This window comes from Corylus avellana, chromosome 8 (assembly GCF_965113065.1).
Source record: "Corylus avellana chromosome 8, dhCorAvel1.hap1.2, whole genome shotgun sequence".
Classification (NCBI taxonomy): domain Eukaryota; kingdom Viridiplantae; phylum Streptophyta; class Magnoliopsida; order Fagales; family Betulaceae; genus Corylus; species Corylus avellana.
Window position 1 is genome coordinate 16,290,596 of NC_142497.1, and position 72,089 is coordinate 16,362,684.

General features: G+C 35.5%; 3 protein-coding genes and 1 pseudogene across 4 annotated transcripts; 2 read left to right on the forward strand and 2 right to left on the reverse strand.

Annotated features, from left to right (window-relative positions):
• Positions 1-21,809: 21,809 nt before the first annotated feature.
• On the reverse strand, positions 21,810-29,044 carry LOC148584189 (beta-amyrin synthase-like). Of its 2 annotated transcripts, none has more exons than XM_088518879.1 (17): positions 28,844-29,044; positions 28,112-28,297; positions 26,225-26,314; positions 25,860-26,057; positions 25,485-25,569; positions 24,825-24,991; positions 24,529-24,720; positions 24,345-24,458; positions 23,962-24,081; positions 23,714-23,836; positions 23,524-23,622; positions 23,264-23,320; positions 22,937-23,127; positions 22,644-22,821; positions 22,260-22,340; positions 22,075-22,158; positions 21,810-21,932 (listed from the first exon to the last, which is right to left on the reverse strand). In XM_088518879.1, the coding sequence occupies exons 1-17, from the start codon at positions 29,042-29,044 to the stop codon at positions 21,810-21,812; spliced, it is 2,289 nt and encodes a 762-aa protein (XP_088375005.1). The 2 variants fall into 2 exon arrangements, with proteins under 2 accessions (XP_088375005.1, XP_088375004.1); XM_088518878.1 differs by having other exon boundaries at positions 28,112-28,317; positions 28,843-29,044.
• A 6,471-nt stretch (positions 29,045-35,515) lies between these two features.
• On the forward strand, positions 35,516-38,670 carry LOC148584190 (cytochrome P450 705A12-like; annotated as a pseudogene).
• A 7,010-nt stretch (positions 38,671-45,680) lies between these two features.
• LOC148584191 (ATP synthase subunit O, mitochondrial-like) lies at positions 45,681-48,456 on the forward strand (the record flags this gene model as incomplete). The annotated part of the gene is made up of 4 exons (XM_088518787.1): positions 45,681-45,818; positions 46,944-46,994; positions 47,781-48,027; positions 48,171-48,456. Coding segments are annotated over 4 exons (585 nt in total), but the record flags the coding sequence as incomplete, so codon positions are not given.
• A 3,518-nt stretch (positions 48,457-51,974) lies between these two features.
• Positions 51,975-54,009, reverse strand: LOC148584192 (cytochrome P450 705A5-like). Its single transcript, XM_088519269.1, has 3 exons — positions 53,572-54,009; positions 52,903-53,370; positions 51,975-52,598 (listed from the first exon to the last, which is right to left on the reverse strand). Exons 2-3 carry the CDS (start codon positions 53,260-53,262, stop codon positions 51,975-51,977), a joined length of 984 nt encoding a protein of 327 aa, XP_088375395.1. The 5' UTR covers positions 53,263-53,370; positions 53,572-54,009.
• Positions 54,010-72,089: the final 18,080 nt, after the last annotated feature.

Sequence of the window (72,089 nt, forward strand, 5' to 3'; positions counted from 1 at the left end):
ATCAAATTACCTAACCTACTCATGAGTCATGGTCTCTTATCAATTACTTGTAATTAATGTTTTCACCTACTACAATGTCTTATGCAATTTTCTAATTCTCCATTCTCTAAATGAGGACCCTCTTCAGTTCATTTGAACTGGATAATATTCAATTAATTATATTAAAATGATATTTTTATCTTTTCACTTTTTAAGGAGACAAAAATACCTCTCCAATATAACTAATTAGATAGTATCCAGTTCAAATGAATTGGAGAGGATCCTATTTGGCTTCCATGCTGAATGAATCCTAAAATTCTACAACTGATTTTTATTTGCAAGTCTTTCACCTGCAAAATAGAATCTTCTCCATTTCACTTAACAGTGTACATAATGTTAATGTTGGCACATTTTTAAAAATATTAAATAATGTAAGATTAGGTACACAATTAAATGCAATAATTTTAAATCCTGATTATATTTTAACGGGATAAATGCAAAATTTGTCACTATGATTAGCCTAAATTACAAATCACTCCATATAGTATAACAAATAATTTATAGATCTCTATAGTTGGACTAAATTACAAATCACTCATTGTGATATACAAAATAATTTATAGATCCTCAAGGTATGCCAAAATAATAGTTTACTCAATGAAATTAATATCCATTAAGTAACTTAGCAAAATTTGTCACTTTACCACGTCATACCCAATAAAAACGCGACAAGTGTTATTATTAATTTTTGACTTTCAAAAATGATAATTATGATTTTTCACATAATTTTACGACGCCATCTAATATTACACGTCAATCATCATTCCACGTCATATCCCCAAAATTTTACCCCATGCATAACCCTCCCTCATCTTTATCTTCGTTAGCCACTTCACAATACAATCATCATATTCTTACAAAATGCTCACAAATCGTGAAGAGGAAAATGAGTAAAATTAGAAACCATTACAAACCACTACTTTCTCCCTATAAAGCCACCTCACCTGTTGGAAGTGCAAATAAAAATGCAAACTCAAAGAAAGCATGGAAGAAGGTTGTACACATTTCCTTCTAATTAATTATAGCATTTCGGCGCAGCATTCTTTTACTTTAATTAGCTTAGTAAATTATGCATGCCTTAGAAGTCAAAACAATATTTGTTAGAAAGCAACCTTATTAGACTTTATGATTTTTAGTTTTAGCTCTTAAGTGCTAGCCACCTTTGTGGACTTTGTAACCATAGTATTAAGTGCTATAACTGTTAGAACAATTTTTATTGACTTTTAGTAAGCAAGTTAGGCGCATTTATTTTAGGCTTTAATATGTAGTAACTTAATGAGTTGCTTTTTTTGACTTTTGTAAGTTACCTTAATTTTTTTTTTTTTTCCTTGTAATTTGGGGGGAAGGGGGGACCAAGGCCACTACTAGTCCCCCTCCTAAATCCGTCTCTGTTTAAAATTATTGTTTTCCGTAATTTCAAGTAACTACAATGATATATTATATTCAATTAAAATATGAACCACAAGATCTCTCTTTACCAGCTGGAGTTTCGTGGCCTCCATCATTTCAGTCAATCACAAACTTTTGAAAAGAATAGTGAACGTTGCACTCTTTTCTTCGAGCACTCACATCCAACTCAACAAATATTTAGTTAGAATTTAGCTAAAAAACATATTTTTCTATTTTAACTATCAACTTTTTCAAATCACCTATATCCGACTCAACATTTTAGCTATTTACTTTCACTTTCTTATTTAATATATATATATATATATACTTTCCTAATTATCAATGAAGAAAGTGAGCAAGATTACTTTTATTATAAATATAAATAAGGATTTGTTGAGCTACAACATTGTAGCTCCTCAACAAATCTTTAGTCATTTTATTAAGCCAGATGTTGAGTTTTTTTTTTTTTTTTTTTTTGTTACATTACTGGTTTAAAAAAAAAAAAAAAAAAAAAAAAAAAACTAATTTATTGAAGCCAATGTGAATGCTATTAGGTTACTCAATGAAAATGTACTTATTTGTCGAACTCTCTGATGTGAAATCATGAAGTATAGGGATGCTTTCTATTTTTTATGAGCCATATTTTAATACCAAAATTCCTTTGTCTAAGGTACATCTGTTTTACTATACAACTAATCAAAAAGAAAGAAAAAAGGAAAACGACATGTAAAATTAATTTTTGGGTCATTAGGAATTAACGATTCCTTCTATAAAGAGAAAAATGGTAACAACTCCCTTATTTTTCTGGAAATTTGCATTTAGAATGGGTTTTTGTTTTTATTTTTTCTGTGGGTCAGCTAAAACAAATAAAAATAAGTTCATGTCGTAAAAAATGTTGACAGAATCTGTTAATGTGTCACAACAACATCAATCATATTGTTACACATGTCATTTAAATAAAAAATAGCCAGAGAAATGATTGAGCTGCCCCTCAGACAAAAACTGCATGTCCCTCCTCCATGGTGAGGGTATTCCATCTTCAGCATCCATCCATGCATAACGTTCATTTTCAAGCCAGAGATCTTAATTTGTTCTCTTAGCAAGACTAGCATTTGCATAGAATAATATAAAATATTATAACATCCTCCTTCAAACTCAAGGTGCAAGCTTGAGTTTGGGAAAAAGAAAGGGAAATAAAGAGATTTTTTTTTTTTTTTTTTTGGGCTCGCCAAAGTAGTGGCTGGAGAGTGGTGGCCTGAGGCGGAGGACGGCGGCAACGGAGGTTAGCAGTGGCTGCTAGTGGTAGTGAATGATTTAGGCCATGGACTGGGCCTGGGACTTGAATTGGAGCCTTATAGAATAGGCTAAGTTGGGCTGGTTTGATTGGGCCAAAATAGGCCAAAACCCATGGACAATTGCATATGGTTTGACCCGAAAATGATATGAACAGGGTCTAACCCGTTGAACCAGGTTGACTAATTTGGACTGGTTGGATAGATTGATCCAGTTGGATCGGTTTAGAACCTGATGACTCGATTAGAAATCGATTTTGGATCAGGTTGGAGATGACTTTATTTGAACTCGATGACCAGGTTAGAATCCGGTTTTGTAGCGCCTTGGATGGATTCGGTTGGATCGATTTTGCAAGTGGGCCGGTTACATGGGCCAAAATGGCAGAAACCCATGGATCGTTGAATGGGTCGGTTTGGCCCGAAAGAGACGATATGATTCTAACCTGTTGGATCGAGTCGAAAATATTGGATTCGGATGAGTTTTTTTTTTTTCTTACGGATCTGACACATGGTAGAGGGCTAGGGTTGACGTAGTGCGCTCTTTGAGGGACACATGGTAGATATAAAGAGCAAGGAATGTCTGGCACGTGGGAGATGATACTAGCGCGAGGTGAGACCCTTCTGGAGGCGCATGAGGGCGCGTGGAAACTTAGACGGTTGAGATCTCTTTGGATCTGGACTCAGAATCGTCAGATCACTGTCGTCTGAAGTGGAGCATGTAGCACCGGCTAGGGCAGCGACGGCACATGAGGCGCGTGGGTTCACTGGCAGTTTCCCTTGGCAGTGCGTGGGAGCGCGTGCAAGTCTGGAATGGACTGAAATTGCACAGATCCATCAATCTAAGGCTGAGACACCACGTTTGGTGGTTAATCGGCCTAGAGGAGTCTCGATGGCGACGCGTGTGACGCTTGTAGGGATAGGGATTGTCGGATGTGCGTGGGACGGCCGATGGCGGTGGATCTTCCATAGATCTATAGATCTATGACTCGCAAGCATGAATCTGGGATAAATTTTCCCAGATGAGGCTACGTTGAAGGCGTGAAAGAGATTTTGAGCGACAAACCGCTTGGCGATGCACGGACAACCGAAAATGGGAGGTCACTGGAGGGAGCGTCGGAAAATGTCAAAGACGTTTATTGGTGGCCACAAGAAAGTGGCTCTAATACCATGTTAAATAACTTTAATACCATGTTAAATATATTGTTAAATATATTAGGGCGGAAGCATGAGAGTGGGAAGAGAGAAAGAGCGTAAGGAAACAATGGACTACATTGTATTGATAATGATTGGTTGTATTAATGTGATTACAGAGGCCTCTATATATAGAGAGGCTATAAGTGATAAGCAAGAAACCCTAAACTAAATCCTAAAACATATAAGGCAACTAGAATAATATAAAATATTCTAACAAGTCCATTTGAAATGTCTAAAGGGGTGATTTAGACACTCTCAAAGAATGTCTTACGAGTGACCAAATCATCCTAATAGCCAAAACGAGATTGTTTGCACAAAAGGGTGAAACTAGAACTTGAAAGGAGGGAAGGACAAATCTTTTTTTCTAAAAAAAAAATGGCAGACCAAACAGATTAATGCTAAAGATTAATTATACCACGTTTTGTTTTGATATATACGAGGTTACAAGCGTCACAGATGACGTATTACATTCCAAACCCAAAACCAATTTACTAACCCATGATTAATCTACATATTAAAAAACAGATATGTGTCAAAGGGATTCAAACTAATGCATAGGTAGTGCTTATTCCTCGGAATTAAGGGTAGACAAACCCCCAACCGAAACTCTTCCTCCTCGACCTGAAAGTCTGGGTAATGTTCATATCCATAACCCAAAGGTCTTGACCATAGCAAATAACTCAGAGGGCATCATGCATGCAGATCGAGAGGGTACAAAGCCTTATTACAAGCAAAAAAAACAGGAAATAAAAGCGTACAGGGAAATAAAGGAACTAAAATAGAAATATAGACAGAATAAAACCAAAGAATCACAGTAAGCACGTAACGGCAGCTGGAAGGAAGCCGATTTCGTACTGGCTAGAAACCGACGCGGAAAATGGCTTTGGAGCTCATCGCGAGGGGACACGAGGAAATACTCGACATTGGACGGTGGGAGGCAGAGCGGGCCCGGAGGAGATCAGCGTCGCACACAAAACAAACTGGACGGGGAGTTTGAGTGAATCCCTCTAGGGCATCACTAACAAAATGTGAGAAATAGGCAAGGCAACAAAAATAACACACCAAAAGACAGACATAAAGGAAAGGAAATAAAACAACCAGAAACGAAATCAAAAAAAGCAGCCAGAAAGAATCGAAATCAAACCACATCCGGAGAGACGGATCCAATGCAAATGGTGTGATGGGCATTGGCGGATCTGGGTAGCAAGGTGGTGGAGCACATGTCGAGGTGGACCAGGCGACGGGCGGTCGATCGGGCAGGGACGACATGAACTGGAGCCATATCCGACCCAGGAGATGGCGCGGCGGATGGAGAAGGGCGGAAGATCTGACTAAAAAAAGACTCTAAAATCAGAAAAGGGGCTTAAAGGGAGGGAGAGGAAGAAAACGCTCAAAGAACAAGGGACATCAAGTAAATAGGCTAGCTCTAGGACGGGGGAGGGGGAGGGGGGAGAGAAGAGGATGAGGGCGAAGAGGGGGAGGGGGAGAACCTCCTCCTCCGACGCTCTTTGCTAGAGAAAGAGAGGAATTTTTTTTTCGATAACTAATTTTCTTTATTTTGTTAGGGAAGACTCTTGCTTCATGATTAATTTAAATTACTATTATAATGAAGTGCAATGAGTTAGATCTAAATTCTCTTGATTTTTAAAGGTGAATGCACGGTAGAGATCACAAAATTCATGGTACATGCATGGCTGAAGTTGTTCCCGGCCCCTTGCATCCTTCATTTAAAATATAAGGATAATCTTTGTGATTAATATGGTACATATTAATTAGTCGAAAACTATCATGATTTTATCTTGAAAAATCCAGAGGACTGAATATTCGTTATTTAAAAAAAAAAAATTAAAAAAATTAAAAAAAATTAAAAAAAAAAAAAGAATAATAATGATTCATAAGTCCCAATGAAAATATTTAATTAGAGGACCACATGCATGGGAAGGATTGCTATCAACTTACAAAGAAGAAAATTTATAATTTTAAAAAAAGAATCCATGTTTTACATAAGTTAGTCTATAATCATTAAAAACTCAGAGTCAACACCAATGCGCCCTACGCAAACATAGGCTACACCAATGACCATGCCAACACACTGTTTTTTTTTTTTTTTAATCAAATAAGGAAGGATTACATGGGATTGAAAATGGGAAGACCGAGCTTCCTAACAAACAAAAAAACACTAAAATGCGTAAAATACAAATCAATAACAAAAAATGAGTTAAAAAAGTGATTCGTGCTATGAATGCATTCATGCATTTGGTGGATGACCATTTAGTTCTATCTCTTGGAATTCTGCACATTCAGGTTATCTTTTAGAATTTCTATAACATCCATGTAATACATTCAGGTTATCTTTTCATATTCCTTAACCTCTCATTATGATTCCATGCCTATAAAAGGGAGTATTGAGTTGTATGTAAATCACACAATAGTAGAGAAGAATCATACATAGTTCCTGAAAAACTAGTTTCACATATTGCAATCTCTTTATCTTGTCTTGTCATTTTCTTTGATTTTACAAAACGTTATAACCACGAAGCTCTAACCAATTGTTGTGTGTTCTTTTGATCTTCAACATCAAAAGCTATCTGTGAGGTATTCTCAACAGTTAGTAATCTTATTATCTATTTTGTTAATTAACATTCTAACATATGCTTAGAAATTTTTATTGTTTTGTGAATCATATTATAACATTTACATATTATGATTCATGTGAGATTTATTATAAATTAGAATTTTATCATACTAATGTTATGAATATGATGTCTTATAATTTTATATGCCTGAAGCATATAAAAACTGAGTACCTTTCGGTAAAGGATTCCTTGACCTTGTGAAATAATTTAAGGGAGAGATTCGAGCACCAGAAGACAGTTATCCTCCCAAAAGCTCGTTATGATTTGATGTACCTGAAGTTGCAAGATTTTAAGAGTGTCAGTGACTAACTCTGAACTCCTTAAAATCAACCCACAATTAAAATTGTATGGAGAAAAAGTCACTGATATGGATATATTCGAAAAAACATATACCACATTTCATGCCTCGAATGTGCTCCTGCAGCAGCAATATCGAGAGCGTGATTTCACAAGATATTCTGAATTGATATCTTGTCTTCTAGTAGCTAAGAAAACAACGAGCTATTAATGAAAAACCATCAATCTCGTCCAATGGGTTCTACACCATTTCCTAAAGCAAATGGAACTTCATTTCATGGTAATAAAGGAAACCGTGGTAGTGGACGTGAACGTGGTAGAAAAAAATTATAGAGGTCAAAGAGAACGTACTCATAATTCTTACAAAAGAAATACTCCATACCGCCAGAATTGGAACCACACTGAGGCGAAACAAAATGAAAACAAAGGTTTATAGAATAAACCTACAAAGAACTATGAAGATAAATGTTAGAGGTGTGGTATGAAAGGACATTGGTCGCGTACCTGTTGTACGCCTAAACATCTGGTATACCTATATCAAGCTTCCATAAAAGAAAAGGGGATTGAAATGAATTTTGCTAATCACAGTAATCCTGAAGATTCTCCAATTTTTTTTGATACTCTAAATGGAGATGATAACATTCATCTTGATGTTTCTGATTTCTTTGTAGACTCTAGCACAAATACTAATCTTCTGATTGGTGATGAATATGTCTACAACAATTAATATGTTTTCTTTATGTCTTAATCATAGTATGTTTACATTGTCAAATTTAATTGTATTTTGTTATTTTCTTTTTGATTAATGAAATTTTAATATATATTTTGTTTATATATAGAGGTGTGGGTTATATTGATGGAATGATTAATTCCAAGATGATTGGTGAAGATTTGTGTCTAGTAGACAGTTGTACAGCGCACACAATTCTTAGAGATAAGAAATATTTGTAATACTTGATATTAAACAAAGCTAGTGTCAATATAATATCAGGTTCATCAAACCTAATCGAAGGCTCTAGAAGAGCGAATATCATATTGCCAAAAGGAACAAAATTTTGTATTGATGATACTTTGTATTCTTCTAAATCTAGAAGAAATTTAATTAGTTTTAAGGATATTTGTCTTAATGGTTATCATGTTGAAACTACTAATGAAGGCAATGATAAATATCTTTATATTACTTCAACAATTTCGGGCCAGAAGCTCATATTGAAAAAACTGCCTGCTTTCTCTTCTGGGTTGTATTGTACAACAATAAGAACAATTGAATCACATGTTGTGATGCACCAGAAGTGCTCTAATCCAAAGATGTTTATGCTTTGGCATGATCGTCTTGGACATCCGGGAACAATTATGATGCGTCAAATAATTGAGAACTCTCATGGGCATCCCTTAAAGAACCAGAAGATTCTTTTACCAAGTGATTATCTTTGTCCTGCATGTTCTCAAGGTAAACTTGTCATCAAACCATCCCCTTCTAAGGTAATTGTTGAATCTCTATCATTTTTACAAAAGATTTAAGGGGATATATGTGGACCGATTCACACTCCATGTGGGCCATTTAGATATTTTATGGTTTTAATAGATGCATCATCTAGGTAGTCACATATTTGCTTGCTTTCTACTTGTAATGTTGCATTTGCTAGACTTTTTGCTCAAATAATTAGATTACGAGCACAATTTCTTGATTATCCAATTCAATCTATTCGGATGGATAATGCGGGTGAATTTACATCTCAAGCATTTTATGATTATTGCATGTCAATTGAAATTAATGTTGAACATCCTGTTACTCATACTCATACTCAAAATGGTTTAACTGAATCGTTTATTAAACAACTTCAGTTAATTGCTCGATGAAAACAAAATTACCTGTTTCTACTTGGGGACATGCAAGATTACATGCTGCATCATTAGTTCGGATCAAACCACCAGCTTACCAAAAATATTCCCCTTTGCAACTTGCATTTAGTCAACCACCAAATATTTTTCATTTTCATATTTTTGGTTGTGTTGTATATGTTCTAATTGCGCCACCTCAACGCACTAAGATGGGACCTCAATGTAGACTTGAAATTTATGTTGGTTTTGATTCTCCTTCTATCATTAGATACCTCGAGCCCTTAAGTGGTGATATTTTTAAAGCACGTTTTTAAGATTGTCATTTTGATGAAAACATATTCCCATCACTAGGGAGAGAAAAGTCGTTGCCAGAAGCATGACAAGAAATCACTTAGAATAATTCGACATTATCTCATTTTGATCCTCGTACAAATCAATGTGAACTAGAAGTTCAGATGATCATTTATTTGCAGAGTATTGCAAATCAATTGCCGGATGCATTTACTGACAACAAGAAAATAATTAAGTCTCACATTCTAGCTGCTAATACTCTAGCGAAGATAGAAGTCCCTGCAGGACAATCAATTAATACAACAGCAAATGAGTCTAAAGCATGCCTGAAGCGTGGAAGACCTATTGGTGCAAAGGATACGATTCCTTGGAAGAGAAAAGCACAAGGAAATGAAATTGGTGATCCTGAAGAAGTCTTACCCATAAAACAAGCAACGAAAATTGATCCATCCAAACTTTTTGTACAAAATTCTCCTGGAAAGGAATCCCCCGAAGAGGAACCTTTTGAAGAGGAATCTCCTGAAGCGTTACCCCCTAGAGAAGAACAGGTACCTGAAAATAATAAGATCTCAACAAATTATGTAAGTGCAGGAGAAATGTTAGATAGAAACAAAATTGTTGTCGACAACATATTTTCATTTAAAGTTGCATTTGACATTACCAGAAGTAATGATGATATTGAATCACAAACCGTCAAAGCATGTTGACGTAGAAATGATTGGCCAATGTGGAAGGAAGCAATTCAGGCAGAATTAAACTCACTAGCAAAACGTGAAGTATTTGGACCTGTAGTCCAAACACTTGAAGGTGTATCGCTTGTTGGATACAAGTGGGTATTTGTACGAAAACGTAATGAGAAAAATGAAATTGTGAGATACAAAGCAAGACTTGTTGCACAAGGTTTCCTGCAAAAACCTGGTATTGATTATGAAGAAACATATTCCCCTGTAGTGAATGCAATTACATTTAGATTTTTGATTAGCTTGGTAGTTACAAAAAATTTGGATATGCGTTTAATGGATGTGGTTACAGCATATTTATATAGATCACTTGATAATGATATATAAATACATCAAATAGATACTTAGAGCAAAGGGATAGTGCTTACTGAAGTAAGTGATAGTGCTTACTGAAGTAAGGGATAGAAGAGAATATTAAGATAGGGGAATGGCAAGAAAGTTTCTGAGGAAGTTAGAAGACCTCTGGAAAACCTCTGTCTTACAATGAGGGAGGGGAGCCCGTTATATAGGCCAATTACATGGAATAAAACAAAATACAATCATTAACCAAACAGTGAAAGCAGATGCCGCGTTAATGCGGTCAAAAGCGAACAGTAGAGGCACGTTCGGTGCCAATCTGGTACAGTAAAAGTAACCAATCTTGAACAGTTGCTGTCAGCACTGTAATGTCGGCAGACAAATCTTGGACACTGAAGTGAACAATGCATCTGAACAGTAGTCCGATAATGGAATGGTAGCAGATCTTTTTCTTTGGAAAACTGTGGCCGTTATGGACCAATCAAAAGCCGTTATTCACAAGTCTTCAATCCCTGGGTAGGGATAGTATTCTTGTGTGTCTTTGCAATAAGGATTCTGAAGGGGCTTCTGGGACGATGCAGGTTTTTCTTCTTCGTCGTCATTATCAGAATCATCTTCAAGGGCAGCAAGGAGGGCTTTGATCTTTTCTTTCTTTGAAGAAGATTTCTTCTTGAAGAGCTAGATGCAGTGGAAGGGGAAGAAACAGAGGATATTTCATTTTCTTCTTTTGGGGAGGAAAATATGCTGGGAGTAATTAGATGTGGAGTTTTAGCCGTTAGTGGCAAAGCAGGAGTCTTAGTGACATGGGACATTTCTTTGACAGAGATGACAATGGAATCAACCAGTGAACATTTATCCCACCATTTGATATACCAATGTCGTTGGATTTTGTCTTTTGAAAGGTGATATTGCCATTTCAGAATCCATGGAATTTTAAATTTTTTGACAAAATAGAGAATAGTTGAAAACTTAGAACCATAAGAATCAACTTTATAGTTGTTTTTGAACATTTGGAAAGCTTCAACTAGTTGGAGAGGGAGGATATCAGGGAGGAGGCCAAATTGGTTCCACCATCTGGAGAATCAGAGGGGAAGGATACCGGTGAAATTCTTGTCAAAATTAACAAACCAAGAATGATCAAAAACAGAGGTTTGGTAAAGTAAGAATTTAAACCAGGCATCGACATAATCATAGTAAGTGCATGGGATAGAAAATCCGTTAAGGGATTTTGTGACAGAGGGATGGTTACCCCATTCCTTTTCAGTGATAATCCTTTTGAAATAGACACTATGATAAAGTATCTTTTGGGAATTTTTCCTGTCAGGAATAGCTTTGAAGGAGACAGAATCAGTTTGTTTTAAGTTAGCAGAATAATAAGCCAAATTTTTCTGAGGATGTTCAGGAATCTAGTGAAAATTTGGGGAAAAGTAGGAGAAGGCAATATCTCCGGCAGATTTAGAAGAGGAAGAACGATTTAATTTGACAAAGAATAAGTTCTGAGAATAAAGGGAGGGTCATATAGGCAGACGTTTTATCATACTTAATGAATGGATTTTTTGATCTATCAGAAAAGGGATCATAAGAAGAGGCAAGTGTACTTGATTACGACATTTGAGAATCAAGATAAAAAGAAGAAAATCTGTTGGTTGTGGCAACAGAAGAAATTGGCAGAGAAGAAGCAAGGGGAGACTCTGATTTCAAAGTCAGAGCCTTGGAATCAATTTTTTCTTTATCTTTTTTACTTGCCATTTTGGCACTGCAAAATTTAATAAAGAAAATGATCAGAATCAAAATAGTTAAAATTTTGATAAAATATATGCAAAATAATGTCAAAATTATTTTTTTACAAATCAGAAATGATAATATGCGCCATGTGCAAGGGATAGGTATGAACAAAGAATTCTGAGAAAACACAACCGTCAAGGGGGTGTTTAGGCAAAACAAAATTCTGATGGGGATAAGGTCCTTATCCAACTCTAGGGCTAGGGACTGTCTTAACTTAATATCCAACCTATTAACATCAATTTCAAATTTTGAAGCAAAAAGTATTTGAATATTAATACCAAATTTAACAGTTGAAATACCAATTTCGTCAACAGAAAATGGGTAAAGTGAAGCAAGAAAAGGTATTCCGAGAATTACCCTTTCACTCATATTTTTGACAAGAACAGTAGAAATATGAAAACGAATATTATCAAAACAGACATAAGCATTGTTTAATTCAAAATCAATGTGCAATTTGTTTCCACTTGCAGAGTCAAGTTTCTGAGTGGATTTTTCAAAATATTAATTTGCTAGGAATAAATCCTTCTTGAATACAATTTAAATCGGAACCAGAATCAATTAAAGCAAAAACATCAAAAGCATAATCAGGGGAAATGTAATTCTAACTTTTGAATACCATCTGGGAGGAATAATTTTACTGATCATACTGACAATCTCAACTTCATTGGACAAAGATTTATGGCTGGATTCAACCTCATCATCATGCTCAGTTGTGTCGTTCTTAGAAACACTTCCTGGAAAATATTGGTTAAGATTTAAAAGCAAAAGCTTTTGTTGTAAATCTTTGTTTTCAATATTAACGTCTTGCAAGGCAATTTGCAAGTTAACAATATCTTTCTTGATGATACTAATCTCATGCTGCAAATCTGAGATAGTAACTACCTTAGATTTTTGTTTTGAAAATCGTTTCAAGGTATCTTCAAGAGATATGGTGCCAACAGGTTTTTCAACATCTTTGGTCATGAGTTTCTTAAGTTTTTTAAGATACTCTTCTTTTAAATCAGGATTATCAATTTTTGAAATCAAGGTAAGAAGCAAATCTTCTTGTTCTTCTGATTTGGTCAGAACAGAACAAGTTTTTGGATTGCAGCAAGATTCTGTACAACCAATATTAACGCAATTTGCAGAAATATCAGAAGCAGAGTGATAATCAAAATCAGAGGAAAATAGAAAATCATTATCAGAAGAATAATCAGAAAAATCATTGTTTTGAAAGATTCTAAAGATTTTTTTGCTTATCATCGTCATTGATGTTTAAAGCATTAATCTCTTGTTTAATCTTTTTGGGAGGTTTTGGGCACTTGTCAGTATAGTGTCATTTTTCTCCACAATTAAAACATCTATTTTTAGAAAAATATTTTTCAAATTTAGATTCTTTATTCTGTTTAGGAGGCTTTGAAAATTTAGGTTTATTAAATTTTCTTTTCTTGTGGCTATTGTAATATGGAGGGGGGATTTCATGAAAGCTTTAGATTTCTTCCTTTGTGTTCTGGAAGGAGCAATAGGAGGAAATCCAAACTGTTCACAGAAATTTCCCATTTCATACTTAGCTTTCTTGGCGTTCTTAAGCTGCTGTCGGATCATCTTTTGATCGATGCACATCTTAATACCAAGTTTTTTGACAGTAGAAAATAAATCTCCATAAGTCAAGTTTTCAAAATCAATAAGACCAGTGTCAGAACTGATCAATTCATCTTTAACTTTGTGAATAAACAATGAAGGCAATCCATCAATAAATTTCTCTTTCCAATAAGGTTTTTGATTATCAGGTCTAACCATGACACGGGAAAGAAATACATCTTGATACCATCTATAGTCAAACATAGTAGGGCATCGAAGATTATTCAGATAATTAGAAATACGAGAAGTGATATTGGAGGGAGTACCGACAAAATGTTTGATAATTGTATAAATCAAGGAGTTAACACCATCAGGTCCACCCATACCAATTTGCTCATTAAAAATGGGCAGTCCTTCTTCATCACTCTTTACTGCTTTCCTGATTTGATCCCTTCTTAGTTCAGTGAGATAATAGATAATTGTTCCACCAATTTCTAAGAGTACCAGAAAACCCAGTAACAAGTAAATCCACAATATCAGCTTAGCTTTTATTGTGATTAGTGAGATAGGCGTTAGCAACCATGGACATATGATTCATCTTATTAAGCAGTTCTTGCTCAGACAAACCATCAATATTCCACTCATACAATTTATCAGCAGAGACAGAGAATTGGGATTGGAGAAACCTTTCCTCAAATTGTAAATCAAGAGGAGTGGGTTTTGAATAAAAATTCTTTGTAAGATTAAAAGGTTTAGATCCGTCAAAAATCCTTTGGAGTTTTGGCACCATTTCAATCTTACCAAAGTTTTGTTCAAGAACTCTGATGTCAGAATCAGTAGAATCCTGAGAAGAAGTTTCAGAATCAGAAGAGGAAACTTTTTTGATGCCAAAGTTCTGTCCAGAAGAACTGGCACGAGCAGTAGTTAATTCAGAAAGCAATTTCTTGACTTTCTCAAGGTTCATTTGAGAAGTCGTTTTTAAACCAGAAGTTTTTTTTCAAATCAGGAAGATGAATCAAGGGTTTTTCAATCTTTGAAGGAGTAGAGGAAACTTTTGGATCAGAAGAGAGAGAGGGAATTTTCTCTTCAATACGGCCCAATTGTTGTCCTAAAATATGAAGGGAGTGGGAAACAAAATTATTTTGTTCGATAATCTTCCTATCGTTATTGATAGGGTTTTTATCATCATGAGTTTTGAAAGGAGAGCATTTAACAACAATTTTGTTGACATCAAGAAGAGTGTTTTCAAGAGGAGGGTGAGAAGATCTGACAGTAGATTTATCTTCTCTGATAAAATTCTTTTTGACAACATTCAAAACATTATCGACAGGGAAATGTTTTTGAAGATAATCAAAAAAACAAAATATGTTTTTGGGACTTAATCATCATCTCAGCCCATTTGACCTTGATGAGATTTTGTTCCTTTTCAGAATATTTGGCATGGTAAGCATGCAGTAAAGCACGATTTTCAGAAGATTTAAAATCTTTGTTCAAAGCAGGCCAATCAATGATAGAAAAGAAATCTTTGATGGGAGCAGTAGCAGTGAGGACATTACACTGATGAGGAGCAGTGGGAAGAGGAGCATTAAAATCAGAAGCAGAAGGAGAAAGAGATCCACCTTCGTCATCCGTTTGGGGATGATTTCTAGTAGAATAAAAAGCAGAAGAAACTTGGGAATCCGTAGAAATTCCTTTGAGTTTCAAATCAGGGTTAACAGGATAAAGAGAGGGAGGAGCGTTAAGGGAGAGGTCTTTCGAACAGAGGTCTTTCGATTCTATTTAAAAGTTCTAAATCAGAAAAATTGATTTTGACAGATCCATCCAGAAGTCAAAATATTAAGCGTCAAAGCTTTCAAAATATGAATATCATTCAAAGCAAGAGAAATATTAGGGAAAACATCAAAATGGACAGGGCCATTAAACAGAGAAGACTGAATCATGCAAAGAATAGAAGTACGAAAATCAACAAATCTTGCGTCACGCAAGCATAACAAAATAGAAGCATTAATACCAAGTCAAGTCAGTGGCTTGACTGCAACTTGAACAAAACCGATATGCCAAAACTTAAAACCTTTAGCAAGAGAATCGTTAATGAATTTCTTGTTAAAAAGGGTAATAGTTTGATCTTTGCCGGTAATAGCAAAGGTTTGCTTAACAATTTTAATAGAATATTCAGATCTAAAGACAGATTTAGACCATGAAGTAGTATAAACATCTTTATTAGACAATTTGGGAATATTCCATTTATCAAAAATAAAATTATTATCACTTTCGACAGAAAAATGTTCAGAATTAACCACGTCAGGTGGTAAACTGGAATTAGAGCTAACAGAAGAATTAGATCTCCACATTATGACACACAAACTAAACTCAAAATCACACACTAGGCAAAGTCTTAAAGGATCTCATCCTAGGTACTTACTCACAAGGAAAACTTCCTAAGCATGTCCTTCCTAGACGCTAAACTATCCACACATACCCTTGGCCTAACCCACAGTTGAAACCAGAACTATTCACACATATCCTTGGCCTAACCCTCAGCACCTACTAAATGCCCTTCACACGCCAACCCAGGCTTTTCAACGGGACTTACAGGTTTGCAAACTGAAGTGACGGGGTGGTGAACTACCGTTCCTTACAACTGTAGTGACAGGGTGGTGGACTACCGTCTAACAACTAGGATCTCGACACAGAGAAAGGTTAACAGGGAGAAAATAAAAAGGAGAAGAACAAGACTATAAGACTATACTCATGGGGCTCAAGAGAGAGCAGGATATATATATCTGAAATCTTTTTGAACAACATAGGGAGATAAAAATATTTTCAATTCTTAACTGTAACATGTCTCATTTTTAGTAGGTAGCATTTTTGAAGCATTTCGATATTAAAAAATAGTCTAAATTTTGTAATTTAAGAATCTACAATTTCTTTGAAATTGCAAAGGATCCTAAACCATGGGAGAGAGGAGATGATGTATAGCATTACTCGGCATGGTTCCCACTCCCCATGTATAACATTACTTAGCGTGGTCCGCGTAGCATTTGGTGCAAGTAATTTTATACTCCACCATTTTATCCTCATTTCATCCTTCAAAAGCTATTTGGTATGATCCCCCTACCAAAAAACTCATTTCAATACACTAAATACTATGGAGATCACGCAACATCAACTTTTGGAGAATGGAAGGAGGATAAAAGGGTGAATTATAGGATTACTTGACTACAATATAAGGCAAAGCAGAATGGAAGTATTTTCTACAATTCTTTCCTAAAAATGTTTCGTCCAAAATATTTTTAAAATTTAATTATAATGACAATATTCCAAGTTTTTTGAAACAATGGTATGAAATTTGAGACCTTTTTAGCATTTTAATTTTTTTTATTTGTTCTAAATTATTCAATATGATTTGATTTGAATTTATTTATTTGATTTGGACATTCAAGTGACACTTGTTAACATTTTAGATTGCCATTTCTCATAAGCATTCTAAACGATTCTCCTGAGGGCTTTTGCTTTTATAATATATGAGAGATGTTACATACTCTTCCAAGTGCTTACTCTTTTTTTTTTTTTTTTTGAAAAACATGGAATTTTCATTGATGAAATTTCACTAGCATAAAGCTCTTACATCACTGAGCATACAGTTCTGAAAAATCATAGCTAAAAGCTATGAAGGTTACAAAGTCATAAAAATGAATTCAAGCTTCCGCTAACCCATGTACAATTGCATTTGAGGAATAGATCTGCTTCGTGCAGACTAGATCTAGGACATGGGTAGCCTAAATACAAAAACAAAAAATAAAAAACTATAAACTAAAAATTCAGCCCTGAGAGTTAAGCTCCCACACCAATCTATTCCATCCTCAACCCGAAGGCCAGGACAACAAATCCATCCTCAACCCGAAGGTCAGGACAAACAAAAAAATAAAAAACAAAAAACAAAAACCTCACAAGCAGTTAGGGAGGAGCACAACATCGTAGACATCCCTTCGGAAGACATGTCTTGGCCGAAGGAGACGATCAGATATGAAGTTGAAGAGACTAGATCTGGATCTAGATCTAGATCTAAAGCAACCCGCAAGAAACAGAGACCAGAGAAGTCTACAGAGAAGACACCGAGCACTGCTACCGTGAAAGGGGAGGAGGGAAGACACCGAGAACTGCTAGATCTTCTCTCTTCTTGAAATTCTTCTTAATGCTGTCTAGAAGAAGAGAGAGAGGAATTCTAGAGAGGAAGCAGAGCCTCTCTCTCTAGCTCAAGTGCTTACTCTCAAGTGTACACTCTCTGACATGGCGGTAAAGCTTGCCCAATTTCGGCAATATATATTAAAGATTGGATTCATATATTTAGCATATATTAAAAGACGACATCCCATGTGGAGCGTGAATGACACTCGCCTAACCACCAATAAATTAGATGTGTTTCAAATGCAATAAACGACATGTAATAGTTAGTCGTTCAGTGCATGTGGCTGGGAAACCCTCCATGTTATACGATAAGCTACTTAAAATCACATCAAGTCAATGGGTATGAAATGAGTGATAAAGGAGTGTAAATGTTAAATGTTTGTTTTGTTGTAATCTTATTGAATCTAGGGATCACTAATTTTTGAACATGGTCTAAGTAAAAGGCTTTGGAGGGCAGTTATGATTAAATGTTTACTGCCTCTGTAACACCCTAGTTCCATATTGGGAAGATGAGAAGAAGCACACATAGAGTGGGTGGTTTGTAAAGATAGTCATGGGTGCAAAGTCCTATATTACCTCGTTACTAGGTAAAATTGAGCTTTATAATGAATTTTAGAGAAGCCCCAAATTGACTAGTCATTTTAGAGTAATAGCGCAGATGTGACTAGCACTTTTTCTTGAATCGTTACAAGTGATATCAGAGCTCACCTAGTAATGCCAAGTCATATGGTACTGTAGCCCTACATGACGTGGCCCTGACGAAGACGTCAGGAATTTAAAAGGGGGAGTTTGTAATACCTAATTCCATATTAGGAAGATGACAAGAAGCCCACATAGAGTGGGTGGTTTATAAAGATAGTCATGGGTGTTAAGTCTCGCATTTCCTACTTGCTAGGTAAAACTGAGCTTTATAATGAATTCTAGGAAAATTTCAAATTGACTAATCCTTTTGGAGTAATAGCGCAGATGTAGCTAGCACTTTTCCTGGGTCGTTACAGCCTCGATCTTACTCATTTCAAGCATTTGTAAGTTGGCCATGGCATGGGGTTCACTGTATATCACATCACGAAATTCAGAAATAATATCAAGTTTGGGAATATGTTGTGCTCAGCAGAAATTCTTTTACATAATATCCGTTGGGAGGTAAGGACCCGTATGGGGAGCGTGGGGAAATATATATAAAGATACTCTTGATAAGGCTATGTTACGATCTTAAATGTCTCGCATAACTTAAAGTGGCATCTCGAACATCCTCCTCTTGTAAGCCTGTTTTCAAGGGCGGTGGCTGGGTAGTGGCTTGGTGGGATTCTTGTCGATTGAATGGGAAAATGGGGCTTTTGATATTGTGTTTTCGTGTTATTCTAATTTGGTGTGATGTCTAACATGGGCATTTTCTATTGGAGGACACAAATTATCTAGTTTATGCACAAAAGGTCCAAATAAAAATTATTCTCTTAGTGAATTTATTGTATCTCACTAAATTATATGTTGGTTTTGACAAAGTCTAGATTATTTAATTAAAATTTTAAAGAATGTACTGCCAAATTACTAGTTTTTCTTCATTCTTCGTGATTACTAACATTTTTAAGAATGTGTGTCCATCGGAGTGGGATCCGGCTTAGGGTTACAAAATCAAATCTATAGTCCATGAACTTCTCCTCTAACCATAAAGGAAGGAAATCAGATGTATGTTGAATTCTAGCCAAACATTAATCTCTTTCATCTTCTAGTTTCTTTCCTTCCCTGAGACAAATTCTAGTTTAAGCATCATGAAGATCTCGCTGGACCCAACTAGATACTTGGAGCTTAACTTTCAATGTCTTTATAGGTACTCTTGGTCGAAGATTTGACCTGATTATCCCATGGAGAGAGGAAAAAGAAAGTGGCAAATTAAGACAAAGACAAAAGGAAGACTCGTGTAGCAAATCATGGACAAAATCAAAAGTATAAGGTTTACGAAAAATTTATGCTTTGTTTGTTTCGGCGTAAAATATTTTCAGGAAAGTTATTTTACAGAAAAATATTTTACGATAAAAAAATTTTCTAGTGTTTGGCACGCGCACGGAAAATCACAAATACTTTTTATATTCCCAATATAAAAATACTAATATACAATAATTTAAAAAATAAAATATAAAAGTAGTCGCCTGGGACTCGACCGAGACCTGCCTGAGACCTCGCCGGGAGTTGCCTGGGACTTGATCGGGACTCGCCCAGGACCCCGTCGGGACCTGACCAAGACTCGACCAGGCTTGCTAGGGACCCGCCCTAGACTTGCCCAAGACTTGCCCGAACCAGCCCGAAACCTGACTAGGACTTGACCGTGCAGGTCATGGGCGGGTCCTGATCAGGTACTGATCAAGTCTCAGGCGAGTCCCAGGTGGGTCTCAGGCAAGTCCTGGTCACATCCAGGGCGAGTCCCGGTCACGTCTCAATGGGGTCCCGATTAGGTCCTAGGTGGGTTCCGGCGGGTCTTGGGCAGGTCCTGAGTGGGTCCTGGTTAGGTCTCGATCAGGTCTCGAGCGGGTCCCGGTCAAGTCCCGATAGGTAGGTTAGTTCCCGGCAAGGTCCCGGGCAGGTTTCGATCAGCTCCCAAAAAGGTCTCAGACGGGTCCCAATCTGGTCTCAAGCCGGTCCTGGTCAAGTCTCAAGCGGGTCCCGGTCAGGTCCCAGCGAGGTCTCAGGCAAGTCCCGAGCAGGTTCTGAGCGGGTCCTAGGTGGGTCTTGGCATGGTCCATCAATTCTAGAATGAGATGCTCAAAGTCAAAAAATAGTTTACGGTTTTGAAAACCGTAAACTATTTCCCAAAATTAAAGAAGAATTTTCGGTCAAAGAGAAAATATTTTCCGTTGACTATTATTTTATGTCTCACTAAACACTTAAAAATACGTAAAATATTTTCCATAAATCATTTTACAGGGAAACAAACAAATCTTAAAGTTAGAAGAAGGAGTATTTTTCGTTGATTATTATTTTATATCGCGTCAAAAACCTAAAAATACGTAAAACATTTTCTGAAAATTATTTTATCGGTAAACAAATGAACCTTAAAGTCATAAGAAGAAGAAGAAGTAGAAGCAGCTGAAAAGTGGGATATACTCATATACACTACACGCTAGCAGCAACTGCCAAATGTTCCTTGAGATTCAATAAAATAAGGCTGCATCATCATTTTGCACATCCTCACCCTCCAGATAAATGCCTGGACACGGGGTCCAATTAATGCGAGTGTTTCCTAATTCCTGAGGAATGATTGGTTTTGCACCACTAGATGAATTCCCCCCTTTTTTTAAAAAGAATTAGTCTACAAATAACCTATTTAATAAACTAATGTACGACGAGGATGTGTACTAATGAAAATTAGCTATAGATTTTTTTTTTTTTTAAAAAAAATAATACTATTTAGTAGACTTTGATATAATGACAATTATCTAACTTGATAATGTTGTAGTAAAAACTAGCTATTGAATGAGTATTTGCAAAATTCTTACTAATCCAAATGTTAATTTTTACTACAACATTATTCTTGAGAGTCGTATAATTAGAGTTTATTAAATAGCATTTCTTGGCTACAAATTATCTCAAAATCAATAATGAACCGAATTGTTTGCCAACACATTTATGTTACGGTATTAGAAGTTGCATGCAAGAGGACTCCACCAAGACACATGCATGGCTAAAGTGATGTGCATGGCTGAAGAGGTTGCTTAGGACAAGAATTAATCAATAGCTGGAAGCCTGGCGGCTGGAAGCACAATGAAAACGTACGTTGAATGGACACATGACCTGGAAACCTTTCATTTCAAAAAAGAAAAAGTAATTCATATTATTTACTTTGGTAACAAGATAAAAGAGCTAAAGAGAGATAGGTCAACATGCTGCATATAATCTAAATTAAAGCTTTATCTTATTTATTCCTCCCATCAAAAGAATAATAAATCAGAATAAATCAATTCTAATTTTGATTCCACAAATAATGTTTAACTTATTTCAAATAAATTACCAAACACCTGTAATTGTGTTTGATTTAAATTACAATAAATATATGTGGCATACGGGCCACACTTCAATATATTTAGGAAATTTCTTACAACACCAATACAATTGTGAATTGTTAATTAAAGAAAAAGTAAGATAAATAACAATGTTTGAGTAATTCCTATACACCATCCTTTTATCCCCCAAATCTCATAGTGTATAGCATTACTCTCTTATGTACGTACGGTGGCTGAAATATATATATAGTTCCTTGCTTTGATTTAAATTTTTCTGGATGGCAATGAGACACGCTTGCGGTATTCTGCAAGAGCCCACAATGGGAAAATATTTCTGTATGCTGCATAATGTAACATACAGTTCTCCAAGATGACTCCAGTGATTTCCTGTATGAAAGAGTATTGATGAATGGTTAGAACGCTTTGGAGGTAAAATTCAAGCATAATATACTTCAAGTGTTGTTATTTTGCTAATTTCCTCCCTATTCTCTCTAAATTAATTTGAAGCAATATTGTTAAAGAGAGGTACCTCTTGAGGAAAATCACCATCTTCCAGTTGAGAATTAATTATCAGCTTTGCTGCATGGTGAAGAGGTGTCGGGTCTCTTTCAGCCTATTACAGATACCATTTTAACATCAAAATATGCCAGAAAAACATATGACCGTATGATATAAGAGAAACAACAGTACTAGATTTGTAAACCATTAACTCACTTGTCCAGCAAGAATGAGACCCATCATCGCCCATGCAGTCTGTACCAAATTTGATCGGTTTCCTTCAAGCGATACATATTCCTACATAATCAAGCACAAAGAGTTTGTAATTTTATCTAGCATCTACAAAATCTTAGAAAGACAAAACAAGAATGTCTTTTCTTTAACAAAATGATCCAAAAACTTCATTGATCGACTGAAATTCTTCCCCAAATAAGAATTCGTGGAACGACATGGTGGATGCTATTAAAGGTTCTTAAATTGTTATCAATGATGTAGAGAGTAAAGATAATGAAAAAATTAATGATGTTTGGAAATAAAGATGAAAAAAAAAAAAAAATTAAGATTAAGAGGCTTTTAGCATTATGTGTGTTAAAACATCACCTTGTTTGGGCATGAGAGATAGCTCTCTCCCCAACCACCATTATCTCTTTGTGCTCTGAGTAGAAATTCAACAGCTTTGCGAATAGCTAGACAATTGTTATATGTCTTGCCAGCTGCAGCCAATCCTCTAAGTGCAAACCATGTACCATATGTGAAGCAAACCCCCCAATTTCCATACCTGTGGAAATGCTTAGTCATGTAATAGATTTCTCTGGTGCATCGTACATCTATATAAAAACATAAAAATGTCAACAACAAAAAAAAACATCTAACAAACCAGTGGAAGAACATACCATGAACCATCAGTCATTTGTATGTCTTGAAGGAACTGAGTAGCATTTTTTATGAAATTTTCGATCTCTTTCTTCCGGTGCTCGGGGTATAACTTCTTAAACAAAACTAAAGCTTGGATTGCTGATCCAGTGCACTCAACGTACTCATGCTCAACGACAATGTTCGCGACGAATTCTGTGGGATTAAGGAACTGATATAAAAAATAAGAGAATTTTTCCATTAATATATGATTAAAAAAAAAAGGTATGAATTTAGATGCACTATGTAATTTTGACGCATTCCAATAAACATATTTCAAGGCCGCTTCAATATGTTAAGGTACTTACTTCCAACCATTTTTGGGCTCCTGCTGGTTCCCAGGTAGATAAACCACCATTTTTACTCTGTATTAAACCATACAATAAAGCTTATTGATATGAACGTAGTGAAATATTTATGAAATAATTACAGCACTAGATAAAAGAAACTTTAAGAAAGTTTCAGAACCTTATAAAACCAAATGTAGCCTGGTTTTCCAATTCATACCGATAGTTGCCAAATATTTGTACTTAAAAATTCATTAATGCTAGTGAAAGTTAATCTTCACCTGTAGAGAAAGTATGACATTTATAGAATCATAAAATTGCCTGGGTTCCATTTTCTCTCCAACAATTTCTGGTGACTTTGTGGAGAAAAGTATGCAACACTGAAATAGAGGAGAATTTGATGAGGAACACATTAATTATGGAGAAGGTGCAACACTTTACCCCATTGATGCATTTAAAAAAAGTTAATACCATTAAAGCTTCTGCAGTGCAATCAGAAACTTGCCATCCATGATCTTGATCAGAAAAAGTCCACGATCCTTTAGAAATGTGACGATACATGCTTTTAAAGTCTCCAGAAGGGTTGTCCTTGACCTTTACAGTTTTTTAGGGGAAATGGAATAATTAACATGAATGAATACTAGCTAGATAGTTTTTATTTTCTAAGCAAATAGGTAGATTTGATGATTGTGGTGAAGAGATGCTTTCAAAAATCAAACCTGAGATTTCTTTATGAAGTTGTGTCCTCTTGCAAGCGTAGGTCCAATTTCATCAGTAAAATCACTAGCAAGTAAAGCTTGAATAGCGAAACTGGTATCCCACACTTGACTTCCAAACGTCTACATACAAATGACATATATCAAAGTCAATGATCCCCTCCTTGTTCTTGCAAAGACTCGGGGCTTATAGACTTGAAGCTAGAAAACAAGAGCTTAGGGTTTATACTCAAGTTTGATTAGTTATATTTGCAAAACCCACCCTAGAAAGAAATTTATTTAAGGAAATCTCTTCATTCGTAGTTCAATATTAAGCGCAGTTCAAATGTTCAACAAATCACACACAAAAGGTTCTGCAATTATTTTTGTAGAATATGTGTACTGGCCTGCAACTTGATTCCATCTTCAGCAACCCATATGTAATCTGGGATCCTAGCAATATGCTTCTTAAAATAATCCCCATTTGGATCTTCAACCCAACAAGCAAGCATACATAGGACCTGTTCAATGCAAAAGGCTTTAGGAGTACTGTTATATAGCCCAAATAGATGCTCTGTTTGATAACATTACCTTTTCCACGCATCCAATGGTGATGTATCGACTATTCTCATCTTCATAATGAATGTGCTTCATTGTTACTTGAAGAGCCTTTTCTCTGACCAGCTTGTTAAAGGGCCAGCGAGTGAGAAGAGGCTCTGTGAATATGTATAGACTATCCCAGAGCAGATCTTGTATAAAAGGATGGGGATAGTAGAGATCCTCCTGTAGCAATAGTATTGTATAATCAATACATTGGAAGAATAATGAAAAGCATATGTAGCAATGAGCAAGTATGAGCCATGAGGAGAAGATTAAGGTAAACTCGCCTTTGCGCAGAGATGACGCGCATTCTTCCAATTAACTTCGTTGTACGGTTGAATGTAGAGTTCCTCCCTCAATTGAAGAATGAGAGGTGTGATTGGGCCTACAAACTGTTTCCCATAAAGGTATGACATGGGCATGTACACCATACGGCAATAACACCACATTTTGGCTGCATTTTAGGGGAAGGCAATTGATAAGCAATAAGTAATAAACAAGTTTACCTATCAAAGCGAAGAAAGTAAAACCTCTATAGAAACAGAGTCTTCATACAATAGCGCTAACCATTTTTTTTTTTTTTTAATGATGAGGAACCCTCCAAGGAAGGACCACTTCTTGTATGGACCATTGTCCGGGAAACCCCAAACTCGTGCAAAGCATCCCTTCCACACGAATTAGGTAAGATTCTAACTTTACTGGCATACATGACCATAAGAAATTGTTTACACTTAAAGGGATTCGAACCTTAAACCTAATGGGGATGCCTGCCACCAAGACCAAGGCCCTTACCACTTGAGCCAATTCTTTGGAGTTCATGCTAACCATGTTTAAATTAATCACAATAACTGATTTTAAAAACATCCCATTATGCAATAAGTATCTAAAGTACACTGGCATTTTGCAGGAACTATAATGAAGTAGTAAGCATAAATATATGTACAAACCTGGATGCATGGGGAGAAATGACGGAAGGATCCAAAATTCCGGAGGCATTGGGTTGGTTCCAATCCACTCGAACACACCAAGTATCTACAACGAAAGGAAGATGAATACTAGAGTTAATTATCAGCAATATATATATATATATATATATATATATATATATATATATAGGGTGAGGGAAAAAAAGAGATGAACAACTCAGGAGAGAGAAACTCTTGAACTCCTTTGTGTGATCGAAAAAGAATGTCAGAAGATCGAGAAGAAATTAATGGTGGAGGAATTATGCTAGTCATATTAAAAAAATATATGCCTCACGAGATACATGGCAATTTATTACGTTGGGTTGGAGAAATTTCTCTGACCCAGCTTGGTCATACCGAAAGCCAAGCCTTTCCCCAAGAACATATGTGTGTTACACCACCATGATCAAGAATCCACTTTCGCGCTCTCGCACAAGCATTGTCTTGGCCACCGTCAGGTCCTTCCCCCAATATACGCATACAAATGTAGCTGAGAGCTGTGCAAAACATGGTGCTATGACCCTCTATGTGTAACCCCCAGCCACCGTCTTCATTCTACATACAATTTACAAAATTTACATCATACTTGACAGTTTAACAATACAATACAAAAAAAAAAAAAAAAAAAAAAAAAACCAAAACAAAAACAAAAAAAAAAAGAAAAAAGAAAAAGGAAGCAAGTAATTCAAGGATTAACATGTAATGCTTCTAAGAATATGCACCTGATGATAGTGTATGTATCGAAGGATTTCCTTTTGATACTCGGCAGGGAACACTATATTAAGATGTCCAGTAATGTACAAACAAATTACCTGCATTTTTTGGGGTTAAAAAGAATACAATTAGCAGTTACATCAAGATGAAAACTAAAACTCGTCAAAGGCAGGTATGTCGTCATGGATCCTATGGTACATTTCATAGTCTGGTCAAAAGCCAACCGACGGTTCAAATTTAACTTTGGTTAAACGTCCTCATTTTAACTACACATTAAAGGTCTGAACTATGAGAGCAACTTCTATACGGGTGTGGCACAAACTCACCCCTTTGCGCCCACCAGTCAGGAAGTAACACCTAAGCATATCATAGTAAACTAAGGCATAAGAAAAAAAACACAACCACACCAAATTATACCAAATATTAGAAGGAAAAAAAAAAAAAAAATTGAAGGGGTGGCTGGATGGCCACCGTACCCTCTCCCCCACTTAGGGTAGCTGGCAACCACCCCAAAGGGAGGTGGGGGCGGCAGCAACTCATGGGGGTGGCTCGCGCTAGCCACCCGGGTGGCCGGCGAGCCACCCCATGCATGGTCTAGGGGTGGCCTACGCGGCCACCCCATGGCCTGGTGGCCGGCCACCCCCAGATCTGGCTGGGGTGGCCACGCAAGCCAACCCCAAGCTATGGGGTGGCCGGCGAACCGCCCTCACCTCCCTCCCTCTACAAATCTTTTTTTCAAAGAAATTAAGAAACCTGATATAATCAAGTGTTTTGAGTTTATATTTCTAATATACTCTATGCTGAAGTGTCAACTCCTTATTGGTGGGCATAAAGAGGTGAGTTTGTGCGAAGTTATTCTCCTGAACTATAAGCTGTGACTTGACACCGTTTAAGGAGGTAGATAACATCTCTTATCAAGCTAAAACCTTCTCCCTTTTATTGATGAGCACCAAGCCATTCATTGTTAAAAGTAAAGCAAACAAGAGAGCAAAAAACTTCGCCTCTGACTTGCTCGCACAAAAACCATAACAGCAACAACAAATTGTTTAGAAACCATCTTTAGAAACAGTTTTCCAGAAAATAAAAATAAAAATAATTGAAACACAGTTTCAATGTGGAAGAAACAATGGTTTTCTATTCACCGGAGACACTGAATCTCCTGCCTCTCCAACAGAAGGAAGGTTTTAGGTTGAAAAGCTACCTCCTTAAACAACGTGAAGTTGATGCTTATGGTTAAGACTTTTTGCTTGTAATAAAAACGACCACGTCTAACCAGAAAGGAGTTATGGGAAAAGTCCACATTCCACCCCTTAAACTACCACCTAATTAATAATGTCTCTCTCTAAACTACCAAAAAAGTGACAATATCCCCAAGGTCAGCAAAAAGACAAAAATGAGCCTAAATTTTCTCAATAAAACAAAAATATTCCAATAAATTAAAAAGCAAAAAAACAAAATAAAAAACAAAAAATAAAAAACAAAACAAAACAAAACAAAAGAAATTTAAGAAAAAATGAAAATTTTACATTTCCACACCTTGGTTTTTTTTTTTTTAATTAATTTTTTTTTTAAAAAAAAAATTTATTTTATTAAGAGTATTTTCGTCATTGGGGGTGATTGACAATTTCTAGTAGCATTTTTTGTCAATTTGATAGTAGTTTGAGGGGGTACACAGACTTTTCCCAAGAATTTTTGTTAACTCTAGACCCTCGGTTGGTTTTATAGCACATCACTACAATACATAAGTCGGATCCATGTTTGATTATGTGATGATCACATTAATGTTATATCACCACTTATTCTAAAAGTTTTATCATTTAATTAATATTCTAATAAATTATGAAACTAATAAATAAATAAAAAATGATATATATGATAATAATTATGAATCTCACCAAGGGGGGAAGGAAAAACAATGGGCCGGTATTTTCAGCAGGCCAATGGCCATCACTAGCCTGCAAGGCCTCAAAGAAATAGGCCGCCCTTCTCAATGCAGCTGTAGCCTTTTCATATGTAATTTCCTCTCCATCCTCAACCTTTACAGCGGGAATTGTTTGTTTGAAGTTCTTTTCCCTAAGAAACTGCAATCATTTTGACAAAAAAAAGGAGAATATATATTAGAGTAAGCAATTTCTGAATCATTAGATATCTCATGATGTATGCGAATTTTAAAGCTGCTAGATTACTCTGTACGTATCCTGAGGTGGGAGAGCAATATTATCACCTACTATTACCAATTCATTGTCGGTTAGGATTTATCTTGTTTTTTGATTTGGCACCGGGTATTCATTAGAGTCTAGTTTGGTTACTATATATAAGGAATTAGAGTCTAGCTAGTTGTGAATTAGAGTCTAGATAAGATGAATGGCTGAAATTTATGAATTTGAGAATCTCAAATTTAAAGAAAATTCTAAGGGATCTCAATCCATAAAGTGTGACAGCTCGAAGCATCCTATAGCTGTTCCATGGCCCATAAAATTTACGAAAATTTTACACCATGGCATAGATTTTGATGCCGTGGGAAAGATTGTGACCATGGCAAGAACAGGAAAGTAGCTTGCTGTTTTTGAGTGTAGAGGATCAAATGATATTGGTATAGATCATAGCTAGAGAGAAGATGGGTATACCTGTATTCGCCATAGGAGATCACTGTTAGGTTTCACGTGAAACCGGTTGTTGTAGAAATTTTGGCGAGCCTCTTCAACCTCAGCCCTCTCTTCTGGGGTACCAGCCTGAGGGTCAAACTCCCATATCTGCCTCCCAACAAAGTTGTTTGTGCTAAAGATGTAAGGGTCATTGCCACCCTCTCCTATCTTAAGCCTCCACATTCTTCCAGCTTATCAGTTTCTTGAAACAAGGTGGTGAGTGTTCAATGAAGAAGTCGCAAAAAACTTTGTGAGATATGGCTCTCCAAACAAGGTGGCTTATGTTCAGATCGAGGTTTCCTACGATGTAGAGTTGGCTAGCAAGAGGAACAAAAGGAGAAGGTCATTGTTGGGCAGAGGCAGGCCTTAAACTTAGGAGTAGTTTTGTGATATGAGTAGGCTCATACCAACCTTTATATAGATAAAGCTACACCCGATATGAGTATGACATTTTGTTATTATATTTATGAGTAATGCTACTACTCTTTACTTCAATTTATTACTCTCATTTCACATAAGCTAATGTGTTTTAAGTCACTTTCTTTTTGTTTTCTTTAACTGACTGATATAAAAAGATACATAAAATACTCTAAGTCAACCAGTGTAAAATGAGTGTGAATAACAATTTTACTCTATATTTATCTCTGTCTCTCTTATCTTTGAAACCAGTGTCATACAAAATTAAAACATTAAACACACATATGTTAAACCAAAAGATGGCATTAACAATTTTGAAACTATTAAACCAAACAGGCATTAAGGACATGTTTGGAATACGTGCATCAATACAATGGAATAGTTATTCTATATTCTATTATTTGGTTGCACTATCATATTATTGGGACTATAGAATAGCTATTCAACTAAAATGATGAATAATTATTCATCTAAAAAGAATTAAGGAATTATTAGTCTCCCAAGAATAGGCTAACACGTTTTTTTTTTTATAGACACCAAAAAAAAATGTACTAATTAATTAATTGTCTCCCCATGGGGTAGACAACCACCCCCAAGGGGGTGGTCAGACAACATAAGCTTTGGGGGTTGTAATGACCACCCTCACGGCTCAAGGGTTACGTAGTTGCATCAAACCCCGATGCGCTATCGGGGTCGCCATTGTAATGTCCCGACTTCAATAAAAACTCGATAAGAAAAATAATCCCATAATCCTCATGGGGCTATTACAGACTTATGATTGATAAGTATTTAACTCCTACTCATCATTTGATTAACATGGATAAGTGTTTTAACCCCCACTCATCACTAGTACTTGCTGAACCAAAAAGATAAGAGTTTATCTCTCGCTTATCCATAGGTAAGAATTAGACGTACATAAATCTTTTTCAGAAATCTTTATAATTTTTCATTTTCAGAAATTAGACATTCGTTAAAACACAAGGCTAGCTCGTACGTAGTCAATAAATATGCATACCAGATGTTCATGGCATGTAAAACATTTCAATACAATTGGAAAGATTTACTTATAAGAACAGTTTCAAAACTATATATTATTGCCATCTTTTGGTTTTACTCAAGAAGTAGGATTTTTGTCCTTTTATCTCCAGATTAGGTCATGCATGTGGCGTTTAAAATTACCATCAAAATTTAATAGTGATCTTCCCAAATTCAATAGTAGCTTTAAAAGTCACATCAATGAAAGTCATATTTCTAGCATTACTCTTTAGCTTTACATATTTGTGCCTAATGTTTTAATTCAATTTGTATGATATTAGCTTCATAGATAAATTTTTAAAGGTGAATCCATTGTAGATATCAGCAGATCATATATATATATATATATATATATATATGAACGAAAAAAATTCATGGGGCGCATGGCTGAAGTTGTTCCGCTTACATCCTTCAATTAAAAATACCAGGATAATCTTTGTGATTAATATATATGGTACAGATTAATTAGTCGAAGACTATCATTAATTTATCTTGAAAAATCCAGAGGATTAAGATTCATTATTTATAATTAAAGAGATATCGATGTAGCAAACATCCCATTATCTTGGCTTGCAAGGTGTACTAAAAAGAATAATAATGATTCATGTAATTCACGTTGAAAATATTTAATTAGAGGACCATATATGTGCAACGGTTAAAACATTCCTAATGCCACCGCACTTTATGCTCTAATTAATTGTATGTGTATCTATATATATATATATACATATATATATATATATATATATATATATATATTAAATGCCGAAAAAAAGAAAACAGCAAGGTTACCACATCTAAAAAAATAAAACTTCCCCCTCTCCCGCTTTGAATAGAAAAAATAAAATTTAAAAAATTTAAAAAAAAAAAATCTAAAAAAATAAACTTGTTTTTAGAATGTTGATACATCCACGCACACCAATAATTTTGGCAAGGAGACTTGCAAAAACAAGAAACCGGCCCAGGTGACTTGTCGGAGGTATCAACGGGAGACTACAATGCCCAAGTCAGCGAAATGCTTTGGAAGAGAAAATAAGAAGTAAGAGAATGAGATGGGGAGAAAATGTGCATACATATCATACTAGAGTTTGTCACCTGCATTTACAAGATTGTTGTCCTATGGCAAGTGGTTTTGATATGACATGGATAGGAGTTTAAGAGTTCAATATGAAACATAACACTCACAAGCACTGCGGCATTTACAACAATTTTTCCATTACTTGTGAATCTCTTTTACATTGACCTATCTCACAAGGGTTCAATATGATTGATTTGATAACGATACTTATCTTCCTTAATTATCTTATAAATGAGTCTTTTGTATTGTGACAATGTCAAGGAATAAGAGCAAAATTAATGTAGTCATTTGAATTTTATCTTGTGGATGTAAGTCATAGACTGAAACACGTAAAGATTCTTGTGTTTGTTTTCTTTTATTATGTTTTTTATTTTATATTTCCATAGCTTTATATTCTCTTTCATGTTGTATCCTTTGTTTTAATATGAAATTTCTTCCTGCTACTAAAATTGGAGAATAAAAAAAAAAAAAAAATACTTGATTCGATCTGGTCATGTTCTCATTAAAAATTGTTTTTTTTTTTAAAAAAAAAAAAAATTCCAGTTGGCATAGCTCTAAACTACTTAATTTGATTCTTGTGATGTTTTTTTCAATTAATTATTAGCTCTTGCTCTATTAAATCCTAGTCTCTAATCTCTATCACTTGGATTAATGACATCCCATTATTCTCGGGAGTTCAAGAATGTGTCCAATAGAGTGTGGGATACGAAATCAAATTAATTAGTCGAAAAACATTCCATAAAAAGAAAACAATTGGGTCATTCATTATAAATATAAACAATCCTAATTTATAAGATTCTTGGTTGAAGATTTTCTTATCAAGAAGACGCGCCGGCAGCAACTGCCAAATATTCAATGAGATTCACTAAACCCTCCAAATTAAGAAAGTAAAGCTAGAAATGGGATGACTGGAACGTGGTCCAATTATTAAAGAAGATGAATCCCCATTCGTTTTGTTAATTTAGGCTACAAATTATATATATATAGTTGTCAATGTCCCCAAAAAAGTAGCTCAATCATTTTCAACCACGCTTAATGAAGTGGAAGTCGCTAGTTCAAATCCCTTCCATATATCTATATATATATATATATATATATATAGTTGTCCATCATAAGGTGGAGCCCTTAGCAATCCAAAAGATTATGAAAATCCTTTTGAAAATATTTCATTTATAATATAATGGCCCGGCACAAATAAAAAAGCTACTTTAATAAGATATTCACATATATTCAGAATTAGGAATATTATTTAACAGATGATTATTATTATTATAGAAAAAATCATTGGTATGACCCATTAAAAATGTTGAGTATGTTTATGATTTTTTTTTTTTTTTTTTTTTTTTTTACTTCAAGTAATTCAAATAAAAGAAACTATAATCATCGCAAATTAACTAACAAATTCCAAGCAAAAAACAAGTCCATCATAATAATACAATGTTATTATTTGTTAGAGTGGCTTAGGATTAGGAAGTGGATGTCTTTGCTTTGTGTTACAGGTTGTTGTACTTAGTAAGGATGCAACAGAAAGGGAAAGACAAGTTGTGATGATTCCCTTCCAAAAGAAGGTTATTTGGTGTTAAATCCTTCTACAGTATCATGGGTTGTCTTGATGGTTTATGTTTCCTTTGGAAGAGTGTTTGGAGGACTAAAGTTTTGTTGAGGGTGACCTTTTTTATATGGCTAGTGACCTAAGGAAAAATTCTTACCATAGACAATCTTTGAAGCAACACATCATCGTGATTGATTGGTGTGTTATATGCAAAAAGAATAGGGTATCTGCAGATCACCTTCTTCTTCATTGTGAGGTTGTTTGTACTATTTGAGTTGTCTTGGGTTATGCCTAGACGAGTAGTTGATTTGCTAGCTTGTTGGTGGTTTGCTGGCAGGACTCAGAGTGCTGTTGCTTTGAAGATAGTGTCTTTGTGCCTTTTGTGGTATCTTTAGCGAGAAATGAATGGTAGGTGTTTTGAGAACTACAAGAGGTCTTTGGATGAGTTGAAATCTTTTTTCTTCAACACTTAGTATCTTTGGACAACTGCTTAATTGTGTTTCTCTTTTAATGATTAGTTTTCATGATTTCCTTGTTCTTTTTGCCCCTACTACTTAAGTAGTTTCTCTTATATACTTTCTGTATAAATGCGATGACTTACGCTTTTAATGATATATGCCTTGTTTCTTATTTCGGTTATGCATTGTTGCTAGCTGTCTATCAAAATCTAACTTTTTACTTTTGTAACTTGCCGTCTATGGGATTGATCATATTGCTTCTTTTCTTTTCTTTTTTCTAACTAGTTTATGATGATTTAAAGACATGAATTCTCATGATTTTCATCACTTATGGAGTAATGAATAGTGCCTATTAGTGATTATATTAATAGGTTTTAAAAAATTTGATTAGACTGGAATCCAGTATAATCAAATATTTTCTAAATAGGAAACAACAGATTCTACCACTTTGGATGGCCTAGGGTGGCCAAATTACCCAAAGGGATTAGAAGTGGTTCAGCCACTTCCAAATTCAACCATAGGGAGCAATTTGTGAGCAGTTCAAACCCTAAAGACTAATTTAACAATTATCCCATAAACATATTAGCATGTTTGGTTTAATTTTTCATTTCTCTTTCTCTTTCTCTCTCTCCCTTATTATTAGTATTATTAGTATTTGGTTGTGTCAAAATTTACAAAATTTGCAATCTCACTCCTCTGTTAGAAATTTTTGTTAAATCCTAATAGAGAGGTGAGAACTTTCCAAAATAACCATGTATTTTCCTCAATTATTATTATTATTATTATTATTATTATTATTATTTTGTTTCGTTTTTGTTTTGTTTCACTTTTTATAAAAAAAATTAATTATAATTTAAGGATAATTTTATGTTTTCATAAAGTTTACAAGGGTATAATGTGATTTTACTTTTTAACCATCTAATTTAATCCCAAAGCTTAACAAGAGAGGTGAGATTGCAAATTTTTAAAGTTCGATACACTAAATTGAGAGTTTTTAAGCTTTGGGAAGAAAATTGCAAAAGTAATGAAAGTTCAAGGAGATTAAGTGAAGTTTCTCCAAATAAAATTATTTATTTGAAAGTAGAAGTGTCAAAGAGATGTAAGTTTGGAAGTTTACATACCAAAAGGGCAAAAGTTTGAGGGGGTACATAGTTTTACCGCACTTCAAATAAACTTCATAAAAATGGCATTTTTGAGAGTTTATGTCCAAAAAGGTCACGTGTGGATCATTTGACATAATTTTTGTCCAATTTGATAGGAAATGCTGACAAAGGGTGTTAATTGTAACATGCATATAATGGTACTTGGATGGGGTCCATACCAAGCTTGAGGACACCAATCTGAACACATTCAACATGGACGGTTGATTGAATGTAACCTCTCATGATCGATCTCTTCCATCTGAATCAAGAGTGATAAAGTTTTTTCCTTGTAATCTCTTTTTCCTTAATCAATTAAAAAAAAAAAAAAAAAAAAAAAAAAAACACGGATGATTCCAATACCACCAATCTTGTAGACATCCTAGCCGGAGAGGGATTTGGAGGGGCCACCGGCCACCAGCATGGACTGATTTGGCCACCCCCTTGCCAGACCTCCACTTTTATTTTTAATTTTTTAGTTTTAGTTTTAATTTTCAATTTTTTAGTTTTAAATTTAATTTTTTTTTATATTTTTAAATTTTATATATTGTAGGTCTATTTTAAAAATAAAAAATAAATAAATAAAAAAACTGTCACGTTCAGCACGCAAAAAAAAAAAATTGTTCCTTTTATTATTATCTAACAACTGGTTTCACGACATGTTAGAGAATAGAGAGAGCTTTCATTTTCGTGCAGTTGTTCGACATTCTATCTTGCTCTAAATCAGAGTGATGGATTTCGTGAATATTCAACTCTCAAAATGTTAAACAACGTCAACGTGGATCATCCAGCGAAAACGTGGGGGGAATGAGAGGAGCTGCCTGCATACCTAAATATTCCTAAATGAAATAGAAGCAGAAATATAATCTTATCTTAATACTCCAATCACAGACCTTACCTGGGAAAACCAGTATAAAAGAAAACAAAACAAAGCAAAGTGAATCAAACTAATCAATCTTCTAACCCGGCCTCCTAATCATGGTCACCGACATCCAATGCTATTCCTTCCTCTTCTTTGTGTCTCTCATCTCAACCCTCCTAATCCGATCCATCTTCAACAAATCCAACGGTCTTCACTTGCTACCCAGCCCACCCGCCCTCCCAATCATCGGCCACCTCCACCTCCTCACACCATCCTTGCACAGCTCCTTGCACCGCCTCTCCGCCAAATATGGCCCTCTACTCTATCTCCGCCTTGGCGCGTCACGGTGTACGTCTACTCGTTTCCTCGGCCTCTGTAGCTGCAGAAATCTTCAAAACCCATGACCTCGCCTTTTCATATCGGCCTATACTCGACTTTTCTGAAAAGCTACAGTTTGGAACTTCAGGGTTCATCAATGCCCCGTATGGGGACTATTGGAGGTTCATGAAGAAGCTGTCCGTGACTCAACTGTTTGGCAAGCGACAGGTCAGGTTCAAAAGTGAAGTCGATAGAAAATAATAAATTTAACTATTTAATTTATATTTTATTGTTCTCACTCACCTGCATGTGAATTCAAAACTCTTTTTAATAGCTAAAGTCATAAAAATTTAATCATTTCATTTATATTTTAACATTTTCACTCTCTTGTATGTGAGCTCAAATTCATTTTTAATAGCTGAAGTTCAGTATATAAAAATTTAATTAAAATGAAAGGTGAATGATGATAATATAATTTTATACAATTTTAATTAAATCATCACTTATATCAAAAATTTAAACGAATCGAAAGAAAATATATATATATATATATATATATATATATATTATTTAATTATTTAATTTATATTTTAACTGGTTGAGTGGTCAGAGGCTGTTCGACGTGAAGAAGTCGAGAGGTTATTGAGGAGAGTATTGAAGAGTGCTCAGACGAAAAATGGTGTCGCTGAGGTGGGTGCTGAGCTGATGAGACTTACGAACAACGTGACATGCAGGATGGTGATGAGCAGTAGGTATTCAGAGGAAGAAGGAGAGGCAGAGAGGGTTAGAGACTTGGTGAAGGAGACCTCTGAGGTGGCAGTAAAGATGTGCTTTGGGGATGTGTTGGGGCCTTTGAAGAATCTGAGTTTTTGGATGTACGGGAAACAGGCTATGGATGTGGCCAGAAGGTATGATGAGCTTTTGGAGAGGGCCATGAAGGAGCACGAAGAGAGAGGGAACTGCCACAGGGATGATAAGGATTGGATTGATATATACTCTTGGAGGTTTCTCAAGATGAGCAGGCTGAGGTTAGGATTACAAGATCCCATGTCAAGGACTTCATTATGGTAATTAATTTCTCCTCCCTAGCTAATTTACTTTTCTCTCTCTTTATTTAGCTCTTTCAATATAGATTACAAGGCTCTATATTTTTCTTTTTTTTTCCTTTGCTTTCTGCAGAAAAAAAGCATCAACATTCTCAACTGATATTGTTTGACTAACAAAAGCTTTTTTCTGCGCCACTAACTATTTAGCCAAAGCATTCATCAATGCTTATTTCTCCTTTTTATAGTCATTCGCTTGATTTCCCCTCACATAAATGCTGCAGCTTAGCCCCCTACAAATGTAATGGGAGAAATCATACTCATCAACGCTTTGAATTTTTATCTTATACCAGGATCTTTTCAATGGGGGCACTGAAACCTCAGCACAAGCAATGCAATGGGCAATAGCTGAGCTAATTAATCACCCTTGTGTGTTCAAGAAGGTCAGAGAGGAAATAGAATCCGTTGTGGGAATTAAAACTAGACTTGTTGAAGAATCAGATATCCCAAATCTCCCTTACTTGCAAGCGGTTGTGAAGGAAACACTAAGACTATACCCACCCGGCCCTGTGGTAATGAGAGTGTTAATTCTTGTGTTGGCTTAATTCAGTTCCAAAATACAGAGGTTACTGTTTACGGGCTCAAACACTGATATAGAATGCTCAGAATCTCCACCGTTCATAATGTAGATTCATGTGTTATGAATGTCCCTGCAAAATTTCAGCTCAATCGGACCACAAACGCCAATGATCGGAGCTGTTGATCAAGACTGGACAGCATTTTCAGAATGCTGTTTCACCCATGTCCGGACATGCCTTCCCCGAGTCCAGACCACATTTCCAGAAACTCAAATTTTGCTCCGCAAAGCCGTGTCCGGACAGCTCATTAACATGTCCGGACATCCCGTAAGTTTTAGGCCCAAAAACATGATTTTAAGTGGGTTAGGTCTAGAGTTTTGTCGGGGGTATATATACATCATTATAGAAGAGAGAGGTACGAATTTTCACCCCCAGAGAGTTCGTTGGAGGCTGTGCTAAGAGAGATCATATATGGTGAACGTTAAATTGAATCTCTTAGAGTTTTAGTTATTCTTTTGATAAATCTACGGTTGATAAGTCTATCGGAGTTCCGGTAAAAGGAAATCATATAGAAGAATTATGCCAGATGTTTTGGAAAGGGCTACTGCGGTAGAAGTCAAGTGAGTCGCTTGTCGTGTGCAAGGAAGTGTCAATTGCAAAGGTTTTGTAACCCTTCTTGTATTCCTTATTCTTCTTATAGTGGACTGATTTCTTGGGTTTGGCTATCCCGGAAATGTTTTACATTTAGAGAGTTTTCTAAATGGTTTCCTTTTCGTAACCAAATATCTGTGTTCTTGAATGTTTATTTCATATTTGTATTTGGTTGATCTTTTAACTGCTAGGTCAGATCTTATTCCGCTTAATATTTGTGAATCACCTAGACAGTTGGATAGGTGTTGTTTGGAGTCGTTTTAAAATTTTCAGAGAGAATGCTGCCAAAACTGCAAAATCAACGGGTTTGATATACCCGAAAAAACTCAAGTGGCAATCAATCTTTATGCGATCATGAGGGATAAAGGTTCATGGGATGATCCTAATAAGTTCCTTCCAGAGAGGTTCTTGGTTTCCTTCAAGGATCAAAGTGGACATAAGTTCAATTATGTTCCATTTGGGGCGGGGAGGAGAGGGTGCCCAGGAACAACACTGGCATTCAGCTTGATGAATATTGCGGTTGCATCTTTGGTTCAATGCTTCGATTGGAAGGTTCATGGAGATGGAGATGGAGGCAAGATTGATATGCAATCGGCACCAGGCATGACCTTGAGCATGCTTCACCCACTCACAGCTTGTCCAGTTGTTCACTTCAACCCATTTGCTGCTTCAATGTAATCGTATGCATACACATTAAAAAAACTTTTGTATTTGATTCTTCACTCAACACCAAATCTACATGTGTCTCCTGTACCGGGTGGTGATGCAGACCATTAATTTTATATTGCGTGATGTTGTAGTATTGTGGATCGGGATCTCTACAATATTATGTCTGCATTAATTGCAAGAGATTCTTGCAATTGTGAAAGGCTTTGGATGAGACCTATCTATCGAAGCAAGTGCTTGGGGGGGCCCGATGGGGCTGGTTAGGTCCTCTCACAGTTGTACTTTGGTTTGGCTTGTCAAAGTGAAACAATAAAAAATAATAATAATAATAATTGTTTGTGGCATTTGTCCAAATGCATTAAGTTGTTGTGTTCTTGCCTGGTGAAAACATTAGGCTTATTTTGCAGGATCACATTCATTCTTTTAGAATGAGATAACTCAACTTACCAATTAAGCAAAATGAATATCAACCCTACAACTGAGAAGATCTTATGTTTTGATCGGAAAAATCGAGTAAAATTAATTCAAGTTAAGCAGATTAAGGAGTGAAAGAGTTCCATCCAAAATTAGTTTGGTTTAAGAAATTGGCATCCCCTTAGTTCCCATTTGGAAATGATTGCGACGGAGTCGAAGTCCACAGAGAGAGACGGATCTTTGTTTCATGGGCCTTAACCTTAGGGACTTTGGTGGTATTCTTCCTCCTCTTCCTCTTATTGAGCTTCTTGATCAGTGAACTCTTAGAGTCTATTTAAGATTGCATTTGAGAAATAGAGTTTTTAAGTCAAAAAAATAATTTTTGACAAAAGCTTCCTTTTAAGTTTTTCATCTTCATTAATAATTGGACCACGTTCCATTCATCCCATTTCTTTACTTTCTTTGCAGGGTTGAGTGAATCTAGCTCATTGAATATTTGGCAGTTGCTGCCGGCGCGTCTTCTTGATAAGAAAATCTTCAACCAAGAATACTTACAAATTAAGACAACGAAGATCAAGCTCAGAGTGTTTAATTGATTGGGGTCCAAGAGAGGTCATTTTCAAAGTCAAAGAAAGAGATTGTTTATATTTATAAGAAAAATGTTAGGTGTTTTCTTAGTTCTATGTGGATATTATTTTATAAAAATACAAAAAAGAAGAAGTTATTCTTATTTTTTTCATTTGGTATTTATAAAATAATATCCACCTAGGACTATTAGTACACTAAGAGAATACTTAACATTTCTCTATTTATAAAAAACCCAAATGTTTTCTTTTTATGGAATGTTTTTCGGCTAATTAATTTGATTTCGTATCCCACACTCTATTGGACACATTCTTGAACTCCCCAGAATAATGGGATGTCATTAATCCACGTGATAGAGACTAGGATTTAATAGAGCAAGGACTTTTGAGCTAATAATTAATTGAAAAAAATATCACAAGAATCAAATTAAGTAGTTTAGAGCCATGCCAACTGAATTTTTTATTTTTTATTTTTTTTTTAACAATTTCTAATGAGAACATGACCAGATGGAATCAAGTATTTTTTTATTATTATTATTATTCACCAATTTTAGTAGCAGGAAGAAATTACATATTAAAACAAAGAATACAACGTGAAAGAGAATATCTATGGAAATATAAAATGAAAAACAGAATAAAAGAAAATAAACACAAGAATTTTTACGTGTTTCGGTCTATGACCTACGTCCACAAGATAAAACTCAAATGACTACATTAGTTTTGCTCTTATTCCTTGACATTGTTACAATACAAAAGACTCATTTATAGGATAATTAAGGAAGATAAGTATCGTTATCAAATCAATCATATTGAACCTTTGTGAGATAGGTCAATATAAAAGAGATTCACAAGTACTGATGGAAAAATTGTTGTGAATGCAGTACTTGTGAGTGTTATGTTTCATATTGAACCCTTAAACTCCTATCCATGTCATATCAAAACCACTTGCCATAGGACAACAATCTTGTAAGTGCAGGTGACAAACTCTAGTATGATATGTATGCACATTTTCTCCCCATCTCATGCTCTTACTTCTTATTTTCTCTTTCAAAGCATTTCACTGACGTAGGCATTGTAGTCTCCCGTTGATACCTCCGACGAGTCACCTAGGCTGGCTTCTTGTTTCCGCAGGTCTCCTTGCCAAAATTATTGGTGTGCGATCCATGTATCAACATTCTAAAAAATAAGTTTTATTTTTTTAGATATGGTGACCTTGTTGTTTTCTTATTTTCGGCATTTAAAAAATATATATATACAATTAATTAGAGCATAAAGTGCGGTGGCATTAGGAATATTTTAACCGTTGCATATATATGGTCCTCTAATTAAATATTTTCAACGTGAATCATGAATCATTATTATTCTTTTTAGTACACCTTGCAAGCCAAGATAATGGGATGTTTGCTACATCGATATCTCTTTAATTATAAATAATGAATCTTAATCCTCTGGATTTTTCAAGATAAATTAATGATAGTCTTCGACTAACTAATCTGTACAGTGTACAATATATATTAATCACAAAGATTATCCTGGTATTTTTAATTGAAGGATGTAAGCGGAACAACTTCAGCCATGCGCACCATGAATTTTATTGGTTCATATATATATATATATATATATATATATATATATGATCTGCTGATATCTATAATGGATTCACCTTTAAAAAATTATCTATGAAGCTAATATCGTACAAATTAAATTAAAACATTAGGCACAACTATGTAAAACTAAAGAGTAATACTAGAAATATGACTTTTGTCGATGTGACTTTTAAATTCACTATTGAATTTGAGAAAATCATTATTAAATTTTGATGATAATTTTAAAAGTCACATGCATGATCTAATCTGGAGATAAAAGGAGGACAAAAATCCTACTTCTAGCATTACTCAAAACCAAAAGATGGCAATAATATATAGTTTTGAAACTGTTATTGTAAGTAAATCTTTCCAATTGTATTGAAATGTTTTACATGCCATGATCATCTGGTATGCATATTTACTGACTACGTACGAGCTAGCCTTGTGTTTTAAAGTATGTTTATATTTACTCGGTATGTTATACTGAGATTTATACTATTTAAAGAAAGAGGAATTTCATAGAATGTTTGATTTTAAAAAAAAAAAATTAATTGTTTTAAAGAATGTCTAATTTCTGAAAGAGAAAACTTATAAAGATTTATGTACTTCTAATTCTTACCTATGGATAAGCGAGAGATAAACTTACCTTTTTGGTTCAGCAAGTACTAGTGATGAGTGCATGGGGGTTAAAACACTTACCTATGGTAATCAAATGATGAGTAGGAGTTAAATACTTATCAACCATAAGTATGTAATAGCACCTTGTGGATTATGGGATTATTTTTCTTACTGAGTTATTATTGAAGTCAGGGAATTAATTACAATGGCCACCCCGATAGCACATCGAGGTTTGATGCGACCACCCCTGAGCCATGAGGGTGGTCACAAAAACCCCGAAGCTTATGTTGGCCGACCAACCACTACAAGAAACTGACTCATCAGGGGCGACTTATTAGGGGCGACTTTATAGTCGCCCCTAATACTCAACTATTAGGGGCGACTTTTAAAAGTCGCCCCTAATAGTTACTTATTAGCGTCCACATAAAAGTGGACGCTAATAATGGGTTGAAAGGGTTACTATTAGCGTCCACTTTACAGTGGACGCTAATAAGTCGACCCTAATATACACGCGGGAATTATTAAAGGGGCGCGAAAAATTTAAGGGGCCAAAAAAAAACTTTTAGCGTCCAAATTAGTCGACCCTGATAGTACACCTTTAGCGTCCACTTAAGTCGACCCTAAAGGGTACGTAGAAAAAATTAAAAAAAAAAATTAAAAATTAAAATTGATGAGCAATAGCGTCCACTAAAAGTGGACGCTAAAGACCCATCATTAGGGTCGACTTTCAAAGTCGACTCTAATGCTTAACTATTAGGGGCGACTTTATCGCCCCTAAAGAGTAGGTAAAAAAAATAAAATAAAAAATAAAAAAATAAATTGATGACCAATAGCGTCCACTAAAAGTGGACGCTAAAGACCCATCATTAGGGTCGACTTTGAAAGTCGACCCTAATGCTTAACTATTAGGGGCGACTTTATCGCCCCTAAAGAGTAGGTAAAAAAAAATAAAAAAATAAATTGATGACCAATAGCGTCCACTAAAAGTGGACGCTAAAGACCCATCATTAGGGTCGACTTTGAAAGTCGACCCTAATGCTTAACTATTAGGGGCGACTTTATCGCCCCTAAAGAGTAGGTAAAAAAAATAAAAAAATAAAAAAAAAAATAAATTGATGACCAATAGCGTCCACTAAAAGTGGACGCTAAAGACCGATCATTAGGGTCGACTTTGAAAGTCGACCCTAATGCTTAACTATTAGGGGCGACTTTATCGCCCCTAAAGAGTAGGTAAAAAAAATAAAAAATAAAATAAAAAAATAAATTGATGACCAATAGCGTCCACTAAAAGTGGACGCTAAAGACCCATCATTAGGGTCGACTTTGAAAGTCGACCCTAATGCTTAACTATTAGGGGCGACTTTATCGCCCCTAAAGAGTAGGTAAAAAAAATTAAAAAATAAATAAAAAAATAAATTGATGACCAATAGCGTCCACTAAAAGTGGACGCTAAAGACCCATCATTAGGGTCGACTTTCAAAGTCGACCCTAATGCTTAACTATTAGGGGCGACTTTATCGCCCCTAAAGAGTAGGTAAAAAAAAATAAAAAAATAAATTGATGACCAATAGCGTCCACTAAAAGTGGACGCTAAAGACCCATCATTAGGGTCGACTTTGAAAGTCGACCCTAATGCTTAACTATTAGGGGCGACTTTATCGCCCCTAAAGAGTAGGTAAAAAAAATTAAAAAATAAATAAAAAAATAAATTGATGACCAATAGCGTCCACTAAAAGTGGACGCTAAAGACCCATCATTAGGGTCGACTTTCAAAGACGACCCTAATGCTTAACTATTAGGGGCGACTTTATCGCCCCTAAAGAGTAGGTAAAAAAAAAATTAAAAAAATAAATAAATAAATAAATTGATGACAAATAGCGTCCACTAAAAGTGGACGCTAATACTTAAGTATTAGGGTCGACTTTGAAAGTCGCCCCTAATAGTTAAGTATTAGGGTCGACTTTGTGGACGCTAAAGAGTATGTAGAAAAATAAAAATAAAATAAAATTAATGATCTGAAAAAAATGAAATTTTAAATTTTAAATTTTAAATTTTATAAAGTTTATAAAATTATAAATTATAAATTATAAATTTTCTAAAAAATAAAAATAAACTTTTATAAAATTATAAATTCTCTCTTAATTTGAAATTAAAACTTTTATAAAATTAAACTCTAATAAAAAATGAAAAATTAGTTCGATCGAAGATTCAGTTCAACTCTAAGCATTTTATATTATATTAGTGTATTAGTTATAAAATGTTATTTCCCAAAAATTTACCTCCGATAATATGTCATTATTTATTTTATATAAATTATCAGATATTCGATCGATCGTGATAGGATCAAATGCTTGATCAAACTTTAAACAAATTAAAGGTTCGTTCAAACATCCGTTTGGTCCTAGATCAAACTTGAAACAATTGAAATTGAAGGATTGATCGAATATCCGATCAATCATAATGAATTAATTCGATTGATTATGATAAGATCAAATGATTGAAACAATTGAAATTGAAATTGAATTAATTCGATTGATCGTGATAAGATTAAATGATCGATCAAACATCCGATCGATCCCAATGAATTAGTTCGATTGATCGTGATAAGATCAAATGTTTGATCGAACATCCGATCGATCCTAGTGAATTAGTTCGATTGATCGTGATAAGATCAAATGATCGATCAAACATCTGATTGATCATAGTGAATTAGTTCGATTGATTGTGATAGGATCAAACATCTGATCAAAAATCCGATCGATCCAAGTGAATTAGTTCGATTGATCGTGATAGAATCAAATGATCAATCAAATGTTCGATCGAAAATCCGATCGATCAAACATCCAATCGATCCTAGTGAATTAGTTTGATTGATCGTGATAAGATCAAACATCTGATCGAAAATCCAATCGATCCTAGTGAATTAGTTCGATTGATCGTGATAAGATCAAATGATCGATCAAACATCTGATTGATCATAGTGAATTAGTTCGATTGATTGTGATAGGATCAAACATCTGATCAAAAATCCGATCGATCCAAGTGAATTAGTTCGATTGATCGTGATAGAATCAAATGATCAATCAAATGTTCGATCGAAAATCCGATCGATCAAACATCCAATCGATCCTAGTGAATTAGTTTGATTGATCGTGATAAGATCAAACATCTGATCGAAAATCCAATCGATCCTAGTGAATTAGTTCGATTGATTGTAATAGAATCAATTGATCGATCAAACATCCGATTGATCCTAATGAATTAGTTAGATTGATCATGATAAGATCAATTGATCGATCAAACTGAATACAATTGAAGGTTCAATCGAACATTCAATTGAACTATAAGCTTTTTATATTATCTTAGTGCATTAGTTATATTATCTTTGGATTTTGTATTGATCTTATAATTAATTATAAGATAAATATCAACTTAATGATCTTTATTATAAAAATTTATTAAACGGAAATTATTAGTTAATATTATAATAATAAAAACATATTACAGGAGAAAATAAAGAAAAACAAAAATAAATAAAATAAATAAAAATTAAAAAATTATAAGTATAATTTTTTTTTTTTTAAAAAAATAAATTTGAGGCTCATTAGGGGCGACTAAGTCGCCCCTATTGAGTGCGAAAAATAAGCGCCATCCAGTGGCGGGTATCTGAAATTTTCGGATCAAAAATTTCATAAACCGCGTCTTTTTTCCCCCAAACCTTCAAAACACCAGAATCCTCCCTAACACCCCTCTCACTCACCTCCCTCATCACTCTCACTCTCAATCTCTCTACCGCTGCTCTCCCAAACTTTGACCGACGAAAGCTTTCATACAAGGCTTTGCTGAGAAGCTGAAAGAGGGAGAGAGAGAGAGAGGGAGAGAGAAAGAAAGAGAGAGGGTGGATCGTTCGGGGAAGCCAGAGAAGAAAAAGAAAAAGAAGGGGAGAAAAATCCTCGAGGTAACCTCTTTAAACTTTAAATTTTTGCAATTTTTGTGTTAATTTTTGGGTTTTGTTTGATGTGTTTGTATCCATTGCGAATTTGGGGTTGGATTAGTGACTGTATTCTTTCGATTTTTTGGTAGTGCGGTTTCAGTTTACCCTCGGTTTGATTGCCGAGAAAGTGGAGGGAAAGATAAATGCTATTTGGGTATTTTGGTGTTTGATGTTTCTGGTTCTGAAAGATGGAAAATTTGTTATTGATTAAAGGATTAATGGTTCATTAACAGACAACCTGGTTGTTTTATTTATTTATTTTTATTATTATTATTATTATTATTATTATTATTATTTTGGTTTTTATTTGATGTGTTTGTTTCTGATGTGGTTTAGGGTTAGATTAGTGACTTTATTTTGTCAAGAGTTTGCAATGCAATGTGGGTTACTCTCTGTTTGGTTTCTGAGAAAGTGGTTGATGTTCCTTGTTCCGAACGAGGAGATGTTTATTGACCAACCAAATAATTGTATTAGAAATGGGTGCCAAGTTATTCATCAAAAGGAAAAAGGGTGCCAAGTTGATTTCTTGTTTCAACCAAAAAGAGAAATCCTTAGTTCCTTAGCAAAGAAATTTGTGATTGAAGAAGTTGAATCCTTCTATCCTCTGACATATTCTCAGTTATTAAGTTGGCTTCTCGGCTTTTCTGTGCAAAATGTGTCAATTAATGTATTTGAAAACATGTCAATTTGCATTACCACTGCAGGGTGAGAATTAGTGATATATTTAATCTTTGTTGCTTTTTCAAAATCAGCAAGGTCAATAAGCTATAATCTTTTATTAATGCTATTTCTTCTCCTAAATTTATATGAAATGTTAATCATTCATTGACGGCCCATTTTGTAGACCTTAATCACAGTTATGTGCTAAAGTTGTTATTTCTCTTTGATGTTGTGAGGAAGTATCTGTGGATAAATCAGTTTGCAGGTGTTAATATGTTAAAGCATTTTCTGTTCTGAGGTTTTCAAAGAGTGCTTTGCTTGATAAAATTAAATTACAAGTTCCAGTTAATCAAGTCTATGCATTTGTTTGCTTAATTGTTCATTGTGTTGTTTGTGTGCTGTCTAATTAGTGGCCATTCTTGCATGCAGTTCTCAAGGAATTATGCCACTACCACTGGGCAAAAGGAAGAGAAGGTTAAGGTAATTGAACTTGTTAACCTTCAACACGTTCTGGGGTACTTTCCAATATTCTAAGCAAATATTTTCTTTTCATACATTATACATATATGCATGTGTTTGTGTTATTTTGAGTTTCATACCATATGGTAGACTTCGAAGAAAAGAATTGTTTTGAAGGACCAAATATACTTTAAAAAATATATGATAATTTTTTGCTCTATATTTCCTCATTGTGTGCTTTGTTCTAGTTGTTTGGGAGATACATGTATCAGTCTTACAAATTTGCCCTGCATCAAACATTTACGTTGATTTAAGTGGAACATAGTGATATGATTAAAGAATTGCAGTTGAAAGTGAGATTATTCACATATTTATTAATGTTGAAGCTCAAACATATATTCTGATTTGGGGAATGATAGCTAGCACGTAATACTGACCAAAATTTCACCTTTTTTTTTTTTTCTTTCTCTTGGCCTATGTTAAATTTTTTTTTTTTTTTAGTATTAATTTAGCTATTAAACTTATGCATGTTCAGAAGCAAATGTAAGGTCTAACCACTAGGCCCTTGTAGCGATTGGGGAGGGTGAAGGCTACCCCATTAGGTAGCCTGCCATTATTGTTTGGTTTTAAAAAAAGCTGTCAATACTCAACAGATCTTACATAGATGTGTAACTTCACACATGTAGCACACAATGAAATTCAGTTTACTCTCTGTTATGATCTGTTTATTGCTTTCGTATTTCGTGTCAGATCCCATCATATGGATTTTGTTTTATCTTGCTTTGTTGCTTCTCCTTGAAATTACAGGTGCCTCTAGCTATGTTTGGGGGATCTGGTAACTATGCATCTGCATTATACATAGCGGCAGTAAAAGGAAATGCTCTGGAAAAGGTTGAGTCTGAGCTTCTTGACCTTGTAGAGGCTTCTAAGAAAAGTCCGACCTTTGCTCAGTTCGCAAAGGATCTCTCAGTCCCAGCAGATCATACAAGAGTGAAGGCCCTCCAGGAAATCTCTGCTGAAGCTAAATTTTCTGATCTGACAAAGAATTTCTTGGGTAAGAAGAGTTGTACTTTGTGGTTGAACTCACGATTTTACTGATTCTATGCATTATGCTGATTCATAATTTAAATGCATATTCTTGCAAGAATCTGACTTTGACATACTATGATGTATGCAATCCTCTGTAATTTCTTGTAGCTTTGTTGGCTGAGAATGGGAGGCTGACACATTTAGATAGCATCACTAAGAGATTTGTGGAGTTGACCATGGCTCTTAAGGGAGAAGTGAAAGTAATAAAACTAGGTGGAGGCGAGAAGCTGAGAACATTACCTTTCTTTACCTTATGAGGATATATAGTACTTCTATCTAACACAAGAGCTATGTGCCATGACCCTTCAAGATCACATATCTAAGCCATCCTGCAATCCATTTAATATGCTCATTCAAACATTTGATAATATTGTTGGTTGGAGTTTTGTTTTCATGATGCCCTTGCAGATATTTCATCAACCGATTGTTCTAGTTAGTTATTCCTTGGTTGCTTAATCTGTGGAAGATAAATCTTACTATTTCAGACAACCAACCTTAACAATTTCTCAATCAATTCAAAGAGTTCAATAAAAGAGGAGGCTTTCATGTGAACAAGCATGTCAAAAGGAAAAAAAAGAAAGAAAGAAAGCTTTAAACGGACTATATGTACATTGATGTTTTGAATTTTTTTAGCCACATTTATCTTTAGTTTCACTCAAAACAGAGTACAATATTTTTACTCTTGTCATGATTAATAGACAAATTGTTTAGGACACATTCAATAAATAACAGGATCCAGTTATAGGAGGCAGCTTGCTTTTGACATACACAACTAGCTATGTTGCTCCTCTCCTTTTGCTCATAATTAACATGTATTAGTGGGACTGTTATTGATATATATTAGAAGTATTGTGGTTACGAGTTAGCCGATGTATGTTACTCATACCAGTGTTCCCTGGTACTGCGATCGATCGCACTTGGAGTGCGATCGATCGCAGTACCAGAGGGTTTTCAAGTAGGTTTTTTATATTTTGCGATCGATCGCACTCCAACTGCGATCGATCTCAAAATGTCGAAAACCTACTGGTACTGCGATCGATCGCACTCCAAGTGCGATCGATCGCAGTACCAGAAGGTTTTCAAGTAGGTTTTTTATATTTTGCGATCGATCGCACTCCAACTGCGATCGATCGCAAAATGTCGAAAACCTACTGGTACTGCGATCGATCGCACTTGGAGTGCGATCGATCGCAGATTATTTTTTTTTAAATTTTTTAAGACCATTAGGGTCCACTTTGTGGACGCTAATGGTTAACCATTAGCGTCCACTTTGGTCTGGACGCTAATAGTTAATTTTTTATTTTTTATTTTTTTATTTATTTTTTTAATTTTTGAGGACCATTAGGGTCCACTTTGTGGACGCTAATGGTTAACTATCAGCGTCCACTTTGGTTTGGACGCTGATAGTTAATTTTTTTATTTTTTTTTAATTTTTTTTTAGGACCATTAGGGTCCACTTTGTGGACGCTAATGGTTAACTATCAGCGTCCACTTTGGTTTGGACGCTGATAGTTATTATTATTTTTTTTTTTTAAGGACCATTAGGGTCGACAAAGTCGACCCTAATGGTTAACTAAAAGTGGACGCTAATGCTTGCCTATTAGAGTCGACTTTTGCTTCCGTGTACATCATCTTTAGGGTCAAAACCTTGTGACTTTTAGGGTCGATAAAGTGGACGCTAAAAGTGATCATTAGGGTCGACTTTTAAGTGAACCCTGATAATCAAACATTTGATCATTAGGGTCGGACTATTAGCGTCGACACCTTTAGGGTCGAAAAGTCGACGCTGTTGGCAACAGCGTCCACTTTAGGACCTTTAGGGGCGACTCAGAGTCGCCCCTAAAGACCTAATTTCTTGTAGTGAACCCCTTGGGGTGGTTGTCTACCTATGGGAGAGACAACTAATTAATACCTTCTCTTTTTGGGTGTCTAGAAAAAAAAAAAGTGTTAGCGTATTCTTGGGAGAATAAGAATTCCTTAATTTTTTTTTTTTTTTTTTTTTTTTTTTTTTTTTTTTTTGATATTGTTACCCCAAAAAAAAAAATTCCTATTTATAGGAGAATTGAGAAAAATAAGTATGGTTATCAATACTTGGTATCAAAGCCGAGTAATTTTATAAGTCTCTCTTATGTCACTCTTGTGTTCCTTCAAAAATGATGTGGCTCTTAAAATCAACATTTGATCAAAATCTAATAATGATCAATTACAAGTTCAATGGTGATTTTAAGAGCCATATTATTCTTGGAGAGACACAAGAGAAACTTGTAGCATTACTCATCAAAGCCACATAATTAACTTCCTGAGATGAGTGTTTGGATGCATCTGGTTAGGGAGTTACATTCAGTGACTCGCATGTGAGGCAACTCTTGTACACATTAAACTCTTGAATAAGATTTCGAACGCCACCAAGATTTGCCTTCACTCGGTAATATTGGAAACACGAAATATGGTTGTTTTAGTATAATCGGTGTGCTCATAAACTAGTCAGCATCGTTAACTAAAACCTATTAGCCTCTGTCGCACCTTATTCGTCTAAACGTTGAGGACCATGGTAGCATCATTAGGGGACCACAGTCACTTCATTTAAACGTTGAGTACTTATTTTATGGTTTAAATTAAAAATTTAAAGATTTGATGGTATATATATTATCACGTCATTTAATATTTTAAAAATGTAACACCATGTATATGATTAGATACAGTAAAAGAAAATTTTGACCATAAAATATATCTTCATTCCACTTGAGGATCGATCATATTCCCCTTTTAGAATTGGTATTAGGCACCGGAGTAAAATATTTTGTCATTTTCAATTTAAAATATTTTTGGGAAAATGGCTATAATTTAGTATAATGCTTCCACCCTTCTGTGCAGCTGTGCTCGATAGTCTCACAATCGATCTGTTTGCAAGTATGCATGACCAAGCTGTAAACAAGACAACTTCAAGCAGCAATGCCTGTGCAAGCTTGGCTCATTTACACTACTCATCACGAGCTCAAACTTATGATTTGGACAAATGCCACAAACACTTTTTTTTTATTATTTCACTTTGAAAAGCCAAGCCAAACCAAAGTACAATTGTGAGAGGCCCCAACAAGCCCCATCAGGCCCACCTCGAGCACTTGCTTGAATAGATAGGTCTCATCAAAAACCTTTTACAATTGCAAAAATCTCTTGCAATCCAGACATATGATTGTAGAGATCCCGATCCACAATACTACAACATCGTGCATGCAGTGGCGGAGCCACATGTCGGCCAGAGGTGGCCGTGGCCCCCCCAAGAATTTTTTTTAAAAAAAAAAATTAAATGGGATCAGCATTAATTTATTGAGATTTTTTTTTTTTTTTTTTCAAAATTGGGCCCTCCATTCTCCTGAGAGCTCATTTGTTTTTTTCTAAATAGGGCTCAATGCACTGCAGCTGGCCCCTCCATATTAAAAAAAAAAAAAAATTAGTTTATGTTTCTTTTGGGCCTTTGGCGGCTTCATGGTCTGATATTATTTATTAAAAAAATTTTGTTTTCCCTTTTCTCAAATCTCAATTTCATGCATCTTTCTCTTCTCCCTCTCTCCGGCTCTCCCCCTCACTGCCCTCATTGACTCATGAGTCCCTCTAATATATCAATTTGAGCACATATTTGTAAACTTTTATAGATTTTTTTTGTGATGTATATATTGTGTGAATTATCAAATTTTCAGTGTGAAAAAAAATTTTAGGACTAAAAAAAAAAATTTAGGACGCAAAATTTTTTTTTTGCGACCCCTACATTCTAATACGTCTTGCTCCGCCACTGCGTGCATGCAATATAAAATTAATTGGTCTGCATCACCACCTGGTACAGGAGACACATGCAGATTTGGTGTTGAGTGAAGAATCAAATACAAAAGTTTTTTTTTATGTGTATGCATACGATTACATTGAAGCAGCGAATGGGTTGAAGTGAACAACTGGACGAGCTGTGAGTGGGTGAAGCATGCTCAAGGACATGCCTGGTGCAGATTGCATGTCAACCTTGCCTCCATCTCCATCAACCTTCCAATCAAAGCATTGAACCAAAGATGCAACCGCAGTATTCATCAAGCTGAATGCCAGTGTTGTTCCTGGGCACCCTCTCCTCCCCGCCCCAAATGGAACATAACTGAACTTTTGTCCACTTTGATCCTTGAAGGAAACCAAGAACCTCTCTGGGAGGAACTTATTAGGATCATCCCATGAATCTTTATCCCTCATGATCGCATAAAGACTGATTGCCACTGCAGTTTTTTCGGGTATATCAAAACCATTGATTTTGCAGTTTTGACGGCATTGTCTCATTGTCACAGGGCCTGGTGGATATAGTCTTAGTGTTTCCTTCACAACCGCTTGCAAGTAAGGGAGATTTGGGATATCTGATTCTTCAACAAGTCTAGTTTTAATTCCCACAACAGATTCTATTTCCTCTCTGACCTTCTTGAACACACAAGGATGATTAATTAGCTCAGCTATTGCCCATTCCATTGCTTCTGCTGAGGTGTCAGTGCCCGCAATGAAAAGATCCTGGCATAACCACATAAGATCGAGAAAAATTCAAAGCCTTGATGTTAGAGGGCTAATCTAAGCTGCAGCCTTCCTGTGAGGGGAAAGCGAATGACTATAAAAAGGAGAAATAAGCATCGATGAATGCTTTAGCTAAATAGTTAGTGGCGTAGAAAAAGGCTTTGGTTATTCAAACAATATCAGTTGAGATAAATATATATATATAGAGAGAGAGAGAGAGAGAGAGAGAGCCTTGTAATTAATCCATATTGAAAGAGCTAAATAAAGAGAGAGAAGAGTAAATTAGGGAGGAGAAATTAATTACCATAATGAAGGCCTTGATATGGGTCCTTGTAATCCTAACCTCAGCCTGCTCATCCTGAGAAACCTCCAAGAGTATATCAATCAAATCCTTATCATCCCTGTGGCAGTTCCCTCTCTCTTCGTGCTCCTTGATGGCCCTCTCCACAAGCTCATCATACCTTCTGGTCACATCCATAGCCTGTTTCCCGTACATCCAAAAACTCAGATTCTTCAAAGGCCCCAACACATCCCCAAAGCACATCTTTGCAAACACCTTAGAGGTCTCCTTCACCAACTCTCTAACCCTCTCTGCCTCTCCTTCTTCCCCTGAACACCTACTGCTCATCACCATCCTGCATGTCACGTTGTTCGTAAGTCTCATCAGCTCAGCACCCACGTCAGCAACGACGCCTTTCTTCTGAGCACTCTCCTACACTCTCCTCAATAACCTCTCAATTTCTTCACGTCGAACAGTCTCTGACCGCTCAATCTGTTAAAATGTAAATTAAATGATTAAATTTATATTTTTCTCTCTATTTAAACTTTTGAGAAAAATGATAATTTAAAAAATGGTATTCACCTCCTATTTCAATTACACGAAAGTGAGAATGTCAAAAATATAAATTAAATGATTAAATTTATCATTTCTTTTCGACTTAAGCTTTTGAAATAAGCAGTAATTTAGTCTGACCTGTCGCATGCCAAGCAGTTGAGTCACGGACAGCTTCTTCATGAACCTCCAGTAGTCTCCATACGGGGAAGTAGAGAACCGTGAAGTTTCAAACGGTAGCTTATCAGAAAAGGCTAATATAGGCCGAGAAGCAAAGGCGAGATCATGGGTTTTGAAGATTTCTGCAGCTACGGAGGCTGAGGAAACGACTATACACCGTGTCGCACCAAGGCGGAGATAGAGTAGAGGGCCATATTTGGTGGAGAGGCGGTGCAAGGAGTTGTACAAGGATGGTCTGAGGAGGAGGTGGAGGTGACCGATGATTGGGAGGGCCGGTGGGCTGGGTGGCAAGTGAAGACCTTTGGGTTTGTTGAAGAAGATGGATCGGATTAATAGGAGGGTTGAGATGAGAGACACAAAGAAGAGGAAGGAGTAGCATTGGATGTCGGTGACCATGATTAGGAGGCCGGGTTGGAAGATTGATTAGTTTGATTCACTTTGCTTTGTTTTGTTTTCTTTTATACTGGTTTTCCCAGGTAAGGTGTAGAGCTATGACTGAAGTATTAAGATAATTAGATTATATAGGAATTAGGTATGCAGCTCCTCTCGTCGTTCCCCCACGTTTTCGCTGGATGATGGGGGTTACTCTTAAGGTATGATCCACGTTGTTTAACATTTTGAGAGTTGAATAGTCACGATATCCAACACTTGAAGATTGATACTTTGATTCACTTTGTTTTGTTTTGTTAGTTTGGTATTGCTTCTGGGTTTTGCGCCCCAGCTGGTAAGGTCTATGATTCACGTATCGTATCATATATATATATGGAACTAAATTAATTAAGGTGACCAAATCTTACGTGCATGTGTGTGATTTGTCGTGCTATCCACACACCATAACCATCACATAGTCATCTTATAACATGTAATCCAATATCGGTCATTATAATGGTGCCGCAGGAAAACTTAGTACACATGCACTTTCATAAACATAACATCATGGAGCACATGATCTTTATGCATGCTCTTTCATAAACATCATAGTTGGGCAGAATGACTGAAGTTGTTCTCCTTAATTATCTCCTTCAATTAAAAATACCAAGATAATCTTTGAGATTAATATTGTACAGCTTAATTAGTCGAAAACATCGATCCCATTATCTTGGCTTGGTATACTAAAAAGAATAATTATAATGATTCATGATTCACGATGAAAATATTTAATTAGAGGACAACATTCTCTATATAAAAAAATAATAAAAATAATTATTGGACCACATGCAACTATAAAAATATGGTTCCTAATTCCACTTACAAAAAAAAAAAAAAAAAAATTCCTAATTCCAACCACAATACTCGTATCAATTTACGAAGAAAAAAAAAAATTGCCATGTTTTGCATAAATTACAATCTATAATCAATAAAATCTCAGAGTCAACGCCATGCGCCCCGCGCACACTTAGACCGCGCAACTGATAATGCCAATCCGCAGTTTATATATATATATATATATATATATATATATATATATATATATATATTCTAACTTGAATTCTTTTATAATCCCCAATTGCAGGGAATCTCTGTTCATGTAAATCTAGCAGCACTGTGACAATCAATCAATATTCTACAAACATAAAATCTCTAGCTCTGTCATGATTCAAAATTAGATTCTAAGCCTAAATCAGTTTCAAAAGTATTACAAGTTTGAACTCATGCCAAATCCAAATATTATGCCAAGACAGTGACAAATGAATACCAAACTATTGGGACACAATGTCTTGTTGCTCCCAGCGATTTTTCTAAAAACATGCCATTCGGCGCAATCAATGCACTTGAGTTTGTTTTCCTTAATTTTAGGTGGATTCACAGCTAATGGTCCAACACAAACATACACATATAATGATGTCAGAGAGAGACAGCTTTTGGTGAAGATGAAAGAGTTGTATATATGTATTTACTTCAAACTTGTGAACAGCCGCCTATCTACTCCCACGTAGTTCTATAATAATTACCAAATTCATGTAGGTGAGCTATGTTGCTTGTTTTTGTTTCCAAGTTGCCAAGAGATGAGAATTAGGAATTAGACGAAAGATTTTTCATTTTTATATATATATATATTTTGTAGGTAGACTAAAGATTTGTTGGTCGTTAAGCATTCCCGCCGTGCTCATCAAATTTATTGTTTATTTTGGTTATAAAAAAATAAAAAAATAATAATAATAATAAAAAGAAAAAAAAATTATATTCCTTCATTTTAGCTATCAACTTTTTTAAAACCGACTTAGAATTTTTATTATTTTATTTAAATATTCTTTTTTTTTTTAATAAAATTTTTATTCTTTCTTTATGTTTTTCAAAAATTCCTTGAAAATATGACCAGGAAGAAGACTTAAGTTTTTCAAGTAAAGACTTTTTTTATACAAGATGGGAAACCAAATTCGATGACATATTCTATCAAGAATATTTGAGCAAGAGCGATCCAACGGACTCCTACTCTGGACTCATTTTGTACCTTCAATCACATTGATTTTGGACCCTTTAAATCCAGCTTGTAAACATAGCAGTATATATGTATGTATGAATACTGCAAAATCATTGGCACACTGTAATGTTATGGTGAACCCTCATATATATATATATATATATATATATATATATATAGTACATTGAAGAAAGCGAATTGAATAAATTTTAATTAAGTAGCGCGCATTTCCTTTTCGGTTGTAGAGCATGCTAGCATTGATAACCCTAAAGAGTTTTGAGGGCTACCAATCCTCGCCTTGATGAGAGGGGATGCGGCTGCCAACCCTCACCCTTGTGAGGGGCTACCAACCCTCACCTTTAGAATATATATATATATATATAATTTAAGTAGCGCGCATTTCCTTTTCGACTGTAGAGCATGCTTGCATTGATAACCCTAAAGAGTTTTGAGGGCTACCAATCCTCGCCTTGATGAGAGGGGATGCGGCTGCCAACCCTCACCCTTGTGAGGGGCTACCAACCCTCACCTTTAGAATATATATATATATATATAATTTAAGTAGCGCGCATTTCCTTTTCGACTGTAGAGCATGCTTGCATTGATAACCCTAAAGAGTTTTGAGGGCTACCAATCCTCGCCTTGATGAAAGGGGATGCGGCTACCAACCCTCACCCTTGCGAGGGGCTACCAACCCTCACCTTTAGAATATGGGTGGGTATCGGTTTAAGCGGTTCGGTAATCGGACCAAATTTATCGGTTAATCGGTTTATTAACCGATATTGTTTCGATAAGCTTTTATTCTGAAAATTTCGGTTAAATTGGTAATTGGTTAAAACGGTTCAGTTAAATCGGTTACCGTGATACACCTCTGTTTCAAACAAAATCCACCAAAAAAATTGTCGACCCCCCCTTCCAAAAAAAAAAAAAAAAAAAAAAACATCAAGCATAGAAATAAACAATACAAAAAAATAAATCAAATTGTTTTGATGAATCCTTACCTAGATGAACGGTGTGCGTGTAAGGAATGAGAAGAAGAGAGGGAGGGAGGGAAGGAGTGAGGCGTGACTCGTCAACGTGAGATTGCGAGAGTCAAAGACCATGAGAGGGTGGCGGCCGCCAGAGAGGCAGAGGGTGAGCCGTGAGACCGAGAGACCATGAGAGCCTGAGAGGCGAGCATTGAGAGTTTGAGAGGGGCGGCCAAAATGGAAAAGAAAGAGATTTAGGGTTAAGGTTAAAAAAGAAAGAGATGTACTCTTTACAAATAAAAATAAAAATCATTTTTTTTAAATAAAGGACGTCGTTTTATACCCCCAATATCGGTTCCTTATCGGGTATATCGAAAACCGATAAGCAAAATTTTGTTCCGATTAATGAATCGGTATAAAAATCTTAAACAATTACCGACCGAGTACTACCTATTGATGGTTAATTTTGGTTCAATCAATGTCGGTAGACGGTCAGTAATCGGTAACCAACCCTCACCATAGGGGGTGGCCGGCTACCTCGTTTGGCCTGTGGTGGTTCGGCCACACCCAGACCAGCCGTCTGGGGGTGGCCAAACCACCCCTAGGGCCCAAGGGGGTGGTTCGGCCACCCCCTTGGGCCAAACCCTCAAAAAAAAAAAAAAAAAAAATTGAGGGTTTGGCCTTAGGGGGTGGCCGAACCACCCCTTTATGTTAATTATTGATTTTTGTTAATGAGAATTACTCAGAGTTGAGTTTATTTCTCTATTTTCCTTCAAAACGTAGAGAGTATCTACTTTTGTCAAGAAGATTTTTTAGATCATTGATAGAATCAAGATCTAGAAGTATTTATCCGCTACTTATTGTTCTGATTTGTAGCCAATATAGTTCCACAGTAGCAATGGCCATGGAACGATACTCAGCTTCGGTGCTGGAATGTGAAGCAACTGCTTGCTTCTTGGCAGTCCAAGATATTAAACAAGGACCAAGAAACACACCAATGCCAGTGGTGGAACAACGGCCATCAGGGGCACCAACCCAATCTGTATCACAAAAAGTATTGAGCTGCAAGGAGCCTTTAGTATAATAGATACCATGATCAAGGATGCCCTTCAAATAACAAAGTACCCGTTTGGCTGCAATCATATGAGTAGTGGTTGGAGCATGTAAAAATTGACACAATTGATTTACAGTAAAGGCAATATCAGGCCTTGTAAGTGTGCAATATTGCAAAGCACCAACAATATGATGATAAGGCGTAAAATCGGAGAGAGGATCACAATCAAACTTGGATAGTTGACTGCCCAAAATACAAGGAGAGGCATATGACTTGGCCCCAATCATTTTTAATCTATGGAATAGATCAAGAATATATTTGGATTGATGAAGGTGTAAGCCAGTAGAATCTCGGACAGCTTGAATGACCAAGAAATAAGATAAGGAACCAAGATCTTTCATTGCAAAATCGTACTGCAATTTGTTAAAAAAAGTGGAATAGCCGGGCTATGAGTACCTGTCACAATGATATCATTAACATAAACTAACACAAACAAGTGAATAGGCTGACGATGAAACATAAACAGCAATGTATCCACTAAAGAACCAACAAAACCAAGCTCAAGTAAGGCTTGAGAAAGCCTATTAAACCAGGCACGGGGAGCTTGTTTAAGGTCATAAATAGCTTTATGTAGGAAACATACATAATCAAGACAGGAGGAATCCACAAAGCTTTTGGTTGTTCCGTAAAGACTTCCTCATCCAAATAACCATGCAAGAAGGCATTAGAAACATCAAGTTACTTGATAGGCCAATGAAAATGCACAACAAGAGCCAATACCAAACGAATAGTGGCAGGTTTTATTACAGGACTAAAAGTTTCAGAATAATCAATACCATTATGTTGATCAAAGCCCTTGGCCACCAAGCAAGCCTTGTACTGATCAATTGTACCATTAGCCTTGGTTTTCAATTTGAACACCCATTTATTCTGTATCACATTTTTATGTAGAGGTCGGGGGCAAAGTGACCAAGTGCCTGTGGACATAAGTGCATCAAATGCTAGAATCAAGTTTTGCAGGAGTGTTTTTGCTTAGAAAAAAGAAAAATAAATAAATAATTGCAAAGAAGAAGGCATGAGTCGGTGGTGTGTGAGAGAGAGAAAGAGATTAAAAAATATCTCTGTCATATCTTTGTGGTTTGCACACGTTCTTGTCATTTCTGTTGACAGAAAGGCAGAGCTATGCGATGTGAGAGAGAGAAAGAAATAGTGAGATCTATAATTCAAATGGGACGACGTGCTCCACGTGAAGATGCAGAAAAAGCGAGCGAAAGAAGGGGCCACATCAAAAACAATGCAAAAAAAAAGTGCTTAGAAAGAAAAAAAAAAACAAAAAAAAGCCCAGAAAAAAGCAAAGTAAAAAAGCCATCTTCTCTCTCACGTACATCTCTCTCACTCAATATTTTCTTCCATCTCTCGCTCAATAAACCAAACACTCAAAAAGCAAGCCAAAATACATAAATCCCATCTCTCTCTCACTTTGCTCAAAAAACCATACCGCTCACCATGATTTTTCTCTTTCTATATAAACACCTTCTCTTAGTTATGTTTTTCGCAGCCAATAACTTCAAACTTGCGTCTCACTTTCTCTCTTTGACCCTCGAAAGAACAAGAGTATATAGAAATTAAAAGAAAAATCAGACATACCATAATATGTAGCTCTTAAAGACAGGTGACGAGACTCACCAGCTCTCAAATTCACAGAAGGATTTGCAGCTCTCAAATTCGCGGAGGAGGCGCTAGGCATGAAAAAAATTTGTATATATATATTGGTAATGTTGTAAATATGTGAAATATTTTGGATATTTTTGGCAATGTGTTATTTTCATTAAACAAATATTGCGGCTCCCCTTTTCCATTTGAAGTGCGTTTGGTCAAAAGCCCCAAATTGGAGCTTGTGGCTAAACGTTCGGTTCAACATTTGGGAGGACGAAAAGCTCTTTATTAAAAGAAACCCAAACGACCTATTTTTTCCTTGAAAGTGCTTTTTGGAACCTAAAGCCCTTTTGGTGCTCTAAAACGCAATCCCAAACAGGCAGTAACACAAAGTTAAGAGGCTTTAATTTTTCTCAAAGTTTGGTGTACCTCAAAATTCATAGGAATTCACACAGATGAAAACACCAAAGGCTTAGATTAAGACATGTATTTTTTTATATATTTTTTATTATTTTTTTATTTTTTTATTTTTTGTTTTTTTGTGAAGGCTCTGCAATGTCCGGCTCCCTTAAGCTTTCTAATTGACCTATGTAATGAGTGTTGGGCCAGCGACTCCTAAACCAAATGGTTTTAGAGCACTAGATGCAAAACATTCCTAAGGCTTAATTACTCAAGTCAAAAAGGCTACGAAGCCAAACTAGCCATACAATCAACCAAATTCAATTTCTCATCTTTTTACGCGAACACTCAATGCTTAGTGAGGCATGATGTCCGGTTAATCAATGAAAAGCTCAAATTGATGATGACACACACACACACACACACACACACACACACACACACACACATATATATATATATATATATATATATATATATATATATATATATATATATATATTATTTTTGCTATCCTCAAGCCAAGGTTTCATCAACACTTCATCCTACAAATCGCAAGGCACACCGTAATCAATCCAAATCTCATACCTCACAAACTTTATGTTAGTGTGCTTGTGATAATCAACTTAGACATGTGAAGTCTCTCTAATCCACCAAATGAGTCTCTCTAATCCACCAAATGAGTCAAAGGACATAGATTTCTAATGACATGTAGTGTTCAAAAAGTTAAACACACTAATGACATGTAAACTACAGTTATGATGTAACTCATGCCCAATCAACAACATAGCACAATTTTTTTTTTTTTTTTAACAAAACAAATAGATGAAAACAAACAAAAAGACAATGTGTTTTTCCACACCCCCAAACTTAAATAACGCATTGTCCCCAATGTGGCAAGAAATACAATACCGTGGGATGAGGAAACTCGAGTGTGCAAAGGCCAAAATGTCCCCCAAACTTGAACACCAAAACACCTGTCAAAATCTAACAACAATATTTCCTCATAGAAACAAACATCAAAAAATTAATTGCTGTTAGAGACAAAAAATGAAATGACAAGAAATGAAATGACAAAAAGGAAAAGAAATCAAAAATAAAGTGCAGAAAATAAAAAGAAAGAAAGAATACCGCACTTTCCCCGATCATTTGGGTGTCCAACCAATCCCTTCCACTCTTTCTTCTTAAGAATTTGATATCCCTCTGGAAGGATTTTTCGTCGTCTCAAGTAGCCTAGTTGCTTGCTTCGAAGGATCTTCTTAGGAACATGGTTCTTAGATTTGTGACATTGTGTGCATAGATCCTTGAGACGTTCAAAATGAGACGGCTTTTTGAGACATTGATAAGATGAAGCTTGGGGTCCATGAAGTGTCTCAAGAGGGATTGTGACAAAGGAGTGAGCTTCAGTACTCACTTCCTTATCATTGGACATATTTGGGGGCTTAATTTGCTCCAAATGCTCAACTTGCCCCAAGTATTCCTCTTTCTCTTCCTCTTCACTGTTATCCATAATGAAAGGCTTAGCTGTTGATGAAGATGATTTAGATGATGATATCTCAATGGTTTCCCCATTTTCAGTTCGCATCTTAGGAGTGGAGTTCAATAAGGCATCAACTTACTCAAGTAACTTGTCAAGGTCTAGGTCGCATCCAAATTGAGCAAAGCACTTTCCTAATGGGTCCTCCAGACTTGGCTCATCAACAGTCTCCTCAACAATTTTCTCTCTCCCAATTGGGGTGGTGGCTTGGACATGCTCATGATAAAGATTGCTGGAATCATCCTCATCAATCATGTAGTGCCTTTCAGCCATCAACAGACTTTGAAGCTCTTCTTCCTCTATTATGGTGAGTTCAGCAACTAAATGACCTAGCTACCCTTCCAACTTTTCTATTGCTTGAGTGTTGGCCATGGTTGCATTCTTCACTTCATTTATGGCTTGGGAGTTGAGCATGGTGGCATTTTGAAGCTCTAGCAAGGTTTGGGCATTAGACTGTATGAACGCTTTGAAGGTGTTTTACAATGACAAATCTTGTAGAGGATAATTGCATGGTGAAGGGGTAGGTAGAGGATTGGTTGTCGAACTGCGGATATTCAGGATGGTGCAATTCATCAAATTTGGGAGCATAATTTCGTGTAGTATTAGCTTGCCATGAGAAATTAGAATGGTTGCTCTAGTCTAAGGTGTAGCAATTGAAATTTGATTTAGATCCCGGACTGGGAAAGTTGGTGTTCATCTGCTCATGTGAAAAATTAGAAAATTGTCCACAGGATGGACAATTACCTGAACTATGATAAGGGTTAGAGTAGTATGAACATGGTCTATGTGGGTGAAAATGGTGAGGATAGTTGGTAAGTGAGGGTGTCCAACAGCTAGGGGTAGCATTAAAATTACCTAAAGGAAAATTCATACTTATCCTCACTCTTTAAACAAAACACACTTCCACATGAAACATTAACCAAAATTTTTTGTTTTTTGTTGCTTTTTTTTTTTTTTTGAAAATAAAATAAACAAAAATATCAAAAATTAAAAACAAAAACTCATAAAACGGACCAAACATAAGTTTAGCAAAATTCAAGGTGCTGGCCTGTTTTGGTGCAATCTGCGGAGGTGCGCTCGAGTGCAGGTGTGAGCTGGTCCGGTAAGTGTGCTGATGTTGCACGTGTGCGCTCGAGCATAAGCGAATTGCACTCAAGCGTATGTTTCTTGTGCGCTTGAGCACAGCTAGGGAGGATCAAGCGCAAGTGTGCTTCGTCTGCTGCCTTATGCTCGAGTGCGAGTGGGGTGCGATCGAGCGCACTAGCAGGGACTAGATTCCGCAGAACTGCAGAAAAAAATGAAAACAAAAATCTACCTAAACTAGTAGAAAAATAAAATCAATTTAAACAAAAATCAATTTTCACAAAAACAAACAACTCCCCAGCAACGGCGCCAAAATTTGATGTACAAATTTAATTGTATTTGCAAGCACACGAGTCATGTACAGTACAGCATGTGCAAGTGCGAGGTCGATCTTTTGAACTAATTTGGATATCCAAAGTAAATCAAAAGGCGCACAGTATTAGTCGGATGAAACACAATGAATATCCTACTTCGGCACAATCAAACACAATTTTGTCACATAGTTGAATTGAAACGAACATACATTATATTAAGGTCGGAATTGTACGAACGAAACATGAAAACATAAAACTAATCAATGGTGAGGCTTCATCTTTAACCTTAGTTGAAGAATTAGCCTCTCATGAGAAAAGGAATCATATAGAAACTAATTAACTTCATTAAAAATCAAATACTTACAAAAGAATTGGAGTTCAAACCTCCAAAAACCTAGAAAACACAAAGTTTGACAAAATACGGCGCCCCTGGCGTCTCTCCATACGTTTACAATGGAAAAGAATGATATTTAAAAGCTAATTTTAGGGTTTTAGCACTGCCAGGTCGGCCAAGTGTGCTCGATCGCACTCTAGGTGCGCTCGATCGCACCCATGCAACATGTCTTCTGCTGCGTAGGGCGCGAGTGCGCTCGATCGCACTAACATGCGCTCGAGCACACTTCCAATCAAAATTAGCTTACTCTTGTGAAATATGACTTTGTAAATTTGAGTTAGCTTTCCAATGATACCAAGATTGCTTCAATCTGAGCTATACAACTCTAGATATGGCCTTTTTAGTGGGACTCGTCGGATGTGAATCATCTCTCGATCCCAATTTGCTGCCAATGCTCCATGAAGTTTCTTAAGCCCTAGAATTAATGGAATGAGTTGCAAATATCACCTTAAAGCCGCATTTTTCTCTTAACAACTTGTAAATCACTAAAACACTAAAACTAACCAAAACATCAGAGCATAATAAAGCTAATGGCTTAGCAAATGCAAATTAAGGGGTCCAAATATGCAATATTTGACACTCATCAGCTCACATAATATAACAATATGCCAATGCTTTAATCATATTATGAATATCTAATATTTGCAAACTTAAGGGCATGGGTGTATACTCCTTAGGCTATAGATTTTCCTAAGCAACGAATTAAGCATGGGTGTGTACTCTAACTCTTTTTCTTTCTTAAAGGATTTAGCATAGGTGTATACTAAGTTATTCTTTAAGAAAGCATAAATCTATGGAAATCGACAAACACATGGAGTCTAAGGCATGGGTGTATACTCCCGGTTTTCCATGTTGATTAACCCAAGAACCCATGAGAAAATTATTTTGTTACTTTATTAAGTCCAGGACTCGATCATCCAAATTGACTTAACTAACTAATCCATACCTCATGCATATAATGGCCAGTCTCACACATATGAGGAATTTAATAAAAACATAAATTAATCAAGTTAAGTATCACAATATAATTATCACAAAGGCGCCTTTATTGAAATATTAAATAAACATAATTAGAGCTTCAATCTAACCCTACTAAGTAGTTTAGTTACACATGAGTTTGATGTTAAACTTCTTCATAAAATAAAATAGAAAGGAAATAAAGAAACCCGAAAACTTGAGCTTCAAGCGCCTCCAATTCTTCTCCTTCAAATGGTGTCTCTATTCTATAGGCTTAAAGGTCTATTTATAGGCCTTAAGAACACTCTAGAAACCCTAAAAATCGTAGGTTTTAAGTCCTAGTTCACCTAGGACTTTAAAAATCCTAGTTGGTGTGAAAAAGGGCACTTTCCGGAATAGGTCAGCTGCTGCCTTGCTCTTCACGCACGAGTGTGCTTGATCGCAGCCAGTGTGCGCTCGATTGCAGGTCTACAATCGAGCCTTCTTCTTGTGCTTGCCTCTTGGCTTGGATCTCTCTAGAAGTGCGATCAAGCACAAGTTTAGTGCGATCGATCGCACTATTAGAACTTTTAGGGGTATAGAAAGACACACTATCTATTTGTTTGTTTTTTGTTTGATTGTTTGTTTCAATTTCTTTTTAAAATAAAGAAAATAAAAAATGTGCTATGTTGTTGTTAAGTATGAGTTAAGCTATAATTGTGATTTGCACTTCATTGGCTTACTTAAAGTATTGAACACATGATCATTTCATTAGGAATCTGAGTCTTTTGACTTATTTTTGGGCAATAGAGACTTCACTTGTTCTGAGTTTAATGATCACGAGCACATTAGCATATAATCTGTGAGGTATGATGTTTGAGCTTAATCATGTTTATTTTGAGATTTTTTGGATGACCTATTGATGAATAACCTTGGCTTGCAATAAGTAAAGATAAAATAAATAAATAAGAGAAAGATCATTTTGAGTTTTTTACTAAGTAACCAGACCTCTTGCCTCATTAATCATGAGTGTTCGCATGAAAAGGTGTAAAGTTCAGTTTAGTTGATGGTATGGCTAGTTTAACTTCGTAGCCTTTTTTACTTGAGTTAATAAGCCCTTAGGGATGTTTTACATTTAGTTTCTTAAAGCTATCTGGTTTGGGAGTCACTAGCCTAACACTCGTTACATGGGTCAATTAGAAAGTTTAAGGGAGCTAAGCATTGCACACCCTACACAAAGAGAGAGAGAGAGAGAGAGAGAGAAAAAGAGAGAGAGATAGAGAGAAAAATGTGCATCTTGCCCTGGTTATTTCATCTTATAGGAATTCCCACAAATTTTGAGGTACTGAACATTTGTCTTGAGATTAAATTGAAGCCTCACGATTGTCTACTAATTTCTCTTTTCACCTATCGAAACATCTGACGCCTCAATTGTCCATTTATGAGTGATTTGACTTTGCTTATCCTAAAGATTTTGAATGTGGAGTTTATCTTTTTAAGCTTGCTCATGAATAAGAATCATTGTTTGTATGAAACTTCATTCTTTTCAATAACATAGTGCTGACAATGTTTGTGGGTATCATTTCTGTTAAACCCTCACAAGACTTCACTCATGCACTAGGGATGCCTACGGGTTTAAAAGGCTTATTGCATATACTAAATGCAAGTGTTTCTCCCACGAAAGAGGATTTATGTTTCTTGTTTTCATTTTATTTTTAATTTTGTATTGCTAAGGGACTAGCAAAATGTAAGTTTAAGGGCGTTTGATAAGTGTCAAATATTGCATATTTGAGCCCCTTAATTTGCATTTGTTAATCCTTTAGGTGTGTCCTAATCTAATGTTTTGGGTTAGTTCTGTGTTTTTAGTGTTTTGTAGTTTGCTAAAGGAAAATTGCGCCTTTAAAGTGAAAAATGCAAAGTTTGGAACAAAGCTGAAAAAATAGCCATTTGAGGAAGTAGGATCGAGCGCAGAACCCTGCGCTCGATCGTATCTATGCTCAAGCCTAGCAGGTTGCGCTCAAGCGCTCCTGCGCCCATCGACAAACCAGTAGCATGCAAGCGCTGTGCCACAAGACGAAGATCACATGCACGAGTGCGATCGAGCGAACTGGCCATGCGCTTGAGCACACTCGTCTGATAGCTAAGAACCAGCGCCGTTTTTAGGGTTTAAAACCCTAGAAAACACTATAAGTAGACTGCTAAGCCTCAAGAAAAGGGGGCTAGAGACCAAGTCCAAAATTCCATGACTTTTCTCCCTTTTAGTCTACTTTTTCTTTTAGGTTTTGGATTTATTTTTCATAATCATGTGTAGCTAATTTCTCAACTAAGGTTGAGGATGAAGCCTCACCGACGAAGAACAACATTTTTTTCATGTAAGTTAATATTATCCGATTTTATTGAGTTTTAATATTTCAATTGTTCTATTTCAATTCAATTAGTGGGATGATTCTTGGATATCTCTTGTGATTCAAGGATACATTTGAAGATTTGAGATAATTTCACGTAATTGATTGCTTAGTTTTCTTTGTTAAAAAATTAGATATCCTTTGTGATTTATTCTGCGGATTCAATTGATGTTTTGATTTAAATTGGATATCTTTTGTGATTTACGGATACACTTGATGATTTGATTTAAATTGGATTTCTTTTGTGATTTGTGCAAAGAATTGATACATGGGATGGTTTTAATTAACTCTTTGAAGCAAAAGTAAAACATACTTAAGATTTTTATTGTGAGAACTTTATATATATATTGACGACCATAAGAATATGTTGCTACGATTTGGTGGGTGTGGATTTCTAAAAGTTTCCTCTTCGTCACCAAAATTCTTGTGTGTGATTCTTTATATTTTGGTGATTATTTGCTTTGATAAATATCTATTAATTGCGAATCAACTGTGATATTTACCTATTAAGAGCTTTTTCAATTGGTATTAGAGTGGGTTCACTCCGTGAAGAATTAAATTCCTGAGTATGAGTCGTGTTTTATGTTTAAGATATCTCAAACTCTTAACACTATGCCTAATTTTGATGGATGAAACTATGGCTATTTGGAAATCCCGTATGAGATTTTTCTTAAAATCCATAGACGTTTGGCATGTCATTGAATCTGGATTTACTGCTCCAGAAAAATCGATAGCCAAATGGTCTAATGTTGAAAAACAAACTCGTATGGCAAATGATAAAGCTATGAGTGATATATGCTTGGCAATTTCACAAATTGAGTTCTCCAGAATTTCAAATTGTGATATCTTTTTATTAAATTGTTTTCTAAAAGTTTCCTCTTCGTCACCAAAATTCTTGTGTGTGATTCTTCATATTTTGGTGATTATTTGCTTTGATAAATATCTATTAATTGCGCATCAACTGTGATATTTACCTATTAAGAGCTTTTTCAATTGGTATTAGAGTGGGTTCACTCCGTGAAGAATTAAATTCCTGAGTATGAGTCGTGTTTTATGTTTAAGATATCTCAAACTCTTAACACTATGCCTAATTTTGATGGATGAAACTATGGCTATTTGGAAATCCCGTATGAGATTTTTCTTAAAATCCATAGACGTTTGGCATGTCATTGAATCTGGATTTACTGCTCCAGAGAAATCGATAGCCAAATGGTCTAATGTTGAAAAACAAACTCGTATGGCAAATGATAAAGCTATGAGTGATATATGCTTGGCAATTTCACAAATTGAGTTCTCCAGAATTTCAAATTGTGATATCTTTTTATTAAATTGTTTTCTAAAAGTTTCCTCTTCGTCACCAAAATTCTTGTGTGTGATTCTTCATATTTTGGTGATTATTTGCTTTGATAAATATCTATTAATTGTGCATCAACTGTGATATTTACCTATTAAGAGCTTTTTCAATTGGTATTAGAGTGGGTTCACTCCGTGAAGAATTAAATTCCTGAGTATGAGTCGTGTTTTATGTTTAAGATATCTCAAACTCTTAACACTATGCCTAATTTTGATGGATGAAACTATGGCTATTTGGAAATCCCGTATGAGATTTTTCTTAAAATCCATAGACGTTTGGCATGTCATTGAATCTGGATTTACTGCTCCAGAGAAATCGATAGCCAAATGGTCTAATGTTGAAAAACAAACTCGTATGGCAAATGATAAAGCTATGAGTGATATATGCTTGGCAATTTCACAAATTGAGTTCTCCAGAATTTCAAATTGTGATATCTTTTTATTAAATTGTTTTCTAAAAGTTTCCTCTTCGTCACCAAAATTCTTGTGTGTGATTCTTCATATTTTGGTGATTATTTGCTTTGATAAATATCTATTAATTGCGCATCAACTGTGATATTTACCTATTAAGAGCTTTTTCAATTGGTATTAGAGTGGGTTCACTCCGTGAAGAATTAAATTCCTGAGTATGAGTCGTGTTTTATGTTTAAGATATCGCAAACTCTTAACATTATGCCTAATTTTGATGGATGAAACTATGGCTATTTGGAAATCCCGTATGAGATTTTTCTTAAAATCCATAGACGTTTGGCATGTCATTGAATCTGGATTTACTGCTCCAGAGAAATCGATAGCCAAATGGTCTAATGTTGAAAAACAAACTCGTATGGCAAATGATAAAGCTATGAGTGATATATGCTTGGCAATTTCACAAATTGAGTTCTCCAGAATTTCAAATTGTGATAGTGCCAAGGATGCATGGGAGATCCTAGAAACTACTTATGAAGAAACTAATCTTATTAAAGCTTCAAAACTTCAAATGTTGGCTTCTCAGTTTAAGGATATTAAAATGTTAGAGGATGAGACATTCAATGACTTTTTCGGTAAACTTAGTGAAATTAGAAATTCCGTCATAAATCTAGGAAAGAAAGTTTCAGACACTAAGCTTATTAGAAGAGTTATGAGATCACTTCCTGAAAGATTCAGAATGAAGGTTGCTGCTATTGAGTCATGTACTGATCTTAATACCATGAGGGTAAAAGAGTTAGTTGGTGCCCTTCAGACTTATGAGTTTTCTTTGCCTTAACCTAGGAAGAATAAGGATCTTGCCCTTAGAACTCTTAAGAAGAACTCTGATGAATTATCTGGCGAGAACTCACCAAATGAAGAGGAACTTGCCTTGATAGCTAGAAGGTTTTATAAGAATTAACATAGAATTTCCAAGAGATTTGGGAAACAAAAAGAGAGTACTCACGATAGGAATGAAAGAGACTCACGTGATCCAAAATGTTATGAGTGTTCTAGCTATAGTCATGTTCGCAAGGATTGTGGAAACCTTAAGAGTAATAAGCCTAACAAGCAAAAAGCCTTCAATATTACTTTGAGGGACACTAATGAGGAAGTCCTAGATGAATCTCCTAATTATGTAGCTTTTGTTGCATCCTACGAATATGGTGATTCTAAGCAATCAGATGATCAGTCTGTGTCTGATAATGAATCTAATAGGGTTAGTGATCTTTAAAACTCCTTTGACAATTTAATGGAAAAATTTTCTATGCTTAGAAATACTAATTTGAAAATTGTTAAGGATGTTAAGAATCTTAAGCTTGTAAGGGATAATTTGTTGAAATCGTTGAGTGATTCACATGCTGTTTGAAATACTCTTAAATCTGAAAACCATGTGTTAATTGCTAAGAATAAATCCCTTCAAAATGATCTGGTTGAATTTAGAAATCACTTGAGTAATTTCTCTAGTGAAAAGCTTAATAAACTGTTGCATGTTCAGAAGCATTCTAGTGATAGATCTGGTTTAGGATTTGATAAAACTACTCATATGTTTTCTAATCTTACTTCTACTCCAAAGACTGTGTTTGTTAAACCTGTGATAGTAGAAGAAGTTTCTATTAATGGACATCAAGCAGCTACTCAAACTCTACAAGGTAAGAAAGGTAAGAAAATTTTGGTTGAGCCTCATGCATCTTACTTTAAGCCTAGAGTCATACATCCTCCAAGGAAATTACATTCTCAAAAGTTTGTCCCTACATGTCATCATTGTGGAAAAGTTGGTCACATTTGACCCAACTGTTTTAAATTGAAACCTCATGTGCATGAAAATAAAAATTCTATTTCTAGGAAAGATTGTGAGGGTTTGTTCATGATGATGAAAGGAGTGCTATCTAGGTTAGATGAGTTTGAAAAAGGCCATAAACCTAAACCTAAGATTACTCAAGTGTGGGTTAGGAAGGATGAAACCATTCACCCTTTGAGGGGGAGTGGTAGTGAACTCACCTTATGTTAGGTGAGTCAATAACATGCCTAGGATTGGTTGTCTTACATATCTTTGCATACCCTAGAGCATGTTATTTTTCTTCTTGCATTGCATTTGTTATTTTTTTTTGTTTCGAATTTTTTATTGTGTGCATTTTTTCTAAGTTGTTAAAAATTTCAAAAAGACAAAAATATTTCTTTGGTTGTTTTCTTTTCTTTCTTTTGTCTTATGCACCTAGATAGTCCATTAATTTCTCACATTGCTTTTATGAATTTCATTCCTTGCGTCTTGGAATGTTCATAATATGCATGAAATGAAATTTTGTTTTAATGGACTTGTTCTTGTGGTTACCTAAAGCCTGAGCTTATGTGGTGCGTTTTACCTATGTTTTATCTCTTGTGCACTTTTAAGCTTAAATTGATTTTTTTTTTTTTTTTTTTTTGTAAGCTCTGTTAGGTAATTATAAGAGGTTTTTGACTAGTCGTTTTTTTTCAAATTGACCATATGCTAGTTGAACCTAGGCTTAAAATTCCTGCATTCCTCCTTTTGTGATAAGCACCAAAAGTTTAAGGACACTTTCTCAAAGAGAAAAAGAAACAACATAGTGAAACAAATAAAATCAAAAGATCATGTTCCTTATGGAATTTATTTTTACTGTGTCAAACTTGTGCTATTTTTTCATGAAAGGATTGTTTGGGATGAGAGTGGCTAGGACCTAGTATGATAAGGTTTGATTTTTGATTAAATTTACTTGTCAAAACCTCATGGTGGTGAAACTTTCTCCTATTTGTGTAAACTGGTAATTTTTTCCCATTGGATGGCTTACACGCACAACATACAAGCATGGGTTGAACGGAACATTTTTTCTAGCTTGGGTTAAGCAATATGAGTTTCTTACCATTAATCTCATGTATTTTTTCATATTTGGAGTATGTTTGGGATATTCATTGATAAAATACATGAGTTTTTGATGTATGTATCATGTGTGTTCATTTGACTTTTGAGGGGGTGAAACATGTTTTGTTTCCAGTTTCTTGTTGGTTTTTTTTTTTTTTTTTTTTTTTTGAGTCATTTGTCTAAGGGGGAGTTTCTATTACTCATTATCTTGGATTATCTTCATGAGTTGTGTCTATGTATTTCCTGTTCCACATGTTGATAATTTTTGTTGAGTGTTTCAGGAAACATAATGACTTTGTCAATTTGTGACAAAAAGGGGGAGTAAAATTGGGGAGATGATGGGTGATTCGTCCGATTGATTTTGTCACCGAATTGCCAAAGGGGGAGTTTATAAGTTATTGTTGGCATAATTCGGTAAGCAAAATGGTGATCAAAAGTGTCAAGATTCATCATCCAAGCAAGTACCGTTCGAACGGGAAGAAGTGTCATTCGGACGCTCAAAGAATTCTATTTTTTCCCGAGAGCCTCGTCTGCAAGCCCGTTCAGACTAGATTGATAAACAAGAATTCTAGAGAGCCTCGTCTACAATCTCGTCTGCACCCCATCCGGACGCGCTGCGCCAAGAAAGAAAGT

Coding starts and splice junctions, on each gene's coding strand:
- LOC148584192 (XM_088519269.1), bottom strand. CDS start 53,262: ATGAGACTTACGAACAACGTGACATGCAGGATGGTGATGAGCAGTAGG. Junction 52,599..52,902: donor ATATCAAGGCCTTCATTATG/GTAATTAATTTC, acceptor TGGTTATGCCAG/GATCTTTTCATTGCGGGCAC.
- LOC148584189 (XM_088518879.1), bottom strand. CDS start 29,044: ATGTGGAGGCTTAAGATAGGAGAGGGTGGCAATGACCCTTACATCTTT. Junction 22,159..22,259: donor GTCTCATTCTTGCTGGACAA/GTGAGTTAATGG, acceptor TATCTGTAATAG/GCTGAAAGAGACCCGACACC. Junction 21,933..22,074: donor ATGGTGATTTTCCTCAAGAG/GTACCTCTCTTT, acceptor TCTTTCATACAG/GAAATCACTGGAGTCATCTT.